Below are 62,603 nucleotides of genomic sequence, written 5' to 3'. Positions count from 1 at the left end.
TATAATCTGCTTGTTTATAAGTACCAATTTTTACTTTCTCAGAAAAGACCCCCCCCCCCCCCCAAAAAAAAAATCAAAGAAAACATAGCTACGAAGAATGACTAAAAAACACAGACATTTGATGTTTGGAACACTTTAATGCACCATTGTTTCACATAAGCTGGATCAAAATGTTCTTATGTTTAGTACAGAGAGAAAAGTTATGATACAGAAAGCAAGAAAGGAGAGGGGTGAGAGAAAGCACGAAGGGAGAAGGGAGGGGGAGGGAGAAGGGGGGGGGGGAGATGGAGGAGAGAGACTGAAGACAACAAAGTATTAAATCAAAGTGGGCACCAAGGCAATGGAAAAAAGATGAAAATTTGGATTCTCCTCTTAAAAAAATGATTTTATACATATTATCTTGCAATACACAATTAGAAAGTACATGTTTAAGTCATTATTTTGTTGTTGAATAAAGTTTAAACAAAGTTTTGAATTGAATGCTTACTTTAGTCATTTGCTTGAGTTACAAAAAGCTTCATTGTATACCGATAATAATAATAGTCTACCCCCCGCCCCCCTTACCATTTAATCAGAAATTACATAGAGCACCAAGACAGAGAGAGTGAGAGTGAGAGTTGGAGAGAGTTGGAGAGAGAGAGAGAGAGAAAGAGAGAGAGAGGGAGGGGGAGAGAGGGAGAGAACAGAATTACAGAAAACACTTGAATTCATTACCAAACAACAAAGAATTCATATTATATACAACTCAAATCAAGTCATTACATAATTCTGTATCATCACCGAGCACAATTCAGCTCTCGGTTGAGGAAATCTTTCTGATTTAATACATCTACAGTATAAACCTTGTTCACATACGTCGCACTAAACCGCCTAACGAAACGCTGGGGTGAAATGAAAACTGTTTCACACGTAGACATGAATGTCATGTAGGGTGAAAATAAGGCCATAATGCATACTTACATACAGTATGTCTGTGTTATACGATATAGAAATCATGTGATGCGAAATTTAACGTTTTATTTTGCCACATTTTGTTTCTCGGGTGGCTTAGCCATGATGTATGAACAAGGCTTTTTGACCTATGACATGATAGTTCTTGAAAATACACAAAATGCATGAACAGAAAGAACAACTTTGTTGCACAGCATGTACCTATTTTTCTCTCATAACCAATCTTCTATAAGAGATATAATCATTCAATTGGTATTACATATTAATAAAATAATCAACATGACTTTTTTTATTTCCTAACAAACTTGCCATTTCTTTAAACTTAATGTCTGTCCATATTTGTTCTAGTTCAAGACCAGTTGATTTGAATAAATTCCCTTATCTAAAACTTAACTAGCATATTCAGCTGAAGAAGGATACTGACAGAAGCACCTAATATATTCAAGTATTATAGGATAGATGTTGAAGGTTGGTTTGTTTGTTTGTTTTACGTGACTGCCAAGAAAGCATGTGTATGCTTGTACATAAGCAACCAGGGGATCAACGGCTACAAGTCCTCTCTGAGGGACTTAACCCTAACAAGACTGGGGGGCTGCCATACATGTACATGTGTAGTCCCTAATAAAAAATTCTCTGAGCGAAATGACCAGAGCTGCATTTTTGTTATAGACTGTTTCCCATAAATGATAATGCATCACATGAAATTGATAAAACACGGGAGTCGCTAGAGGGCGCGGTAAATTCTGAATTGTTTTGAGACAGTTTCTTTCACGATGGGATTGCATGACCAGGGACCCGTTTCACAAAGCCTTTTTTCAATGACAAATGGCAAAAATCAGTGACAAATCTGCTGATAACCAATCAGAAGCAAACATTTCAGTAGCTTATAACACAAACTGTCATTTGTCACTGATGACAACTTTTGTGAAACGCCCCCAGAACTCAACTTTATCTTTAATTGTGCCTTTATTGAAATTAACTGAAGGATAGAGTCAGCATGCTTATTTATAGAGCTTAGCAAGCATCTTGAGCTGCAGGATCTTGATATCTGCCGCTCCGAGATCCATCTTGACGATGCCATCTTCAGCGTCGATGTTGATCAGGGTACCGGTGCTCTCACGGTCATCACCCATTATCACCTTCACCTTCAAAGACAAAAAAGAGAGAGAGTATTGATAATGTTTTAGTTTCAGTCACATCAACTTTGGGAAAGAGAGATGACATTGTACGAATGATGCATGCATGCATGCTTGGAAATCACTTCACAATCTAGCTCCACAATTTAAGTCTGTACTCAGAGCCACAAATACGTGTGGGTTCATTATGTAAGTGGGACACCATAAATGTCACAAAGTGGGTCCCTAACTTATATATAAATTAATAATATTTTTAATAATAAATTAAATGTGCATATTAAAGAGATGAAAAATAACAGAATCACCAATTACATGAAAATAATAGAAAAATTGGATTTGATATCAAAATTGAAGTGAGCTAAAGAGTGTAAGAATATATTTTACTATACATTAAATCATTAAATCGACCGTATTGTGAGAAATCGAAAGGAACTTACTCTGTCTGTTTTGCTTGGCATGACTGGTTCCAGATGAAGAGCTTTCACTGTGACTACTCTATCCTCGCCATCGGGAAGATACACAGAACACAGGGGACCCTGATTGATAGATAAATACACAGATCGATAGATAAATCATTTCATTATTAAAGGGGAAGTCCACCCTGATATTAAGTTGGTTTAAATAGAAGCAGGGAAATGGGAGAAACAAAGTAGTGAATCTGATTAGAAATAAGGAAGTTATGAATTGTTAAAGGTATTACAAAGTTTTGGTATGGGGTCATGAATTTGGTTTAAATGAACATATTGGAAGCATATGCAATTCTACAATACTCAATGATTGTTGTCGCGGTTGAAATTTAGTCTAAAGTGATGAAATTGTAGATAATAAAGTCTTTATGTTGTATAGCTCCTTCTCAAGGTTAAGATATTAATTTAGCCTTAACCACTTGACTGCTATTGGCTTAAAACGCATTCATACCGCCTGTGCTACAGCATTTTTGTACTGTACAAAAACTGTACACTGTACACAAAAAATCTGGTATTTTTTTGGAAGAGGGCCGTCTACTGTTCAAGACCTGTGTAACAGCATTGCAGTGCCAATTACACAATAGGGCTAGGCCTTATGCAGTGCTACGGTCTTGAAAGTGCAATGCACTAAGCACATACATGTACGTGGTGCGCAGTCAAGTGGTTAAACAATGTTTCTTGACAAAAATCGACCGATTTGCTATTCCCGTTTGGAAATTTTATATCACAACTGCATATTCTGAGATTTTCAATGGTCGCAGCTACCATCAGATGGCCGTATAAGCTATTTGAAATTTATCAAAATTTACTGGGAGCACCGGTAAATTTTTTTATTCAATTTTTCTCGATGGGTAGAAGGAGTGGTTCTGAGAATCTGTATTTTGCTGCAATGTAAAGAGATAGAGAAAAGACGAACCTGGACACTTCTGATGACGCCCTCCTTGAAGATGAGCGACGGGTCGTCATGGGAGTCCTTGATCCTCACCATGATGTCTTGAGTATGCCAGTCACTCTGGGCGGGGTGCATGATGTCACCCCCCGGTGTCTGGGGGTTGTAGCCCAGGGGGGAAGGAGCCATGGGCGTGTTGGCAGAGTATCCCAGGGGGCTGGGATTGCCCTGGTAGCTACCGGGTGAAGGGGTGTGGTAGGTGCCTGATGGGGACGGGGTGGCCTGGTAGGAGCCGGGGCTCGGGGCAGGCTGGAAGCTGCTTGATGGACTGGGCGTGGCTGTAGCAGAAAAAAATATTTATTTATCTTTCTTCTACTTTTATCTCTTTCTTTCCCATTTTTTGCTCCTTTCTATTCTTTCTGTGTAACCTTTTTTATGGATGTGTGTGTGTGTGTGTTGATATGTGCGTACTTGTATTATGCAAGTCTTCCACTTTTATTGTTAATTTATGTTCATTATCTTGTTATTGTTTGTTGCAGGGCCCCAATTACAAGCAGATTTCTGCTTCTAAGGGATCTTGAGTTAAATTGAATTGTTAGTTTTCTGGCCTAGACAATAATCATAAGTAACATCATCATTATGCCCATGGTCATTATTTCGATCATCATACCTAAATGTAATTCAGCACCATTTGTATTATCCTTCAGGCTAATTTCTCCTTTCTTACTTTCCCAATTTCAGAATGCACCTTTGAATAGTTTACTAGATAGATGGTGCAATCTAAGTGCATTATATCATCATCACTGTCAACATCATAATTATCACCATCATCTTTACACCACTATCATCACCACCATCACCATTGTCATCATCATCTCCATCACCATCACCATCACCATCACCACCACCATCACCCCCATCATCATCATCATCATCATCATCATCATCATCATCATCATCATCATCATCATCATCATCATCATCATCATCACCACCACCACCACCACCACCACCACCATCATTATCATTATCATCACCATCACCCTCACCATCACCACCACCACCACCATCATCACCACCACCACCACCACCTTACTCACGTTGGTAACTGCCCGGTGACGGTGACTGCGTCTGCCCCCCATAAGGAGAGTACGTAGACTCGCTCCCGTACATCCCAGAGGAGCTGTTGGGCGTGGCGGGGGTGTAAGGTCCCTGGCCTGGCGACTGGGGCTCTCCAGAGTACCCTGGAGTGCCGGGGGTCGTGGAGCCGTAGGGCTGGGGTGAGGGAGACGACTCATCAAAGCTGAAAAAGAAGAACGTCAAACGAGATTAGCCGATCAGATATGATCAAAAGAAAAGTTGTCAAAGAGGTAAAACATAGACAATAGATAGGATTAGGGCAAGAAATACTAATTATTTAAAAACACTTTCAGACCACGAAATTTTCTTTTCTAGAGCTTCTAAAATTGACTTTTCTTTACGCTTTTAAAAACAATCATATATCCGGCTGCTGCCAGTGTTGTTAATGATGATGCTGTACCATCACTATTACTACCACTGCCACTAACACTACCAATACCATCATTTCTTCTAGAGCTTCTAAAATTAACATTTATTTTCTTTATGTTTTTTTAAACAATCATATAGCCGGCTGCTGCCAGTGTAATCAATGATGCTGCTATACGATCATTACCACTACCACTACTACCACCACCACCACCACTAACGCTGCTTCTTCCACAACCACCAACACAACTACCACGAAGCGGGAAAAGTATTGCTCCAAAATACCTCTCAGACCTCCTTGTAAAATAACAATCAGTGAGAAGTCTGAGGTAAGCACAGAAGGACTTGTATGTAGTACCTCACATTTCTACTAAATTTTACGGTAAACATAGTTTTGGTCATGCTGCCCCTGAATTGTGGAACAGCATCCCTTGTGATATTAAACATACAGATACCATGGATAAGTTCAAGACATCCTTAACTAGATGGAACTTCGACTGCGCGCAGTCGAAATGATGCCTCCGTCATAGAGCAATTTACAAACCAAAACAGAAGAAATTTTTCAAATTCAAGTTCAATTGTAATCCATTAACAGGTTCTCAGAATATCGTGATTACAAGCAATTTCTCATATACATATATGACCCTTTGATCTTTGACCTCATGACCCTAACATCTACTCAGTTCATTGGCTCCGCAAGATGTCCCGAGTTAAATAGTAATCCATCTGTCAGTTCTAATGAGTGTGCGTTCACAAGCTATTTTTGCATACATAATGAGCCCATGACCTTTGACCTTTGACCTCATGACCCAAGAATCTACTCAGTTCATTGGCTCTGCAAGATACATACATGATCTAAGTTTGGCAGGAATCCATCAATCTGTTCTAATGATAATGCGATCACAAGCTATTTTTGCATACATAATGAGCCGCATGACCTTTGACCTTGACCTCATGACCCCAAAATCTAATCAGTTCATCGGCTCTGCAAGTAACATACATGACCTAAGTTTGGCAGGAATCCATCAATCGGTTCTTGAGATAACGCGATCACAAGCTGTTTTTGCATACATAATGAGCCCTGTGACCTTTGACCTTTGACCTCGTGACCCCAAAATCTAATCAGTTCATCGGCTCTGCAAGATACATACATGACCAAAGTTTGGCAGGAATCCATCAATCGGTTCTTCAGATAACGCGATCACGAGCTGTTTTTGCATACATAATGAGCCCTGTGACCTTTGACCTTTGACCTCGTGACCACCAAATCTAATCAGTTCATCGGCTCTGCAAGATACATACATGACCAAAGTTTGGCAGGAATCCGTCAATCGGTTCTTCAGATAACGCGATCACGAGAACGGGACGTACGGACGGACGGACGGACAACCCGAAAACATAATGCCTCCGGCTACTTCGTAACGGAGGCATAAAAATGCATCTCTTTAATAAGAGGTGAATGAATCCTACACATAGGTCCTTCGGTGTATAATTTGACCATGCAGTACATTTTCTTTTCTTTTTCATTTTTCCTACAGCGCGTAGAGATGTTAACAAATGTATTATGCGCTTTGTAAGAACTGTACTATTATTATCAATATTATTACCTCATCGGTGTACTTGGAGCCGTCGGATCCCATGCTCCTGACCTCGAGGGGGTCATACTGCCGTCACGTGACGGGGTCATCGAGCCATAGTGAGGGGTTCCACCTCCTGTTGTTACAAAGACACACAAGGTTCAGGTAAACATTAGCTTGAAGGCAACAAAAATAGAAATTATTCCTCCAAAATAAGAATGGTTGGCAGGTATGTAATGATCATCCTATCCTGTAATGATGTTCGCGAGACATACATGTGTGTGCTAGAACCATTAAAATACTTGTTCAAGCTAAATATCAAACGTGATTTGTCATCCTTCTCCCATAATCTTACCATACATGTTCCATGTTTGTTTGTTTGTTTGTTTGTTTGTTTGTTATTGTTTTTTTGTTGCTTAGTCCCATATACTCACCATCATGAAGTGGTGTTTGCGAGCCGTACATAGGAGTTCTAGAACCACTGCCGTACATAGGAGTCTGAGAGCCATACATTGGTGTGTTTCTGCTGTAGGCTGTTGTCATTCCGCTACGGACCTGGTCACTACAAATTAAAATTAAACAGCAAATCAACATCAAAGAACATTTTTCTTGTAAGATATTCTTTTTTTTCACTGTCTTAGTCGTATAACATCTGTGTACCATTTATCTGTATTTCTTCCATACCCCAGGTGGAGCAGTTTAAGAAATAAAAAACAAACATTTCAAACATCTTTGAGCATTTCTACAGGTGTGCTGATTCATCATTATCATTATATCTTTAATGCAACCCGAATTTCAAGTTGGATTTCAAATAAAAAATAAAAAATATATAACAATGGTATAAATAATGTACATTAAGTCAAATAAACTGTAGAATCTGATACATAAGTATTTGAATAACCTAGTTCAGTGGTTTAATCTCTTGACGGGGAATGCTAAGGTTGTGGGTTCAAATCCGTGAGAAAGGCATTTTATCTACATTGCAAGACAAGCAACTGAAACAGGAATGACTCTGACAGGGTGCTCCTTTATTCATTGCATACAAATCTTCAACAGATGCTTTCAACTTCCATGAGTAGTAGAAAATCTCATACCAACGTTACTTAGTCAATGTCATATTTTTTTGCTCCAACATCATCAATGCTATATCTGTACTTACCTAACAATGTTCATTCTGCCCCTGTCGACATTGATGGTCTTACAGGTGGAGTGGAGCTCAATACGGGCCGTCGACTCGGTGGCGTCCTTCACGATACCGATATGACCTTCAGAGAAATGAGAGAAAACATTTTACGTCATGGTCGAAAAGCAGAGAGCTCTTAGTGGAGGTCATCAACCCATTATATGGTGTAACCCTGACAACTTTAAATACAACATTATACATGTGCATAGCAGACATGAGATGGACAAACTGGTAGAAGTTGAAATACATCTGGTCCTTATGAAAAGTGCAAAATCACTGGTGAAAAGTCCAGGGTGCAGTACACTTAAAGGCATCGTTTAACAACTACAAATCTAAGATGCATGGCCCGATGTGTTATCAGTGTCTGTGATATGGTATATTGAAACCCTAAAAAAATTGTTCAAAATGTTCATGGAGTGCCTCAAAAAAGTAAGAATCTTTGAGTGACCGGTTTTACCATACTCATTTTCCCCAATAGACTGTAGTGTTATGAAAACCATTAGGAAAAAAAAAATTTAATTTCGATTTCCAATCATAAATATCTTGATGATCAGACGGGCGATTGGCTTGTAAAAGTCATTGGATTCCTGACTGACCTAAAGGTTTATAATTATCATTGCAGCATGAGCTAAATCCAGAATTTTGTTTCAGAATCTGAGACAAAGTTACCCGATCCCTTTAATATCGTCTGTATGGAGCCAGACAGATATAAATGAGGCCTTAGCACATTGATGGTGAGGAGGTGAATGACAGACTGGGATTGGACGTACCTTTGAAGGGTCCCTTCGTGATGCGCACCGTTTGACCAATCAGCTCCCTATCTCTACCGACACGCCCCCTACCACGCCCACCACCACCAGGACCACCGGCTCCAGGTCCTTGCTGCTGACCTGTCAAAACAACAAACCAACACAAAATTTAAATAATTAGTCAAAACATGTATCATTTGCAAGCTTCTAAAGTGCAGAATTATAATTGAATCCAATGAGCAGGGTAATTAAATACCATAATCGCTTTGCTCGGTTAACTGGGAAAGCGCTTCATAATAAACGGTCATTATTATCATTATCAAGGGCAATAGAAGGACATGTCGACATTTCATCTCACCAACTGTAAACTTAACTGATATGGACATTATACAGTGATACTAGAAGATATCACCTTGTCAACGGTGATATTAAGCACTTTTTCAATTCTTTTTGATAAAATGACCAATATATAACAAAAAAGCTGTATGAACGACTTTCACAGATACACTGTAGAGAGAGCCCTCTTATGTCTTCAGTGCTACCTTTATAATGTCAAAAATGATCATGTGATACGAGGGCTCCTTGATGCAAAAAAAAAAGGAAAAGAGAGTGTTTCAAAGAGAGGAAGGTAGGGTTGGGGTACTCACCACCGCCACTGGGATGCATGGGGCTTGTGATACGTGGGCTCATTGGGGTAAAACCAGTTGAGTAACCGTCCGTTTTCTGGAGAGAGAAGACAAAAATACAGTATATGTTAAAATCTATCAAACATTGATTGTGATACTAATATATTCATGTAGTCTTCTGATACATAATGAATTTAACTCCTTCTATTTTACCCTGACTTTTCCTTCTTTCCTTATTTTTCTATGCTCGTTACTCAGCCCTATACATTTTCTACCAAAATTGTTGGACACCTGTCACTTATTTGCTATGTTGAATATATTGTGTAAGTTTTGTTGGATCCTGTGAGAATTCATTTTCTATCTTTACCAGAACTCAAGCTCATCAAGCAGGTAAATTGCATTAAAGGTATACTCTCATCCTTGCCCTAAAAAAAAGAAAGAAAAAAAATCTTGAGGCAATCTTACCCTTGATCCACCGGCCAGTACGATGTGCCTATTGCGCACCACAAACACTCCTCCATTCTCAGTCATAAGACGAGAATGCAAGAAGGCATAATTCCTGTAGATGTGTTTCACTTCTCCTTCTCTGCCCTGTGACAAAACAAAACAATGTCTTTCTATTAATGTTAATGATTTTTATGCCTCATGATGTATATTAATAAATCAGGGGATTCGTGGTGAAAAAATGGCATCTAACAACATTCCCCCCTTTCGAGTAAGAAAATTGGGGAAAATTAGGAAAAAAAATAGGGCAAAATAGGGAAGAATAGAGAAAATAAGGGGGAAATCAGTAAAATCAGGATAAAATCGGGAAGAAGAAAAAAATCAGGAAAAAATCGGGAAACCAATTTAAATCGGGTTTTTATCAGACCTGATAAATTCAATTATCATTAGGTTCTACAACAAATAATAAATTAAAGCATTGTTCAGATATGATGCAATAAAATCACAGATTTTCTTATTTTTATAATGATATAAAGTGTGATATGTTTCACCTTTCTTTATATTATAACACAGAGCTCAGTGAATATGCACAGAACCTTCGTTATATTTATAAATATATATTATTTTCATACCCTGTTCACACTTACCGAATGAGGGCCATCAATGACCTTGACGATGTCCTTGACCTGCAGGTTGTTCTGCTCTGCGTCCAATGCCACGGCGTGTCTCGAGTCTTTCTTGCGAGTCACAGCCTGCGGTTTCACTTGCACAAGCTGGAAAAAAACAGTGATGGAATTTTAAACACAATGACATTCATAATAGGCTTGAGTCGGTACGGTCGATCACACCGGGACCCGACCATTGCCGTCGGGTCCCGGTTTCGTTTTTTGAGAACCGACGCTCCGAAAAAAATAACGAAATATGTAAGAAATTGCAGTTTTGCACACCACTAAAATCAATCCACCTTAAAACTTAAGTATTTAATTGTTACCAATCATATTCTAGCTCATCCTGAATCAATCCGAACTGCTGATATAAATATGGGTTGCAAGGCAGTTCGCCCCATGGGGTTGTTGTTGCCAGCTACTAGCTAGCTACTGTACTGGCCGGGTCTCCCGGCAGGATTAATAAATCAGGTTGAAAGAAACATTAATGTTTGAATAATAAAACGGCTTTCTAAAAAGTACTTCTTTTCAACTTACCGATCGAATAATTTTTAAAAGACAAAATAAATATTTTTTCTTTGATTTTGAACACCGCATGCTCCTTTTAAAAGCTGAAATTTACTTGGTAATCACAAGAAGTTTCGATACGGATAGCAAGGCAAGTTCAGACTAGTCTCGGAAAAATGCGCAGTGCTCCACGTTAGCTGTAATGCGTGCCAGAACGAACCCAAACAAAGACGTGATCGTAACGAGAAAAAAATCATTAAAAACTACGAGAGCACAATTGGAAAGACAACTACTCAAAATTATCGTAAGCAGATACATATAACTTGGAGGAAGAAAACAATAGTTATCCAAGAAAAGCCACATAAATAGTGATATTGAAGGAGTTACTATAGGTACAATCATTATTGGAAGGGCCTGCTGCAATATCCGAATTACACGTGTTTAAATTGAACACGAGGCTATACGAGGCAAATACCGCCCTCTACGGTAAAAAGCAGTATAACAAAGGATTCAAGTATTTGCAGCAGGCCCCTTGCGATAAAAATGTACCTAGTTACTCCTCGATTATCACAATTTCTGTGGCATTTCTTGGGCGATTATTGAATTCTTTGTCCAGGTTATCTATCTGATTATGGTAATTTTGAGCAGTAGTTGTCTTTCCAATTGTGCTTTCGTAGTTTTTAATGATTTTTTTCTCAGTTACGATCACGTCTTTGTTTGGGTTCATTCTAGCACGCATTACAGCTAATTACAAGGAGCACCGCGCATTTTTCCGAGACTAGTCTGAACTTGCTTTGCAACAGCTATCCGTATCGAAACTCTTGATTACCAAGTAATTTTCAGCTTTTAAAAAAAAGCATGCGATGTTTAAAATAAGAGATAAATATTTATTTTGTCTTTAAAATATTATATGATCGGTATATTGTACAGAAGAAATTTTTAGAAAGCCGTTTTATTATTCTAACATTCATATTTTTTGACCAGATTTATTCAACCTGCATAAATCAAAATGGCGGCTCGAATGTTGTCTTTCTATTTCTGCCCCAGTTTTTTTACTTTTAGAGGTTTGAAAATGGCACTAAACATCGCCAATCATGGATGAAAATAATGTCAAATGGAAGAATATACCGATCTGAGCCGAGGTATGCATGTGTTGATTTATTTGATTGGTAAAAAAGGTCACTTTTAAGGGACATACTGATTTTATGCGCTTTTTATAGAGGCAAGTGACAAATCCTGCAAGCTGATTTCGGGACACCGGGTCCCGATCGGTAGAAGGCCGTCGGGACCCGGTTTATGAAAATCCCGACATGACTCGGGCCTAATTCATAATGACCTACTACACTCAAGACTGCTTTAGCGACCACCCGTATGGAAAAACAATCTGTCTATAAAGAAAACATTTTATGAATCCCTTGAACATGGTTTCTCATTGAAACCTGTACTAAAGGAACCTGTACATAAAGACCATCTGCCTATATAGGACACTTTTCATCACTATGAACATGACAGAAAAAGAATATACAGTTCCTCATTCTACCCTCAACAATTGCTGTGGTAGACAAAGGAACATCCCTTCACTGCTATTATGTAAAAAGTGTAGAACAGGTGAATATGCATGTGACACCTGTTCTACACATTTTTACATAATAGCTGTGAAGGGATGTTCCTTTGTCTACCACAGCGATTGTTGAGGGTAGAATGAGGAACTGTATATTTTGTCCTCTTTCTTTGTCCGTCATGTTCATAGTGCATGTTTCCCTTGAGCGGTCTTTATAAACAGATTTCATTTCAATATCTTTTTGGTGATGGGTTTTGGTGTTACTTGAAATTGCTGAACAAAGACCTGTTTGTTTGTTTGTTTGTTTATGTTTGATATCAAGCGCAAAAAAGTTGTGATTGATATCAACTCTTTGTAAGACGGGGCCCTCGTCTTGATGTTAGGGGTTCCATGTCAGTATACAGTATTAAAATAATAATTCAAATCATTAAATGTGATTTCAAATCTTACCTTGTTATGCATGTTGAGGACTTGAAAGGTTTCTTTTTCCAACCTTACAATTGATCCGACCGTCTGCGGACTGAAAAAACATCAAACAGAAAAACATGTAAACAAATTAAAAGTGTGCTGTTGGTTGAGTGAACTTGCGTACAAACCATTACAATTGTGTTTACCCTTCCAGTATTATTTCTTAATTTCTGCAACTAAATTGATGGATGGATTCAGCACTTTCTATCGAACAAAAACAATACAAACTTGCTCCTATACATGACTAGGGTGTACTTCTTTCATCTAAAATCCTAATTTCTGAAAATTACATTTAATAACTGATTTATTTGATAGTCAAAAGAGATAAGATGGGATTAAAAGTAATTTGCGAAGGTTTTTCAGACCTTATTTGAAATTGTATAAAATAGTTATTTCATTTCACATATTCTATTGTCTTTCAACTTTGTGCTACATCATGGATCTGAAGAAACAAAAACTTTTTTTGTGGACGTCGTCAATGATAGTTGCTACATTCAGTCTGATTTCATGTGTTAGTTGCATACTCACTCGAGCTGAACCAAGTCACCCAATTGGAACTGTCCCAGAGAATCCACTCCTGTGCTCATCTCCTGGCATAGCTGCAGATCCCGAGGTAATACTTTCATCTACACAGAGATAGATGAAGAGAAAGAGAATGTGTGGGGTGATGATAATGAGGTAGATAGAGAGAAGGATAGAGAGAGATAACAAGCAAAAGGGAGACAGATATAGACACACAGAGAGAGAAGGGGGTGGGGACAGATATAAGAAAGAATGAGAGGGGAGGAGAGAGAAACATAAAGAAAGGTTGTTAACCATTAGTTCAGATATTCTGAGAAATTGTCACAATCACTATCCCAACCACTACCATTACTGTAAATACATGTACATGTATGTCGCTCATACCACCATCCCTTTCATTGACATACACCAAAACCATCATCACCATCATCACCATCATCATCACCATCATCATCATCATCATCATCACCATCATCATCACCATCATCATCACCATCATCATCATCATCATCATCACCATCATCATCATCACCATCATCATCATCATCATCACCATCATCACCATCACCATCATCACCACCATCATCATCATCATCATCATCATCACCACCATCACCAGTGTTTCTTACCTCGTGCATGGTGAGATCTGAGAAGACAATAGCTAGGTTATCCTCCACCCTAACCACCAGGCCGGTGTCTCCCTCATAGCGACCAGCAATGACCTTCACGTGATCTCCAATCTTGAAATGCTTCCTCAGCTCGTGCGCTGGAAACTCTAAGGTATCCTTTACAAGAAAAGGAAAATAATACATATATCATGATAAGAACGACATTTTTAAAGGGACCATTCCAACTTATAATCTCCATAACTCATGCTGAGAAAATCAGGCACAGATAATATGCTCAATTTCACCTCAGAAACTATTTTTTTGTGATTTTGGTGACGTTTTGATAGTCAAAGATTCAATTTTTCCAAGCTGACTTTAAAGAGAGACTCCCAGTTTTCTTATCTCCTACAGGAGCTTTAAAATCCTTTCGAGTAGGAAAAGCCTTCTCTCATCCAGAAATCCTCCTATTTGGAAGTCCAGGGCTCCTGTCTTATAAAGAGTTGTGATTGATCCAAATCAATCACAAATTTGCAGTCCCTTTCTCTTTTGTACACAGCGGCGATTAATATCAATGGCAAATAAGTTGCGATTAATATCAACTCTTTATGAGACGGGGGCGCTGGTCAGTATTACTATCACATGCCGTCTGGATCTTGCCCTTTAGATGAATCAACCGCAAATAATTTGCCATTGATATCAACTCTTTATAAGCAGGCCCTGGATAGTATTACTATCACATGGTTTCTATCACATGCTTTCTATCACATGCTTTCTAGATCTTACCTTGAGGTCTTCGTGTTTGGGCAGGACCAAGATGGTGTTGCCGTCGACACTCTTGACTTTGCCCTGGAGATGGATCAATTCACCTTCCACCACCTCCACGTTGTCTCCCGGAGCAAAGCTGTGGCTCTTCTCCTTGGAGGACTTGCTCCTCGCTACCACTGCAGCAACAGTCGGTAAGGCTGGTTCAGGAAATGACTTGAGACACACTTGTAACAATAATAACAATACTGATCTGAGCTTAATACAAAATATCATCTCTAAGCGCCTTACTTACGTATCGTATTTTCACAGGGATTAATTTTCGTGAATTTTGTGAGTCACTTTTTAATCGCATATTTAAAACGCAAAAATGTTTACAGCAGGTAATGTCCTATTTCACAATCAGTAGAGTAAGCCCTGCCGCATGAACCGTGACCATGCCATGTGGCACAGTTTGAGATCAAACTGATTGTAATGGGGCACTTCAATAGATTTTTTCATTTATTTCTCCCCAAATAATTCTTATATTATGATGACATGAAAATAGAAAGATATACAAATCATTGGAAGTGGTTGTGGTTTCGGTTTTACAGAAATTTAACAACTTGAACCTGTGAGATTCATATAAATATATATCTTTACGTAAAATGATAGGCTTATACTGTACTAATAATAGCAAAGACAAGGATACATTCTACATCGATGTCTTCTGGTTTGTCCTCAAACCTTTCCAGCTCTGATAGTGTCGGTTTGATGCCTTCAGCGATCTGTGAGGAATACAATCAAGATAAGCAAACTAAACAATGTACCTTTGAGTTCATCTTGTCAATGTGGAACAAATTTGAGGGTTTGGTAGTTTCACAGAAATGAGTTGGGGTCTGCAAAATACATGTATTCCTAAAAGTTATGAATGTGTATTAAAGCCCAAATGTACTACTTATAGCTACTTGCTCCCTCTTCTTATGTTAATTGAGAGCTGAGTTGATGAAATAGCCACCTGTCAGTGCCCTTGCAGGGAGGTCTAATCCCTCCTGGTTAAACTAGTGCAGATAGGCTTTAAGACTTTGATTTACTACAATTGCACCAATATGCCTTTACATAAGAGTGGACCTCTGCTGTTATTTGATGATTCGAGCCAAGCATAACTTGGCATAACACGAGAATGAAATCATCTGCAAAATTTAAATAAATGAATATGCATTCCTAAAATTCACAAATGTGTATCAAGACTTTGGTTATCAAAATAATTGCATCAGTATGCCTAGACTCAAAAGTAGAGCTCTGTTGCTCTCTGATGATTTAATACACAAGCCCGAGTATACCTTGCCATAAAATGAGAAACAAGAAATCATCTACAAAGTAGTAATTTTACTTACGATAGCACTCATAGCAAAGGTCTTGAAGAGGAAGCCCTTCCTGCTGTATCGGTTCCCTTCAAACACCAAGAAATCACCATCGGACGTCACATCACCGCCGATCCTACGAATAGCCTCTATGTCGAATAGCTTCTGCTCCGGGCGTCGTCGCTTCCGCTTCTCGGCCGCGGTTGCGGCGGTGCGTTGGATTCCGCGAGGGCGGTTGTAATCGATGCGGGGGAGGAGCTTGAGGATGACCTGGTTCTGGGTCTGGTCCACGTAGTCTACTTGGCCCAAGTCGTCTTTGTAGACTCCTCGCCTGAACACCCATAAGAAATTGAAGAGGAATTGGTTTATGATTTGTGAAATAGTAAATTCAATTCAATTCAAGTGAAACATTTATTTTCTTCCATTCAATTTGACAACATATTTGACATCTGTTCAAACAACACAATTTATACGTAGGAACATTCATATAATTAAAGAACTTGTATTACAAGGAAGAAGGCGCGAAGCCCGATGAGCAGAGCTTGTAATGGGTATGCCCGAGTAAGGACGAAGAATGGGGACGTCTATGATCTCTTGAAAGTGTTGATGGTTGTTTTACCTACCTGCTCAGAAAGCATCTACATGTATGTGCTTGTAAGTTAGCAACCAGGGGATCGGCAGCTTAAGTCCTCTCTGAGGGACTTGGTAATGAGGATTTATGCCTGCCACATCAAAGGGCACTAGCGCATCGCCTGAGCTATCGCGCCTCACACTAGAGAAACGGTCAAAAGAAACTTACTTGAGCCTGACCCATGCTTTGCCCTTGAGCATGGCCGTCTCCTTGACCACTTTGAGGACATCGGTCATCTCCTTGATGGGGACCATCTTCTGTGTCCACTGACCGATCCTCAGCATCCCCACGCCGTTGATGGCTTGCTTCACATGAGTCTGCTTGTAAGACTCGATGTAGACGTAGCCCTTTAACCCCTCAACGGCCACGATGGACTTGATTTGAAGAGGCTGCATGAAAAGGGAAAAGAGATTTAACCAAAAAAGGTTGTATTATTAAAGGGATCGTTCAACAATGTTAAATCTGAGATGCATGGCCCCACGTGTTATCAGTGTCTGTGATATGGTGGAATATTGAAGCCCCCCCCAAAAAAAATTGTGCTTCAAAGTGATCAAGAAATGCCTTCAAAAAGTAAAAAATCTTTGAGTGACCAGTTTTACTCATCATCCCCAATAGACTGTAAAGTTATTAAAAAAACGTTTGGAGAAAAAAAAATGAAATTTTGATTTCCAATCATAAATATCTTGATAATCAGACAGGCGATCGGCTTGTAAAAATCATGGGGTTCCTGACTGACCTAATGGTTTATAATTATGATTGCAGCATGAACTAAATCCAGGATTTTGTTTCAAAATCTGTGACAAAGATACCCAATCCCTTTAAAAAATAAGGTTGCAGTATGGTAAAGATGAAAATAATTCTAAATTTTCAAATGTAGCATATCTGACAGGAACACAAGACGTCGAGGATAAAATTTAGCTGTTATTCCTGGGCCAATGATATCACTTTTCTGGATTTGTAATCTGGTACAGAGCAAACACATTGTGTACATGAAGTTAAGAAAAATGTGATACATATTTATATTTATACCGTCAAATCTGTCTATAGCGAACGCCCACAAAAAGGAAACACAAAAAGTGGGCTTTGTACACAGGTTCCTTTAGTACATATTTCATTGAGAAACCATTTACATAGGTAACAAAAGATGTGGTCTTTGTAGACAGGTGGTCACTAAAGCAGGTTTGACTGTATATATAATAAGAAAAGAAAATGATTACAAAATTAACGTTAAACATTCATTTGAGCGCTTCTAAGAGGCATACAACAAAATGTACAGAATTATATTACCTCCTCCGTATTCTGGTACGCAATGAACTTCCTCATGAGTTGGATTGCGACCTCTTTCTCCTGACCAATCGTGCATTTGACCATCCATAGATTGGGGTCTCTGTAAGCAGTGAGATGGGATGAAACAAAATTACACCAGTCTTTGTAGATACACAGAATCCAAACCAAATCATTTGCAGATTTTCTGCCAATTTTGGTAAAACTATTAAACTAAAGCATCGGTGGAAAATGCAGAGCATTACATAAGGCCTGTTGGTCATAACACAAAGGGCTAATCCTGGTGATTGACAACAACTGTTATTGGGTAAAGACCCGAATGGTGTTGTATTCCCTATGAGAGCCCACTACTATGTGTCTTTAACTCTTATTACACAATACTTAAAGATAAAGTTTAGTTCTGGTAAAAAAAAAGAAAATGAATTCTCACAGAATCAAATGAAACTTACACTGAATGTTCAAGATTACAAATAAATGTCATTTGCAAAACAATTTTGGTAGAAAATGTAAACTGGCTGAGTAATGAGCATCAAAAGATTAGGAAATCTAGGTTAGTAGCCCCGACACCATTTGTGTAGTCCCATACCATACATGCCAACATTTGAAAATCAGAAATCTGTACAAATTATGCTATTTAAAAAAAAAAGAGGAACAATCCTAACTCTCCTATTCAATACTACAGACAAATTTGTACAGGAAGAGGAACACCTGCATTAAAATGATAATTATCTTCTCCCAAAAAGAGGAATGTTCCTCTTTAATCTGAACAGTTGGCATGTATGCCATACACATCTTTCTGTGTACAGTGCTTGTTACTTTACCAAGACTGGGCCAAATTTATTATGATTTTGATGACTTTAGAACTTTGCAGTACACACCAATACTTACATGCTACATGATCAACTTTATCTGATCCATTCCACACCCTTTTTTTTCACAATGCAATCGGATGACCAGAACTCACCTTTATCTTTAAATTTTACTAACCTAAAGAAAATTCTTCATGGCATATTCACGATTGTGTAAACACCCCTTGATAGACTTTGTAGAGTACTTACTTCACACCAGGGAGGAGTCCTTGCTGTGTAATAGAGTCGGGTAGCTCATCTTCATCTCTGTATGATGTACTCGTACCCTCAGCATACTTTCTCTTGTAATACTCCTCTAACTCGTCTTCTTTCTGGGTGCTACAAAACAAACAGAGAGAAAACATTGCATATATTGAATAAGATTTCATTTTATGTTTATTTATTCCATATACATACATTCATAAAAAGATTATAAGTTAGATGTATGAAAATGGCATGGTGTTTTACATGAAGGGGCTATATTTATGCACAGGTTCCTTTTGAAATAGAAATTTCAATGCAAACAGAAAATGTTGCATTCTTTACAGATGGATGCAGCATACTGCAAAGGTTGTCCACCTAAATATTGTGGACGGAGGTCCCCTAAACACGTTAATACCTAACAACCTTTTACAACATTCCATGTCTCAAGAACCTGCTGTGCACCCTGTTGTTATGATGGTGGAAAACGTATTTCTACATTTGGTGATCAAAAATAAATAAATTTATCCCTCATCAAATTATTCAAATAATTCAAATTAATCATATTATTGCAAAAATTGACAGCACAATAATATACTTTTTTGTATTATTTTCTTGATTATAATTACCTGAATAACTGAGTAAGCCGCCTAGCGCCATGCTGATCGCTGTCATTGTAATCTGTTGGAGCATTGTTGATCAGAGCTTCGGCTCCAGCCTCCCATTCATCTTCCTCGTCATCCTCCCCATAGTCATCATCGACGTCTGGTTCACGCAGAACAAGATAGAAATGGGGAAAATTAAGAAACTTGTACAAATACAACGTTCATATGGGCAAAGAAAGAAATGAAGTAAAAAAAATAATAGATACAGCATAAATATGCGGCATTGATCTACATTTGTAGTAAACTATTCTGAGGTGCATAAGAAATATTAATGTTGGGCTTCCTGGGAGAAGATTCAATTGTTGTAAAGAAATGTCTCCACCAAGTTGAAGGAAATGTGTACAGTACTTAGTAGGACTAAACTTGAATGCTTATCAGTAGGGGCAATAAAAGTGTTCAACACTTTGCTTCCTTTGTAAAGATCGCTTTCTAAACCTAGGTATTATCATGATCATAATTATCTTCAACTTACCCGCCTCATCAATGATAAAGCTCTCAACCTTCCTCTTCTTTGGTTTCTTCCTGCGATCAACCTCTTCATCATCTTCCTCCTCTTCTTCGTCATCCTCACTGCGTGGTTCGCTCATCAAGTCCTCCCCATCCTCCGGTTCCTCGTCACCATCATCGGCCTCTTCACCCTCCTCAGCTTCATCAGCACTTCCTGCTGGACTACCCTCCTACAGAGTGGAACATTCCATGAGATTATTTCAGGGTTGCTATTGCTATCGCCTTGCGATATATTCAGATAATTCAAAACTCCTGATAAGACATGACCATGACTGATATGTAAAAAGTAAAATTCTGTACACACATTACACTGCACACAACTACACTACACTGAACAAACTTATGCTAACTAGATGTTGAAGGTTGGTTGGTTGGTTTCTGACTGCAAATATTTTAGCATGTGTAAGCTTAAAAGAATTAAGCAACCAGGCGACAGACAGCTCTAAGTCCTCTCTGAGGGACTTGGTAATGAAAATTAATGTCTTACAGTTAAATTGCAACTAACTCGCATGCAAGCATCCTCCATAGGATATCATTTTGAGCCATATTATTCTTACAGTATTTTAATGTACAGTTGACTCGGCATAACTGTAAGTCGAATCTGTTGGGACCTCACCAAAAAAATAGTTAGACTTACATGTATGTAGAATTCTACTACACAGGAAGTATTTACATGTTCTGCATAGTTTGTTCCAAAAAAATGATCAAGCTTAGGGAAAATTTGGTAACTTTGAGTTATGCATGTACATTTGTAGGTAAACTGTGATGACTAATTTTCTTAATTGTGCATTATGATATCACTACAACACTTGTATTTCATTTTGAGATGGTAAACACAAAGGTTCCTAGATGAAATACTGTACTGAAAATAATGTCAATAAATTAGTCTGGACATTTACTCATCCTCATAGTCCTGTTATTATCAATACAAAGAAAAGAGGAGCTAGAATTTTGGGAACATAGTTTCAACTTCCAAGGGTTCGTTGAAGGTTGACAATACAGGTTTAACTTTTTCTTTTAACAATTTGTTTCATGGACATATCCTTGCCGTGGGACCTTGTTCTAACTTGGTATGTATCCACCGCTCTATGAATCAAGTGAGAGATCTGGCTAAAATAATGCCTTTAGATAGCAACTGAACTTGTTGAACAACATTTTTATTTCCATGATTAAAGCCAAAGGAAATTGGTTCCTAATTTCTTGTCCCCTCCTGTGTCGCTTTCCACAGCCAACCCCCTTTTCTCCCTTCTTTTTTTGTTCTACTCTTCTTCTTTTTCGTTTTGAATATACCAGGCAGTGCATTTCGAGCCTCTGAAAACAAACAAAATGCTATCATGAATGATTGTACTTGTCCCAATAGCAGCTTTGATCCAGCTCCGTTAAGCTACGGATGTCTTTTAACTGCACATAGCTCATTGTAGACCTTTTATTGAGACACCACATGTATATATATACACCTGCACAGCACCTACAATCAGTACTAGAATACACCCGACGGTGGCCTGTACTTATAGCGAAGAAGAAGAAGAAATTATGAAAGATCAAATAACATGGAACCTTCTTCGTATTTGTTTACAAAAATTGGAAAAAAATACTTTGTTCCTCTCAACCCAGTTACTGCATGTACAATCTGTATTTTTAAGACTGGGTAGATAAACCCTGGATTGGTAAACATTTTTATGTAACCCACAGCCACGCATTCTGCACTACGTTTTAAGTCAATTGAACTTATATCTTGGAAGACGACCGGGAGATCTACAGGACTACCTCACTCCTGTATATCGATGATGATGATGATGAATTAATTTGGTACCTGGAAATGGTAATAATTCAATAATTGCAGGTATTGATACTGAGGTGATTACCCTGGGAAAATAAGAGCCAATTATTATCATTACAACAATTATTATACAAGTAAATGTAAGTCATTGTTGTCAATGTCAGTTTGGCATACGTACCTCTGCATCACTGTCTTTCTGAAAGCTGTCGTCCCCCTCCTCCTCCTCAGAGAAAATGCTGTTCTCACTATCTGACATGGTGAAAGATAGACACCAACAAACCAACAAATCACCAAGCCAAGGGCTCGTCTTGTAAAAATCTGAAATACAAAAGGAAACATGAAAATGTATACCCGGCCCAGACATTGCATTGTGCGTGTGCGTCAAGACAGGTTGTGTATCCGGACAGTATATATAGTCTACATTTAAAAATTGAAGTTAAATGCCTAGATCTAGATCAATTGTTACTTATTATAGATCTAGAATTAGACAATATCATACAGAACATGAATATAAATATGATGGAGAGTGATCTTTGATGCAAATATTGTGCAACTCCAAGACCAAAAAAGGCAAAACAAAAGAAAAAAGCGACTGCTTTATTTTTAACAACAAGGCCTCAAGCGTCCAGACACACAACCCCCCCCCCCCCCCCCCATCACATTACTAAATATAGAGCCTTAGAGGTCTACTACCCTCAAGCTCAACTGCCACTGTCCATGTTCATATTATTTGTCACGAACTGAGTGAAAGTGAAGTTGTAAATTGCAATGACATTTGACCAAAAAAGATGGGCATGCAATTCAAATTCCAATCCAGAATTTACTTTTCTTTATGGCTTATGCAAAGGCAAAGCAGGCTGTGAATTAATGTGATGGGCTAAGCCTCACCTTAACATAATAATAATTATCATAAATTTGCATAATTTCTTATTTTTGGGATAAGGAAAACGGGCTTACGTGCAAGGAAAGGTCGAACCTAGTCTTGGATCTGAAATATCAAAGAGTTGATAGCTTCGCCAAGCCGATGCTGACTGTGTGCACCCCCGAACTTTCCCGCGATTGAGCTCTGGAATTGCGTTCAGCTCGAGCACCGCGACTATAAGTATAACACTATAGCACAGCCTGCCTCAGTCCTTTCCTGATGCACAGCTATACTAACTAACTAACTCAAAACCTGTATGGAGCATGTGCGTGCGCGCGCGTACGCTATTCAATACAAAACCTATGTGTAAATCGCGCCCGTTGCGGTGATCTCTTACGCGCGCGTTACCGCGTACGTACGTCTTTATTGTGCATAAAAAATGTTTTTAAAACCATAGAAGATAAGAATGTCTATTGGAAATGGAGGCACAGTAATATTTGTCATAAATGTTTTTTTCTATTCAATGCAAAAATATACATTTCACTAAATGTCTTCCTAGATAAGTAATTGAATGACCTTCGCGAACTTCATCTAGTAATTTTCTTTTTTTGAGGCTACCATAGTTGATGTTTGTGACGTCATCTTCAGAATTTCAGTACGCCATGTTTTTCATTCTGCGAAAGAGACAAATCTGCACATCTGTAAATGAAAGAATGGATTCGTCGTGAAATGGATGCGAAAATGCTGTGAAATGTAATCATTACCTTAACAACATTGTATAGAACACATTGACGAGGAAAAATCGAGGAAACAAACGGGAAAACGTCAAAAAATGGCGCTTGAAACCCTGTTTGAAACACCCCCGCCTCTCGTGTCCAGTGAAAACAAAGAAAGCCTAAATGAAGGCTCAGAAAGGTCGAGTAGCTATTCTCAAAATAATATTTGTATCACATATTTTGTGTAGCGTAAGTACATACACAAAAGTGTAGTTAATTGGTGATGTTCTGTGGATTTTAAGTCTGAATAATCGTCATTTTTCTTCGTACAACGCCCAGAGACGCCGTTTTCTCATTTGCATAATTTATTCGCGTGACGTCATTTTCTTCCCGCCTGGCTTGGATCGGTCCATTCGGGGAGAGGGATGCTCAGGGTGAATAGTTGGTCGAGGGATCGTGCAGCTACCGGTGTGGTTATCATGTACAGGATGACTGATGTGCGGCGTAAACTGTTGAGGATCCTCGCTAACCCAGCTCAGACAATTTCCTTTATTATCTTCTCGCAGCAGGTTCAAGTTGGGCAGGTTTTAGGAATAGAGAAATAACTGTTCGATGTCTTCTTTTAAAGAAAGAAGAGTTTATTATGGGGTCCCCACTTCGGGGAGTTTTTATTTAGCGAGTTTTATCCTTATCCCCCCTTTCATCCCCATGTCTGTATTGTAGACTACTTTAGTCACTGTGCATGATGTGATAAAAGTTCGTTGACCCGGGGTGTTTTGCCACGCCACGTTTCAACGAAGAAGAGATTACTGAAGTTAGTCTTGTCATGGTCTTGTCCAGTCGCCGTTTCAGGCAAATATGACGTGGACGAGCGAGGCCAAACAAAATGTGAATCTAGAATTAGAAATCTACATTGAACAATTCCTATCTGGTTATGCTGTCTTTCATTTACCATTTGGATAGTGATACTGATAGATTCCTGTTTTTTTTTAGGGAGAAAAAAGGTTGTCCTAAAAATTTTAAGACAAAATTACTTGAATGTGGGCCATTTCAGCAATAATTATGATTGATCATAGATAATCTACCAATAACTTCAGCTAGTCTACATTTTCAGTCTTGTTGATTATTTTTTAATTGAATTTCCCCTAAAAGTTTCCTGATCGCTGTATCATTTAATCTATAGGACCATGGCATGATTATTTAAAAATTATGGCATTTGAAAAGTGTTGTTTTCAATTTCTAATTTTTGGATTCATTGTGCCAGATGATATTGATATTTAATTGAGCTTTGGGGTCTAGATATCTTGAGGATTCAGACTACACATGACTTCACAGAGTGTCTTTGCTTTATCTTCAAGTTCAACTATGTATATGCAGGTTTTTTTTTTTTAAAGGGAAGGGGAGAAAATGCACAGATACATGGAAAGTCTACATGCAGACTCTTGATTATAGGCCTACACAAAGAATGAAAACATTAGCAGAATTATTTAGGCCCTGTGCAGTGCGAGCAAACTTAAAGCGAACAAAGTTGTTGAAATCCACAGAACATTCCACCAACTGCTTGAGGTAGATGTATCTCGATCGAGCTACACTTTGTGTATCTTAAGTAGACATTGTAGACGCTAAATGTAAGTTAGCAACTCCTTGCATGTTTCCTATTTAAACTTTCCTTCTCTTTAATTCCTTCCCTTTCTTTCGCTAGAAATAATTGCTAGATGACTTTATGTGATTGTAAAAATGTTGCAGATGGATATGTGTGAGTGATCCTTTTTTTTTTCTGTGGCTGTCGTGAATTATGCAACTGATTTTATAGCGTAATTCTTGACAATATTCAGTCAATAACAACAAGATGGGGTAGACCTGAGGGTTCACCTTTTTTTTTCTCTCGAAAACCTTATGAAGTATGAAGTTAAAACTAAAAGGAAAATGTTTTTAATTTTTTTTTTTTTTTTTTTTTTAATTTATTGGTTAGGGGGTCACAGTTTGTGCCAGTGGTCATATTATTTTGGGGGTGTGTGATCCTCGGCTTCAGGTTTTCCACCCCCCCCCCCCCCCTCAATAAAAATAAGTCGTAATCTGATCAACTCAATTATCTCCATTTTCCAATTTTTCGCATCTTTTATGAGCGTTTTTTTTTTCTTCATGAGATGGAGATTCAAATACCTCCCCCCCCCCCCTTCACAAAAAATGGCATAAGTTAATTATATACCCAAGTACTTCAAATAGCATGTTTCAAGTCTCTTTCCCATCTCGATCCCTGTCCCCAAGTATATGACTAAAAGAGTATGAATGATGAAGAAAGTCATATGCTTCATGAAAAATGAAATGAATTTATACCCCTTCAAAAGGTAATTTGCCCCAAATATGGGGTTTCCATTTTTGTTTTTCAGTTTATCAATCCCCCTTTTGTTTTCTACTTGTTTCTGCATCAATACACCCTCTCAAATTTTTTTCTATTACAATACATGTGGGGTTTTTTAATGACTAATTGTTACATACATTATTTTAAGGGAAAATTGGTGACCCCATGTATTCAAGAAACACATTTACAGGCATATGTCTTTCTAGACCTATACGTTTAAGATAGAAAAGCTCCCATATTTAAAAATATTTTCTTAGAAAAAATATATGAATTATACACATTGAAACTAATATAGTTCATCAATTGAAACAAATAATCCTAAATGAAAGCTCCCCCCCCCCCCCCCCCCCCCCCCTCCCTCCTCCTTCCCCTCGTTCAAATTTCTTTCACATTCATGTCTCAATTTGGGCAAGTTGTTTACATCTAAGCAGTGTCCCTCGCGACATGAGAAGAAAAATCCCCTGTTAATGGAATGGAATAGTCCAAGGGATGGACGCTCATGAATATGTAGATTATTGGCAAATCCTGATTGGATAGCTATTTATACACCTTATTCTTATTCAATATCCAGCTACTCTGTATTGCAACATACATAATAGTGTAATACTTGTGTACATGTAATGCAGAAAGTCCTTAATTGTAAAACAGGAACTAGCCTGCGGTATAATGATCTGTACATGTATATTTGCTCAACTGACAGCTTAGTCATATTATGGAGATTGATATCCAGGCATATTATAGGGATATAGTGCCTCAAAGTAATATGAAGGCATTATGATTGACAGCTAATTTTCTCTAAACATATTTTTATTTTCCCCCATCACTACTGCAGATAGAGAGTTCTTTTAAATATTGTTACACATTTGTTGCTTTTCATATATTAATATGTTATGTACATGTAGTTACATTTACCATTGCAAAAATAGCGGATATAATTAATTAAATATTAATATTTATTGTAGAATAATGTTAATACTCTGAAGTAATTAAAAAGAAAAATGGGGGGGGGGGGGGACACAAATTGTAGCAATATAGGGCCTAATGTATACACCCCCCCCCCCCTCTTTTCCCACATTGCACACACAGTTAACTTATCTCTTCTCAAGAGTATTATTCTTCAATTAATACTTTGTCTTACCATTTTGCCCCCCCCCCCCCTCCCCCGGGTCATTTTGTTCACATATCTTTCTTTCTTTCTATCAAAACAACTTGTAAGGTAAATCCTATCTTCATTTGTTATTATTATTTTACTAAAATTATTTACCTTTTAGGCCTACCTCTCCTTTTTTCCTTCATTCTTGCTCTTTCAAATTGTTATTGGTTTCAAGTTTCACTTCATGAACTCCAGTAAACAATACATATATGAACAACCCAACCACCCCCCCCCCCCCCTCCCCCACCCCCCTTAAAAAGGAGGGAGAAAACAATTAAAGCAGAAAATAAATGAATTGACAAATTTATATGTCAGAGTTACAGAATGTATAAGTCTCCACATACCGTACATGTAGGCTCATCTTGCACCATGACAATAATATATTTCTATCATACCGTATTCATGAATGATCCCATCATGTATTTTCATTGAAATATATACAACTTGGCTTTTTGGTCTTCACTGTATATAAAGCAGTGCGCCAAGATATGAAAACTGCAGTGCAGGAATACAAATATGTTACCTCAAAAATGGGATTTAAAAATGTCAGTAAATACTCTCTGACTTTATCTCTAAATAGCATCTTTGTTCAATATGAAATATGTGCCCCTGACTGGCCTAACACAGTCATCTACCGAAGCAGTTGTTATGTCACGTGTTAGCTGCAATCATGATTTTGTTAAAAGGGGGAAAAGAGGGATTTTTGCAAAATTGAATTTGACCTTTGATCATTTCAGTTTGAGAAAAACATATCTGCTCTGTTCAAGTACATGATTGTTATCAAGTTACTAGGGAGAGTAGCTGCTAGGAATGTTTGATCCATTGAGAAAGTATTTGAACAAAAAATGTAATTCATTCATAATATTTCTGAAAATCATATACAACACACTGTACTCAAATAATTTTCAACAGTACAGAAAACCTTTAGATTGAATAATGCAGGGAGGGCAATTGGGGCCTGTTTCAGATCATGTGAATGAAAATTTGTAGGGAAAATGAGGAAGAAGGCAAAATAATGAGCCTCTGTAAAAGAAAAAAAATGAAAGAATATGACCCTGCTGGTACAGTTAAAAATCTAGAATTCATTTAGATGCATGCAGCTGTATAAGATCCAACGCTTGGATAAGGAGAAAATAGGGAGAGAAATATCACGACGATATCCTTAAGTTGGCTTATATGCCATGTTTTCCTAATTGAAAATACAGAGTAATCCTTGGCATCTACAAGTATATGACTTTATACAATGTTGAACATTAATAATCGAGTGCACAGAAGTCTGTGTATATTTTCAGCAAAAATTATATATATTTTAATTGTGTTGGGTACGAATAAAACAAATTTTAATCCATAGATGTGACAGTAAACACAGTTTCATACCATTTTCAACACAGTATTTCACTTCCTTTAGTCTTTGGACTTGTATCTCAACCATGCTAAATAGTGCTCTATTACAATATCACATCAAATATACCAAGATAGACTACGGTATGCTATATGTTTGCTCCAAAATGGGATCTGTATAATTATACCCTATTGTTTAATTTAAAGAATGAATCAAGTATTCTGAATACAACTGAAAAAGTTGTATGCAGACTTGTCACACGTGCTTTACAAATAATAAATCATCATCATTAGTAGTAGTAGTAGTAGTAGTAGTAGTAGTAGTAGTAGTAGTAGTAGTAGTAGTAATAGTAGAAGTAGTGGTCGTAGGAGACATTATTATTATTATTACTATTTGTTGATTATTATTGTTAGAGTTATTATCAATATTAATAGTAGAAGTAGTAGAAGAAGAACATGCAGTAGTATTTAGTATTATCATCATCATCATCAATATTACTATTACTATTATTATTATCATTATCATTATTATTACTATTGTTATTATTATCATTATCATTATTATTATTTTTATTGTTGTTATTATTATCATTACAGGGACCCAGAAGAGGAAGGGGAAATCTTAGAAGATGGGGAGCTGAGTGATGAAGATGTAGAAGGAACACACCAACCAGAGGAGATGGAGAAGGAGGAGGAAGGGTACAGAGATGGAGATGCTGGCTATGGTTACCAAGACGATGCAGGGCAGGAGGAACAAGTGCAAAATGTGGAGGACCAAGAGCAAGGTATGTATTCAGATTTTAAACATTTATTTATTTTTACTTTCCAAGGAGAGTGTTTCTCAAAGACTAAGATCGACTTCAATTTGGACGTAACTATGGCAGGCCATTCATGCCATTGGTTGCTCTTACCATTATGATCTTTAGACAATATTTTTTCCTTCAATAATGAATTATCCAAAAATGTAAATTCTTTAGGTTTGTGACCATGATTTGTACGTCCCTTGAGAGATCAATGGCAGTAAATAGTGAGAGCAAGCAGTGGCATGAATGGCCTGCAATACATGTAGTTAAGTACAACCTAACATCAATCTTAGTATTTGTGAAACACCCCCATGGAATTCTAGAGTAATGTGTCTTTGAGATATACATGTATATGTGTAATGTGGATAAAATGCAAGGTAATTCCTAGAGTCAAAACTGTGCTCCCCTACCAGGAGATAGGGTAGTGCAATCCCAACCGTCACTTACTCACAGATCAAAACCAGAGGCTGATAGAGAGACATCAATCCTACTTGGCCTGGTAATTTATCATCAAGGTGGTTTTAATTTTGGCAAAAGCTTTATTTCATTCAGATTAAGAGTTAAGGGTTGTGATTGAGTTTTATGGTAGGTTTAGAGTTAGGGTCATGTAAAGTGTGTGTTTCAGGGTTGTAGGTTAAGGGATTCAGTTTTACTCCCGGGAATTAACTGTATCCCTTCAAAATGATCATGAAGTGCCTTAAAATTAAAAATCTTTGAGTGACCGATTTTACCATACCGGTACTCGTTTTCCCCAAAAGACTGTAGTGTTATGAAAACCGTTAGGAAAAAGCAAAATTTGATTTCAATTTCCAATCATAAATACACTGTATTTTGATAATCAGACAAGCAATCGGCTTGTAAAACTCATGGGGTTCCTGATTGACCTTGAGGTTTATAATTATCATTGCAGCATGAGCTAAATCCAGGATTTTTTTTCAGAATCTGAGGCAATGTTACCCAATCTCTTTAACCCATTTTCTTTGTTTTCACGCAGTCTTTGAGAGCCCCCGCAAAAGCAGGAGACGTCACAGGCACCGGGAAGCCGTAGAGGAAGAGGTGGAGGAGGAGGAAGGGAACGAAGAGAACGAGGACGATCAGGAGAGGAGGAGGAGGAGGAAGAGAAGGAAAGAGAAGCACAGTACCAGTAGACGCCATCATCACAAGAAATCAAAAAGGCGAAAGAGGCATCACTCTAGCGATGAAGAAAATGGAGTAAGAATCATCTTCCTTGATCACAACAGTTGTAAATTACTTGTCTTGTAATAACAGATTGATTTTACAATTCATACCCTTACCAAATTTTGTAATTTTTTTGATGTGTGAAAATAGATTTGTCCTTATTTATGTTTCTTGAGAAAGTGACATATTAATGCTTACATATAGTATTCAATAAAGGTCCTAATTCAGCAAGTCTTCCTTTTATTCTTGAGATACAAAAAAACATCAAATTTATATTAAATCCACTGTCCTACTTATAGCTCCTTGCGCCCTCTATATAGCAAACAATGCCTAATCGGTGACCATTGGTTCCCCCTGAACCTCTTTTCTCATGTTAATTGAGAGCTGATTTGATGAGATAACTACCTGTTAGTAAGCTTGCAGGGTGGTCTATAAACTAGTACAGATAAATTTAACTCTATTTTCTCTATATCTGTACGTTAACAGAGTCCAGAAGATGAAGGTAGAGTCCAGATGGAAGACGACGGAGGGCGAGTCCCCCCACGTAAGAGACGCTCCGTCCACAAAGACAGAAGACACCCTTCAGAGCCGGACGAATCGGAAGTCTGGAACGAAGACGGAGGAGACGATCTTGATGATGAGATGAGGACCGGTAGAGGGAGGGGAAGAGGAAGGGGGAGAGGTAGGAGAGGGCGTTCCGATCCGGACGAAGCAGAAGCATGGAACGAGGAAGGAGGAGACGATCTTGAGGATGAGATGAGGACCGGAAGAGGGAGGGGGAGAGGTAGGGGGCGAGGGAGGAGGGGGCGTTCCGATCCGGACGAAGTGGAAGTCTGGAACGAAGACGGAGGAGACGATCTTGAGGATGAGATGAGGACTGGTAGAGGGAGGGGGAGAGGGCGGGGGCGAGGGAGGAGAGGGCGTGGTGAGAGGAGGGGGGCACAGGGGAGAGGAGAGATGTGGGGGATGCAAGGAGGCATGGATGAGGAGGAGGAGGGAGGATACCGGAGCTCCGGAGCGGACTCGTGGGAGGAGGAGATGCGGAAGTACAAAGCGCATCAAGAAGGGTGAGTGGAAACCTTTGACACTCTGGGCGATTCCCTGGAGTAAAGCAAATGTTGGTTCTAGGGGCAGTTGTCTGTTCTTAATGTGGAGTTGTCGTGGTCTTGTGGATATGTCACCAGACTGTTGATCACATGGTTTGTGTTTCGTGTCCCGCCGCGGCACTTACATGTATGTCCTTTGGCAAGACATTCATCTATATTGGGAAAAATGAGTATTGCAAAACCGGTCACTCAAAGATTTTTACTTTTTTGAGGCACTTCATGATCATTTTGAAGCCCCATTTTTTTAGGGCTTCAATATTACACCGTATTACAGATGCTGATATCATGTAGGGCCATGTATCTCAGATTTAACATTGTTAAACGATGCCTTTAATATACAACCCATACTCTTGAAATTTATTTTTTGGATGCCATCCTTCATTATTTCTTGATGTCATCACTCATCCAATGATTTTTCCTTGAGCACTGTTGCCCATAAAGTTAAAATAATTTTTTCTTACATCTTTTCATTATAAAGTGATTTTGTCATAATGGATTATTCATGATACATAAACTTCTCATCTTCTCAGAACCGTATTATCTTCGGAGTCATAGAGATTGATCTATTAAGTTGTGAGAAGATATAATTAATATTTAAAAAATATTTTAAAAGTATTCAGACTTCGATGGCAACACTGTTTAACTGCTATGATATTGACTCTCGTTACCCAGGTTTGTAGAGGATGAATCCGAGGAGGAGATGCACACCCACATGGGGGGTGCACCCAGAGGGCGTGGCAGGGGTAGAGGGAGAGGCAAGCTGCCCCAGGGTGCCAAGAATGTGAGTACAGGGCCCAGGGAGGTGTTTCACAAAGATCCTAAGATCAACTTAACTCTAAGTTGGACTTACAAATTACAATATGTTCAAAAGCGAAAAATCAAGTATTTTAGACTTTTCATTAATTACACATCAAGAACATGAAAGCTCCTTGATAATACAAAATATGAATGATTTGAATCAACATTTTATGCCTTTCAAAATAACTTTTACAAAATATTTTCAAATATGTTAACGGCTTTCCATAATTGTTAAGTCCGACCTAGAGTTAAGTTTGACTTGGGATCTTTGTGAAACACCCCCCTGGTGCCATAAAACTTTGATATCATTATACAACTTATAATATTAGCATAGCTGCCAACCATTCTAATTTTGGAGAAATGATTTCTTATTGTTTTTACCTCAAACTAACATTATGAACCCTAGATTCCTTTATTTTTCTAAAAACCTCTGTGTAAAAAGTATACAAAATGACTGTTTTCCTGCTTTTGCCGTAAAGGATTCCTAATTTTTGCTTTGAAAAGTTTGAAGAGGAATGTTCCTGTTGTAAGCTACTGAAATCTTTGCTTTGACTGGATTTGAGCAGATTTTTCCAGAAATGTGACACTTTTTATCAATGAAATGTTTCATGAATCAGGGCACAACTGCAGCTGTGAACTGCTTTATTTCTAATGATCTGGATTTAAATTTATTGATAAAGTGGACAATAATGTTGAAGGTCCTCAGACTCCTCACTCGACCTGTTCTTTATCTTGTTTTTGTTTTTTCTGCTCTATATTTATATGATTTATACACCGTAAATGCTGTCTTTTAAATTATTGTTTGATTTGTTTGATTTCACTGTATACTTCAATGATCTACATTTGCCACACTCGACCCAGGTGAGGTAAATGGGTACCTGGTAGGATTATTCCTTGAAATGCACTGTGCGCTGATAACGGTTGCCAGAGCCAAAGCTAGGGTACAGGGTAATAATTTCCAAAGCTCTTTGGAAGCGCTAAGGGACGTTATAACAATGTGATATGCACTATACAAGAACTTAATATTATTATTTATTTATTTTATTGAGTGAAATAGATATATAAATAAATAAAAGTATCTATTCGTGACTAAATAATTTTTTCTGACAATTGTTTTATGCGTTATAGAGTTTCATCCAGGAGAAGCTCAAGAAGATAGCTCAGGCAGCTAAGCTGAAAGGGAAAGGTCGAGGGCGTGGTGCTATCGGACCCAAACCACCCAAGGAACCCAGAGGCGGAGAGCAGAAGATGATGCTTCATCTCATCTGTAAATTTTACCTCGAAGGACGTTGCAAGAAGGTCAGTCCTTATCTCTCTCTTGCTTTATTATATACTTGACTTACCTACCCACTTACTTACAAGTCTCTTACTCTTGTATATACTAACTTACCTACCGGATTACTTACAAATGTACATACTTACTTAATTCCATACATGGGTGTTTCCACAAATATGGGGTCCATCTGTAAAGTTACCTTGAAGGATGCTGCAAGAAGTTCAGTCCTTATCTCTCTCTCTCTCTTACTTAGTTTTATACTTACCCTACCTACCTTATTACCTGTAAATGTACGTACTTACTTAATTTCATATATACATATTTACTTATTGATTTAATTCCTTGAAATGCTAGAGCGCTGTAATGGCAGCTAGGCTAAGGCAAGGGTTATAATTAGTGCGCCTCGGAATAAAATTTCTAAATAAACGACGCTATAGAAATGCTTATTATTTTTATTGTTACAGAGTGGGTGTTTTCATTGGAAAGCAAAGGCCCTTCTGTGAAACTGAATTTAATTGATTGTATCATATTCATTTGTTTTTCATTGCAGGGCGAGAACTGTACTTATAGCCATGATCTGACGCAGCAACGGAAGCAGGAACTCTGTAAATTCTACGTCAGCGGGTTCTGCAATAAAGGAGACACTTGCCTGTACATGCATGATATCCTTTCTTTTATTTATTCATTTAAATTTGTTTCCCGGGTCTCGTCTTATAAAGAGTGGATATTAAACACAACTTATTTGCGATTTATATCAACCCGCAACTTTGCACATAAGGGCCCTGTTGCATAAAACTTACCACTGATGGTAAGTTTGTCATCAATGGCATCTACCATGGTAAGAGGGCTCAACAGCCAATCAAAATCAAGGTTTTCATGGTAGTTACCGTTGATGGCAAAGTTACTATCAGTAGTAAGTTTTGTGCAACGGGGCCCAGAGAGAGGAGACTGCAAAGTTGCGATTGATTGGAGGACTTAAAGTGGCATGTTCCCCGTATTCCAGAGGGCGTTGAAAATACGTACCCGCTGGCGGACGGTGCTAGCTGCCTATTGACACCAACAGAATACGGCTCTTACGCAGATGGCATGTTCCGAATGCCCGCACAATGCCGATTATCGCATACATGTGCCGAAGTAATACCAATCGCAGTTGGGTTCTAAGATTTGGCTGCTGTTTCCGCCCACTTTCGTGATGTCAGGATCGGCAGCGATCAGCTGGCTTGACGAAGGCAGGCCAGGCCGTGCGTACTTTGATTGACAGCTGTATGCTAATTAGGAGTCGATCTTCGGAACCAAGATGGCGATGACTAGAGCAGCGATAACTACAATGGCGGGAATGTGCCCCTTTAAGATTGATTTCGATCAATCACAATTCTTTATAAGACGGGACCCAGACAAAATAAAGAGATGATTGGTACTACAAATGTATGGAAAGCTAAAAGAGCATCACAATTGATAACATTTTTCTAAATTAATTTTTGCCTTGAGTTTGAAAGATTGTTTTTTCATTTGATATTTAATCTCTGTTGTGATTTAAAGGCCTCTGTGATATTAAAGTTTTGCTGTCAAATATAAATTCTAATGAATATACAATTACTGTATAAGAGACTAACAGACGTCAAATGGCTTTGTGTAACTGTCACCATACACCACATTCATCCCATCTAAAAAAAAGAAAAAAAGAAAATGTGATGCTCTTTCCATTACTAACTTCATTCATTCTTGTCTTTGTCATTTTAAGACTAAAATTGATTATTTTGTCAGGTTGTATTCCATTTTTATTTACTTTTTTTGCCAGATAGGCTCTGTGTTTCTTGGTGCAATAACTTGCCATGTTATTGCACCAAGTAGCCGCAACTTGCCTCTCTCCTACCAATCCTCTCTCCAGACATAATTCCTTCCAGAACGACTTAAATGGAAACCCTTCGATGGGTTTCGCATCACAAAGGGGCAGCAGATCTTTAATTGTTTTTATTTTTGAAGAAAAAAAATTATTTTAATTTGCAATGGCTTTGATCAGAGGATAAGTTGTTTTTGGAAAAAGTTCTGTAAGACACAAGGGACCAGCCTTATTTTTCTAAAAGGAAGGTTTTAGTTTAGAGTCAATTCAAAACGTTGAAGAGATATGCACATGTAATTTGATGCACCTGTTTGGAAATTTTTATCTATATACATGTAGCTTTTAGGGTAGGAGAGAAGCAATTCATTGATCTTTTCCTTTTATTTATATAGTTTAGTTTATAGTTTTATTGTTCAATTTGTCATATCAGAGAAAAAATTAATTGATTATTAATCTATGAATGTGAATTGATAAGGTGGAGGCAAAGAAATTTACTAGTCCTCTAAATATCACATTTCCTTAACTTGGTCCCTTGTTGTCTCTTTGGGACTGTAGCCATGATAACCGTAGTCCAGAAAATTCTGAGGACGAAGTTGCCAACGATAGCGATAATTGGAGAAGAGGAGAGAGGATGGACAAGATAGAGAGGAAGGTTCATGCCGAGTCTGATATGGACCTAGCTAGTGACTTAGACCAGGATCTATGGCCAGAGCCTGGTCTACCCCCGTGGGTCCCAACCAAAGAAGATTTAGAGATTCAAAAGAGACTTTGGTGTTGGATGACACCTGACCAGTTAGCCTATCGTCCTGATCTGGTCCAGGAACTAGACACGCCCATTGGGTCCTGGTTCCGTGCCAATACCTCTAATATGTATTTAGATGCTTTGGAATTTGCAGAGTATTGGGTCCGCTATGAAATGACAAAGTTAAAAGATAAGAAAAAGAAAGAGGAGGTGGACTTAGATGAATCTGGTCTAGGGATGTGGGTCCCTGTGCAAGAATCCAAACCAGGTGACACGGACATTGATCCCAAAGCCATAGACCCTGATAGACCAGGACCAGGGTACCATTTCTATACCACCCCTGGTCCTGATAAGACCATTCTTCGTTGGGCCTATTTACCAAAGAGTGCCCTTCTTCATGCTCCTGATGTACCTTCCTTAACTCCCAATCTACGTGAGTTCCCGTGCAAGTACTATCACTCTGGATCTGAATGCTTCCAAGGCGACAAGTGCCGCTTCTCCCACGGACCTCTCAACCCTCACACAAAGATGCTCCTGGATAAGGTAGGGGTCCCATAATAAATTGATAATGTGTAATAAATACTGTTGGTTAAGGTGATGTGACAAACTATCATTTCCGAGGCTATCTGGGTGTAGCTATCTTTCCAAAGCGAAGCTGAAGAAAGATAAGATAGCGTATACATTCAGATCGCCGAGGAAGTGATAGTTTGCCATCGCCTCAAACCAAAAGGTGATTATTTGTTTTATATTCCACATCAGAAACATTTCACTTCTTCCGTCATTTTAGAGCAACAAGTCATCAATTAACAGCTAGCAAACGGTGTACAATGCAATCTTCAGTGAAAGTGCATTGCACTGTTTAGATAGTACTATCTACACAGTGTAACACACTTTTACCAAAGATAGTAGTACTATCTACACAGTGTAAAAAACTTTTCTTCTCCCATCAATGATGGGCGAACTTTCATCCCATGATTTACTTCTGACCAATCGTAGAGCAAGATTCTTAATATGTGGAATATAATGTGTAACGATTTGATGTAGCACACTGTTATTCATATATTTATGTATCAGACTCTACAGTTTCTACTATTTCAGACTGCTTGGTTTAAAAAGAATGTTTAAATGACCCTGTTTTCCTTCGTTTACTAGAAAGATACATATTTTCTCTTGGTAATTGATGACTTTGGCTATACCTGTAGGCACATATATATCTCTTCCTACCCCATTCGCTCTATCACTCTCCCTTTCATGAGCTATATACCTTCCCCTGCTCTTTTATATCTCCTGCTAGTGCATTATGTATATAAACGACCGCAATACAATTATTTGGTATTGTCATTATGTTACTCATTTATTTACTATATGCCTTGTTATACTATTGTACATGTATTATATACATAAATATATACTTATATACATCACTGTATTTTTTGTCAATTGACCCTTTCAGCTTTGTGCTGCTGGTCGATCTTTAAATAAATAATAAATAAATAACTATTTGAACATCTCTCATTTCAGTCCCTGTCCTCGTTTGAAGAGTACGAAGAGCGCCCCCGCTCTCCGTCCAAGACCAAGGGTCTCCTTCCCACCCCGAATGATACCAGTCACATACCGTCTCTGCTAGATATAGACGTTGAACCTCCTCAAGATAATGCACCCAGACAGTGAGTATCTATCTATCTTCACCATACTATCTTAACTCTTTATATTACTAAATCCGGTGACCCGGTTCGAAACCTAGGCGATGCGCTAGTGCCCTTTGGTAAGGCAATAGTCCTCATTACCAGGTCTCTCGGAGAGGACCTTACGCCGTCGGTCGTCTGGTTGCTTACTCTTAGCAGTTTTGCAAAATTATGTTTCTTAAATATATATATATCTTTTTCTCTTTCAATTTCCCAATGTTCCCTCAAGGATGTCCTTTTATGGAGCTGAGAATCCTGAATATGCCGAGCCCCAGCACCACGGTCCACCTCAAGGAGACTACCAAGAACACTTCCAAGACCACCAAGAACAACAGTTCCAGGACCACCAAGGACCTGGTCGATACCAGGATCAGTATCAACAGGACCAGTATCAGCAGAACCAGTACCAGCAGCAGGACCAGGATCAGTACGAGGACTCCTATGAAATGGTCAATCAGTTTGTGTCTCTGGCCCGAACGAACCACGACCAAGACCAGGACCAGAAACAGGAGTCTACTCCTCAACAGAGGCAAGAGCAACAGGAGATGGATTTCCACAGAGGCCCAGATACTACACCTTTGCCAAGCTCTCAAAGTGAGGACAACTCTGCAAATTCAGACAAAGGTTAGTCGATGGACAATCTCAAGGTCACCTTGGGGGTGTTTCACAAAGACTAAGATCAACTTTAAGTTGGACTTAACTATGGCAAGCCATTCATGCCACTATTTCCATCATCATTGGTCTCTTAATTATGATCTTTACAAAATATTTTTTTCCTTCAATAATGAATGATCAAAAAATATTAATTCAGTAGATTTGTGACCATGATTTTTACGTCCCTTGAGAGACCAATGCAAGTAAACATGTGAGCAAACATGGTCTGCCATGGTTAAGTCCAACTTAAAGTTGATCTTAGTCTTTATGAAACACCCCCTGTTTTTATTTGATTTATTTACCAGCAGCAATACATTCCATACATTTTATACAATAATTACATTATACAGGAAGAAAAACTATTGGTTGGTAAAAGGGGCCAGATAATAGCACATGTGCTAGTTGAGCCTAACCCCTTAAACAGCTATTAAAACAAAGTATTTTGGTACAGATCAGTTTAGAGAACTTAACAAAACAAAAAATAATGAATTTACTTCTATAATCGATACTTAGTAAAAACAAGAATCAGTACTCAATGTCTTACAATATACAAACTAATAATGTAAAATATGTCAAATATGTTTGCAACGTATTTTTTTTTAAAGTGTAAAGTGCCAAGTATCTAGAGCTCTTCTAGTGCTGAACCTTGAGAAGTATCAGTAGTCTTGCTCCTTCCGTTACAGAACTTCTATGTTGTTAAAATCTTTGATTATAGAACACTGAAACAAGAGAACACCAAATCATTTAGAGTCCACACCCACAAGAGATTTGTTTGATGTGATGAATGCCATTGCATGAATGCAGAGTGTTCTCAAGCCTTGCTGAATAAGATGATAGGAAATTAAAAAATTTAAGCAACTTGACGATAAGATACTTGTAAATTTCGAATGAAGTAGGGCATTTTTAAGGAAATACCTGAAAATGTGTTGACCACTAAATTTTTCCATTGTCCTAGGCTAAATAAACAAGCCAGTACCTGCCCTGTCCATGGATTATAAATACAAGATTTTGTTCCTCTTTTTCTTCTGCAGAAATCTCTTCAAGCGACTTCAATCCCCAAGATAGGAAGAGCTCAATTTCATCCCCTCCAACAGACACCAGTACTACATGTCAGTCCCCTCCCCAAGAAGAAATGGAACAATCCAGTCAACCTAACGACCCTGCCCCTGCACCACCGTCCAGTGCTTCCAGACCCACCCAGGGTGAACTGTCCCCTGAGCACTCACCACCCCCTCAAGGGCCTCCTGCAGGGCAGAAGCCAGAAACCAAGTCCATCCTTCCGTCGATCCCTGCAAAGCAGAAAGCACTGTTCATGAGGATTCAGCAGAAGCAACACGATGGGAAGTCAGGCAGCGACGTCAACTCAGAATCTGATGATAATAGCAAGCAAAAGTCATGTAAGTATATTCAACAATTTGAGACAGAAAATTTAAACAAAGAACTGAGCAAAAGTAATGTAAGTATATTAAAGGAAGTGGGTCGTCAGTTTCCATGTGCAGAAGGCCATAATTCGCTGACACCAGATTTTAGGAAATACAATTAATGTGTTTACAACCTGCACACAGCGAACCCGTAAGTCCATCAAGAAATATCCTTTCGGATCTCGGAGAGTCTTTGGGTAAGGGAAAAGTAAGGTAATGACTTTACCTTGTGGAGGAATGGAAAACCAACTAAACATACCTAAAAGGATAAAACTGTTTGTTTTAATGTTGTTAATAGTATTTTCAAATATATATCGATAGTGGTTTTAATGAGCCACGTTACTATTTATAAGCGAACCCCACGGAGCAAGTAAAAACTCAAGCAAGAAGGGATTGAGTCAATGAAGACATTGTGCCTCAGAGTGCTACATAAATGACATAAATCTTTAATTTCTGATAATTTGCAGCTCAAGACGAAGCCAGCTGGTATTCTAGCGATGAAGAGGAAGGATCAAAGAAGAGATCCAATAGTCGGAAGAAAGATGAGCCCATGGAGATACCACAGAAATCTGCAGAGCAACCTTCAGGTCCTGATGTTTCTACCGGTAAGGGTATGTCCACTGATGCTGTCAAGAAACTCACAGCCATCCAAATCCCAAGCGCTCTCGCCAATCTCTTCGCTGGAAAGTCCACAACCACGCCACCCACAAGCACTGGTAATCAAGTAACTTTTAATCTTCTTGATTTTGTCAAGAAGGGTCCCTCCACCAAACCTGCACCTCTCACCCCTACTTCTCCTCAGACTGAAATCTTGGACTCTCCCATGTCACCGACCAACGAGGAGGAGTTTAGACTGATCGAGTGTATTCATGAACCGGGTAGATCTGACCCTCGTGCAGGGAGGGAAAAGAAAGACAAGTCGGATATGCGTTTTAGAGAGTTTCATTGGAAGGACAATAAGTATTCCATAAATGATCCGGATGACCGGCCATCGCTGCAACCTATTGAATTGACCACACCAACTGAACTGAAAGGTCAGCTCAACTTTCCAAAGACAGCATTTCCTCCGTTTATTCCTGGTAATCAAATGGTCCAACCCAGCATGATAGTGCCACCAAGCCAAGGTCCTGTTGACCCTAGAATGAAACGAGATCCCAGGCTTGCCAGGATGCAGAGTGGCCCGGGTGGTCCTGATGATGGTCCTAATATGGGTCCTAAGGATCCACGTATGAACAGAGACCCAAGGTCTATGGCTCCAAACCTGCAAAACATGCCCAACATGCCCAACATGCCGGACATGGGTGGTAACAGCATGCCCCCTGCTCTCCTGCCAACCCCAAATGAAAGATTGAGACTCATGGGACCTAGACCTCCACTTCACGATGGACTTCTGCCCTTACCTCCACCGGGCCCTAGACCACCACTTGGGCCAATGCCAGGTCCTCCTTTCATGCAAGGACCAGGGCCTAGGGGAATGCGACCACCGTTTGGTGGACCACCTCCCCTGATGGGTGGGTTTCCTCAGGATATGCCTCCCCCAGACATGAACATGCCACCAAGAGGTCCACCTTTCCAGGGACCAGGGCCAAGAATGGGACCTGGGCCTGGACCTGGTCTACGTCCTCCGTTCCATAGGCCTCCTGGGATCAGGCAGATGTCAGACGGACTGGGTAACAGATTAGGCCCTCCGAACTTCCCAGGTGGTCCAGTCCAAGGAGATCAGGCAATGAACAGATTTAGAGGACCTGCTCCAAATGACCCTAGGTGTAATCCCAATGACCCAAGGGTTGCTTTGAAAGACCCTAGAAACCTTGATCCAAGACAAGCAACACAGGATCCAAGGGATCCAAGACAAGCCCCTCAAGAGTCAAGAGATCCAAGACTTGCACAAATCGAATCTCGCGATCCCAGGAAAGCTCCTCCTGCAGAGAGTCGTGATCCTAGGCTCATGAGGCAAATGAGCAGTCACAGCCCGGGAGGTGGGAGTCCTTCTCAGTCAGACAGCCTACCACCTCAAGATATCGATGAAAGGCTAAACATCCCAAAACTCCAGGATGTTGACCTTCGCAAACAACTGCCTGACCTCAAGGCCAAGCTGCAAGGATTCTCTATCCCTAAGCTGCAGAAGCGCTCTGGCATAGCGGAAGCTGACACGACTAGTGGAGACCTGGACAATTTGAGTAGCAGCGGTGGGATAATCCACAGGAAGGTCCCCAGTGCACATCATAGTCAACCGCAAGGTCTTACATCATTTGATGTTGGTGGTAAGACCAGGACTAATTTCCCCAGTGCGGATCAAAGGACTAAGAGCGGGAGGGACTCTCCTCAGATAACCCTCCAAATTCAGATCCCTGGCAACGGGGAGGGGGATGGTGACATGGCTGCAGCAATCGCTCAACTTGCGGATGAGCCCGAGATCCAACTCAAAGACATGTTCAAGACACAGGATCCTACAGCGTCTCCATTCTGCTGAGACCACATGACAAGGGTTCAGTGATACAAAGACGTCGCTCCATGTTTTGCCAAATTGAATATTGGATATCAAAATGTTCTGAAAAGACTTAACTCCACCCAACACCCCAATGAAGTCAATGGCTAGTGAAACATATAAACCACTTTTTCTCAAAATAGCCAAAATGGGAGTTACATCTTTGTGTCACTGGTCCTTCGATGTGATCTTTGCTGTTTCTTGATATAGCAGCCATTTATTGCAAGTACTTATTTCGCACCAGAGATTCATGCATCATTATGAAAGAAAATATAATTTATTATTATCAGAGGATGATTGTTGTCGTTGTTGATGTTTTATATATTATACAATTTAGAAATGGGCAAGATTGGCTTCATCACTAATGTGATATCAATTGTCTTGATGCCAAATTTTCATTTCATTCATTTGATATATTTTTAATTTGTTGACATACCCTAGCCATATGGAATATTGAGTTCTCTAATTTTTTTGTATTTCACAAATTTGTAGCCCTGTGAGTATATCACTTCACATCTATGTTCTGATGATGAAGATATACAAGACTGTTTTCTGATTTATTAATAGGATTGGTCCTCGTATGATCACTTTATAAGCTATTTGCTCCACATACATACCATGAATGCTTTGGATTTAGTTCACTTAGTATATCTTATTTAAGTAACTAGCATAGTTCTCTGCACACTCTGCTATTCAACCAGGGGGGTGTTAAACAAAGATCCTAAGTTTAACTTATCTCTAAGTTGGACTTAAATATTATGGAAAGCCGTTAGCATCTTTGAAAATATTTGTAAAAGTTATTTTAAAAGGCGTAAAATGTTGCTTCAAATCATTCATATTTTCTATTATCAAGGAGATTTCATGTTCTTAATGTGGAATTTATGAAAAGTCTAAAATACTTGAGTATTTACTAATTTTACCCTAAGGCTACAAATCACTCTCCATAATGTGTAAGTCCAACTTGGAGTTAGTTCGACTTAGGAATTTTGTGAAACACCCCCCTGCTGTAGCTCTTCAGCCAAGTGTAGCTCTTATAAGTAGAATTCAGTTAAAGCCATACTGTACTAGAAGCACTTCCACAAAATCCCCTCTAGCTCCATCTCAGATCAGCTGTAGCAGTATGGTCCTGTACCTCGCTGCTTCCGTAGCTGCATTGTTGGTTCTCGCATCGAGTCCTCTGTCTGCAAGAGTGAAATTAGGTTACTAACTGTTGGCAAGTTGACCATGAAATGGTGCTTTTCAATAAACAGTATGCTAAGGCAGAACGTCCATCAGTTCAGTATCGCTTAAAAGCCCCACTGCACCACGTATAGCTACTTGAGCCCTCTATATAGCAAACAATGCCTAATCGGTGACCATTGGTTCACCATGATCCTCTTTTTCTTATGGTAATTGACTGAGAGCTGATTTGATGAGATAAACACCTGTCAGTGACCTTGCAGGGAGGTCTAATCCCCCGGCAAAACTAGTACAGACCGGATTTAAACCAAGGGCTACTACTTTCGAAAGAAAAAGTATTGACTTTTCAAGAACCAAACATTATTTGAAAATTATTAGAACATGTCGTCCCATTTGGCCTTCAAACTTACTGGAATCTAAGCGAAATATTTCTTAAATCCAATTTTGACTTTTGCATACAAGTCTTACAATTACATGCATCATTGTAAAGTTATAGCTCTTTTGATGCTTTTTTCAAAGGAAATTATAGTTTTGATTCAAAACGTCACTTGCTACTTTTGTAGAATTGTAGCAAGAAAAAGATAGAGAGAGAAAAAAAGTGTTATGAACACTTTTTCTGTTCAGTTTTATTGATATTTACATTGGTATGTGAGTATTTGTGTGGAATTTTTGGCCTTAGTTAACATTCTTTTTTTTTACTTAGCATTCCACAATGACCACTCCTCTAATGATTTATACAGGCACCTTAGAGGAGATGCTTGATGACATTTGTACACCTATAAGCCCAGGGGGGCATTTCACAAAACTTGTCATCAGTGACAAATGACAGTTTTTGTTATAGGCTAGTGAAATCCTTGCTTCTGATTGGTTATCAGCAGATTTGTCACTGAGTTTTGTGATTTGTCATTGAAAAAAGGCTTTGTGAAACGCCCCCCCCCCCCCCCCACCCAGGAGATGAAGGTCTGAAAGCAAATGTGTCAACAAAAAACAAAAAAGTAAAATGAGTCTAATTCAAGAAGTACATGTATAAGTCCTGGTTCAGATATGCTTTGGTAAACTGCAGCATATCCCTTTAATGATGATATTTTTGTAATATGCTTCGCATTTCTGTTTATTATATTAACGTAGAGCTCGTCGAATACGCTGAAGACCTTTGCTGCACGCAGTTGACATTTATTTTCACAATTTAAGAAAACAAACTAAACAAAAACGCTGCAGTTTCCTCCTCATACTCGTATCTGAATAAGCTTTGTGAGGCAACAAATATTTTGTGTATCTGTGAATGTAAGTATTGAGTGTATATAATTCAAAGTAAAAGATTTGTACAGTGTATTAATGCCAGCAAGGTATTTTGCCGCCAGATACTCATGTTGGTGAGTCGATGGTGTAAAGAAAATATGCAGAGTCGGACTTCCCTCATGGATGTTGTTATTTGTATGTATCCTGTTATGATAGTGGATGCTTCCTGCTTTCGTGTTATGTTGTACTAAGATTAGGTACCGTGGATCGTACCATTTATTATTAGGTTATAAGAGAAATTATTTGCTTTTGTCATTGCTTTATGAATAAAATACTATGAAACTTGCCAAAATTAAATCAAACTTACCTTTTCTTTCTTTTACTTATTTCTATAAACATTTAGAGTTTATGTCAACAATGATCTGATATATAGCAATATGATGTGATTTTGTTTTAAACTATAGATGAATATAGATACCAGACGGTATTCAAAACATCCCCCCCCCCCCTTCCCCTTCAGAACTTCAGTCCTTTTGTGATTCAAAAAGACAATGGCAATTTAAAATTGAAATTAAAGGATGTATATTGAAGGGCCACTCACCAATAGCCCTTATTTTTCTATTATTTTCTTTTTTTTCTCCTTCTTTTATTTTTTTTCTTTTCTTCTTCTTCCACTGCTTCTTCTTCTTCGGCTTCTTCTTCTTCTTCTTATTCTTCTTCTTCTTCTCCTTCTTCTTCTTCTTCTTCTTCTTCTTCTTCTTCTTCTTCTCCTCCTCCTCCTACTCCTACTCCTCCTTCTTCTTCTTTTTCTTCTTCTTCTACTCCTACTCCTCCTTCTTCTTCTTTTTCTTCTGCTTCTTCTCCTCCTCCTCCTTCTTCTTCTTCTTCTTCTTCTCCTTCTTCTTCTTCTTCTTCTTCTTCTTCTTCTCCTTCTCCTCCTCCTCCTCCTCCTCCTCCTCCTCCTCTTTCTTCTTCTTCTCCTTCTTCTTCTTCTTCGGCTTCTTCTTCGGCTTCTTCTTCTTCAAGTCATGTGTCCCATTTGCCTAATTGTATGCCCTCGCGTCTCAATCAATTTAATTTGGGTGACAAGCGAATGGCTGTATTAAAAATTAAAAATGTAAGTTCCTATATGACATTGTCATGTATTCAATCTGAAAATATCAACATTTAAGAGATTTATTGGCAAAACAAGGGAAAAGGCGGACTTGAATGCTAAAAATGTTTGTTGAAACTATTTGTATTGGCATGAAGATTTCTTCTTTGTGAACTTACTTTTTTTCTTTTTTCTTTATTTTCTTAACCTAACTTTTATTTCTTCTTCAGCGTCCTGCTTGCATTTGTCCTATTTCTTCCTCTATCCTTTTTTCCTTCTTTTCCTTTATAGGCCTACTTCTTAAATTTTAGCTGAAGACTAAAAAAATGCCCGTTAAGTTAGATCTCGACCTCAAAGCATTTCCAGCAAAAATGAAGCTCTATTTGTCCTTCTCCTCGTTTATTTATTTATTCATTATTATCAATATTATTATAAGTATTATTGTTGTTATTGTTCTCGATCTTCTTTTTTCCTCAGGTAACTTTAGTTTTAAAGAAACTGCTTGTCATGTCGTATCAGGACTATAGAGATCCTATCAATAGATGGCGCTTCAGAATAATGGGACACTAAAATTAACCAGAGCCATCTATACACAGAGTTTGGCCAACCCGGTTCGAGTTGATCGAGTCCATTCCTAGATCCTCGCAGTGTATAGATATCAGTGGCACATTTGATCACATCCATCACCAATTTCGTGACAATTATTGACATCTATTAACTCTTCCTCTTTCAGCGATGATTATTAATGTTGCTTTGTCTGCAAAACAGTAATGTTGCGTAGGCCTACCATCAAGGAATTTGTGAAGTCTATTATAGTCCTTAATTAGTCTTCGGGGGCGGGTGGAGGGGGGTGAATTAAAGTTATAACATTCATTTTGTTATAATTTTTTTCTTCAAGAAACTTCTATAGACATTGAAGGTCCATCCCTGTAATTAGACTGCAAGCATCAAATAATCCACCAAACCCGCACCCCTCCGCCCCCCCCCCCCCCCCCCATTTCCCCATCCCCCCCCCCCCCCTCTCTCTCTCTCTCTCTCTCTCTCTCTCTCTCTCTCACACACACACATACACACACTTTCTCACCACTTTCAGACCCGGTTTTTGTGATCGAGGCTAGAAACTGATAAACGCAGCTGTTGTCCTTATTAAAAAGTGGAAACCATTTTTAAGCTTGCCTCGTCATGAAATGTGAGGCTCATTCTTATATCGATAAAGTATTTAATTCATCAATCCAAAGGGAATGCAGTCCTGAGGAGAATCGATTGAAGCGTTATCTACAAAGAATAAATCAAAGGCTTAATTGGAAAGAAGACAAAGTAAAAAGAAATATTATTCAAAATAATGTTATAATCTCCAATTCCAATTAGTGTAAGTTACGCAAAAACCTACCCCCCCCCCTTTTTTTCCCTTTTCTCTCTCTCTCTCTCTCTCTCTCTCTCTCTCTCTCTCTCTCTCTCTCCCTTCCTCTCTTGCTCTCTCCCTCCCTCCCCTTTTCCCTTCACCGCATCTGTCTCCCCCTTCCCATAGCCTGATAGCAGCTCGGTTCGCGCAGATTTCAAGCTACCCCTAACAAGTCGCTTCCGGTTTTTTGGCCATCAATTCCGTGAGTCAGAAGCATGAGGGAAGGGGCTACGTCAGAATAGTTTGTCTCTTCGTTTCTCGTGCTCTTTCCTGCAGCCAACCCTAACTCATATAATATAGCCTAGACTGCAGCCAAACCCCCGAGTAAAAAGCTCGACTCAAGATTATAGCTGACTGCATGCACTGGCCTAATAGGCCTAAGGCTATTTCATACTCATAGTGGACGACAGAACGAGTTTGACTTTGAGTTTGAGTTTATTGGTTTCACATTTCACACGCAGATTCAATGCATATAACAAAATACGTAAAAGACATATTGTTTCATTTATATTTAAAAAAATGATTATAGTTAGTGACAAATTAATCAGACTAAAAAATTATATATCACCAAGTTTGTTTGACAACTACCAAATATGTTTGACAACTATTATCATGTTAAAGGAAACCCAGACAAAAAAAAGTACAACTGTGAAACCGATGCAGGACTCATAGCTTGTAATGGTTTGTATAATGTTATGGTTTAATAAAATACTGAACCTGGCAGCCCGTAAGCTGAACTAGTTTCGAAAAGAGAGAGAGAAGAAGAACAGTGAGAGGAGAGGAGATCAAGAGAAGAGGGATCGAGAGGAGGATAGTGAAAAGAACGAAGTAAGAAGTAAGAACTAGGTGAGAGAGACTGAGAAATTAAAGGAGGGAAGGAGAGAAAGAGAGAGAGATATATATAATTATTGAAGTAAGTATATAAGCTCATAGTGCCACATTATAATCATTCATTTATTGAAAAACTAAAATACAATCAACATAATTATGAAAAAATGAAAATGTGCATAGAAAAATTGCATATAAACTTGTATATCAATACATCAATCTATGTCATTCACACCCTTACAAACTTTTGTGAATTGTGGAAAATAGATTTCTTGAGAATGTAGATGATAAAAGCGTCAGTATTGTAATGATCAATAACATAAATGCTTACTGAGCAATTACTAATGCACCCTTAAATACATTAATGACTGCATACAAGTATTGTATATAATTACCATTGATAAATTAATAATTGAATGTGCCATTCAAACTTGTCACTCAATAAAGTCAAGTGTATAAATTAAATTACTAATTCTAACTGAAGGAATGAATAGACGATAATTACTTCTAATTGCCAATAAAAATGAGATTAATAAGACAAAGAGGTCTAAACTGCATGAACGATTAACGGTTAAAAGAATAGCGTCTGAAGTTGTCTGACGAATGAAAAACAGTGAGTGCGAGGTAAAAGACTTAATGCGAGTTACTATGCAAAAATGAACAGGGCCCATTAGAATTTTCAAAATGAATGAAACTTGTTAATATGAATCAATCAGAATATATAAAAAGCAGGAATAAACGAACTCGTGTTTAATTTCTTTTTTCTTTTTTTTTTTCTTCAAATCTATACCCATTCGAATAGCTATTCTTCCACACGAGGCTTTAAAGGTGTATTATCATTATTAACACAATATTGATGAACAGATTAATAATGGTCTTGGATATTTTATGAACGTATATTTCAAAGAACGAAAATATAGCTGAACTTAATAATTAAATGAAAAGCGACGAATTGTTAAACAGGAATGGTGACGTGGGTCAACAGAAGAAAACAAAATGCATTGATGATTAATCAGTTTTTTCTGAATGTTGAAATACTCAGCCGAATAGATTACCAATGAATAAAAGGTGAATGACAAAAAAGAACGCATTTCATGATAGGTCCCATTAGTGTGGATACAGAATGGCGATTGGGATCGACAGATTAAAAACAAAAATACCCCAAGTCCATAAACATGTTAGTATAAATGTTGAAAGGTTATGACGGATGGCAAGGAGCGGATCTAAGAAATGGGATGGGGCACAATACCAAAAATCTCTGACAAGCAAAAATAAAGACAACAAGCGAACAAACAAACAATAATAAACAAAGCAGAACAATCCAACAGAAACAACAATACTAAACATAATTATAAGCAAACATAAACAAACAGATTGCAACACCAAACCAAATAGTTTACTCTCCAATTGGTTAGGGAATTTGCGTATAATGTTTTGGTTTGTTGTTGCCCTTTTTTTCTTGGATTACGATAATTATTGAATGATGTACTTTAAGATCCATGCTCCATTCCACTTCGTCATCATACGTGTCGACTTGGCAGCGGAACCTCGAATTATCACAGCCATCGCGATTCAGTCGGCTTGGCCTAGCTATATACGCAGTCGACTTAAACGAAGAGTGAAACTGTGAAAGGCAAGAAAAGCCAAAGATAAATATCTGTCAAATCCTCTATAACAAGAGTAGGTCGTCTTCGAGTGACTTTAGCTCAATCTTTCGTCTCCTAGCGGACCTTGGAGAGAGAGAGCGACCCCAACAGTTTTAAGCACTTTTTTCGAACCAACATAGGACAAATATTGGAGAGAAAAGTGAAGATAAATATCTGTCAAATCCTCTATAACAAGAGTACGTTTTCTTCGAGTGACTTGATCTGAGCTCAATCTTTCGTCTCCTACAGCGGATCTTAGAGAGAGAGAGCGACCCCAACCGTTTTATGCACTTTCTTCGAAAATTTATCGTACCAAAAGGAAGATATTGGAGAATTGGAGCATACGACGAAAGTTTTAATTCTGGTGTGAAGGATATTACCTGGTGATAATCATGACGTGATATATTTTGCAGGGATTTGGACATCAGCTCACGACTCGAGTGAAAAGGTGTTAGGCGTTCTATAATCTGTGACTAATCAATGGACAGTCGGATATTTTAATGTTCTAATTCCCTTTTTACAAGTGCTAAAGTTCAATTTCTTTATTCACCTTGCGTCATGAATTAAAAAGGGGAACATTCAGCCTACTACCCGCGTAATTAATCTACACAGAGAATGAACGTTTACTTCGACATTGAAAACAAATATTTGGTCATGAACGACAAGTATTATTTTAACAGTCAATGTTTCTCCATTGTAAAAGTGCAGGGATTTACGTGAGGAAACGGTCTCGATCCGTTACATGTTGGCAAAAAGTTTAGTCGGAAACATTCGTGGCATTCTGTGAAGATGGCTCAATGCCACTATTCGTTGAAAGCCAATAAACCTCGATACTTTAATGGATTAAGCACATAACGTTGCATCTATCACTCTGGAGTGAGTCTAATTCACTGTGCATTGTTTTATTCGACTTTCATTCGTTGAGTTTGGATATTGCGATTGATTTGATTTGTGTTGACTATCATTCATAATTATCCATCATGGATTATAACTGAGGATTTATCAACACCATCAGCATAACTCGGCTCGTTACCCTGTGGTGAGTAACACTGTTACTCTATGTCTATCGGCATGCATTTTGGTGACAAGATACACAATTTTGAAATCTTATGGCCACGGCTGGTGCAGTCTGTCGCTTTATAAACCAATAACAAGTATACTTAAAATTGTTATGTGTCATGTATTTATTCTTGTTTTGATAAAGATATATGTGTTTGGTTGAGGCTTAGATTATAGTAGGTCTACAATGGGATAGTTAGAAATATAATGCTAACATACCTATCTGATGATATATATTATTTGTAAGAGACTATAGTAAAAGCAGCTTTTTCGAAAGAAAACTGTATATTGCTAATCATATAAGCCTGGGCCTTTTTGATCGCGCAAGAAAATTGATGCGACATGAAACGCTTATCATTATGATTATTATCATTATTTTTATTATTATTATCATTACTATTATTATTGTTATTGACATTATTATAATAACAATAATTATTATTATTATTAATATACCTATTACTACTATGATTATTGTTATTAATACTATATCATCATTGTTATTGCTCTTATCATTGTTGCCAATATTTTTATTATTATTACTCTTATTATTATTATTTTTGCTATTATTATCATTATTATTATTTACGCCATTATTATTATTTACGCCATTATTACTTGTTCTATAATATTACTATGATCACCATTTCGTGGCGTAGTGTCGGTCCACCATCATCCGGGAGGGGGGGGGGGGACAAATATCAAGTGGACAAATGGAAAAGAACAAGGCCATACAATTAGGGGGTTGGTTGGGAGGGTCGTAGGTCTATTTATTTCCTTTATTAAAGTCGCAATTTCCCGGTTTCACTTTTTTACCCTATATATATACCTTTTTCTAATTTTACCTTCTCATTTGGGGCGCAAGTCCATGTGCCCGATAAAAAAATGTCTTTATATCCATTTCTTGCCGCCCTCCTGTTGTGTGCACTTCGCTCGTTAGCTCGTTGGCTCATATATATATTATATTTCTAGATTAAACGTAACTTTAAATGGATATATTCTATTAAAAAAGGAGTAGGCCCAAACACAATCTGTTTGGACCGTAAACATAACTAACCTTGATGTCCTTGAGGAGGGGCCAGATGCTGGAGCCCGCTACGTTTACTCCCCCCCCCCCCCCCCATTCCTGATTATAAAGAAGTTTAAGCGACAGAGGAACATGAAGAAAATAAATGGAAGTATCCCTAAAATGATAATAATAATAATAAATAAATAATCATCTTGTGCGTATGCCTGTCTCACGCATTGTTCTCTTTCTAATCTTCTTGAGGTGGCTTATTGGTTCTTCTTTTTCTTTCGTGTTATCTTGTAATCAATGATGTACCATCATCACCTTCCATTAATATATAAATTATTCTCTTTCCAATCTTCTTTCAGGTTGGTTCTTGGTTCTTCTTCTTTCTTGCTATCCGATAATCAACCATCACCCTGGAACCCAAACCAGCCGAAGAGCAGCAGACGTCATCCTCTACGCCTGCTGTAGCTAGGATGCAAAAAGGTAAGTGTTCCTCGAATAGGATGGATAATGATAAATCGCATATAGTATGAAATCCCCATTCTGTCTCTGTCTCTCTCTCTCTGTCTCTCCATTCAGATATAGGATTAAAAAGGGTAAGTGCTCAAATAGTATTTAATCCCCATTCTCTCTCTCTCTCTCTCTCTCTCTCTCTCTCTCTCTCTCTCTCTCTCTCTCTCCCTCTCTTCAGCTATATGATTAAAAAGGTAAGTACATAACTCTCCCTCGAAGAGGATATATACTCCTGTATTTTTATGCCGCCTGTTTCACGTCTCTCTGACTCCCTATCTGTAGCTACAGGATGCAAAAAGGTAACAATGGCCTTCGGATAGGAGGGAAAACGATAAATTCCATAATATAAATAAATATTCCTCAATTCCTGCGCCCCCCCTCGATTTCCGCCCCATCTCTTCTCTGCGGCCGCAATATGTTGTTACACTCTTTGTAAAATGAGATATTGTGGAAACCAGTAAACTATCTATCTATCTAGCTATAGCTAGGATGGCTAATAGCATTTATGACTGAAAGGCTTTCAAAATACAGAAACTTCACATTCTGATGATTTAGTTAACTTTCCTGTATTCATTGTATTAACAAAGCATTTAAAAAAAAAATTATTTGTGTTGCTTTATTTTATTGTAAAATTTTATTATTATTATGAGAGGCTATTACAATTTTTATTATTGTAGGGGCATATATTATATAGGCCTATCTGTGCATGTGATATGTGCACATACACAAACTGTTAGGAGTACATCAGATGCCCCTTTTCTACACCGCAAAAAAAGATCTGGAGAATGTTAGAATATATAGACTTTCGATGTATATTACAGATATTTTCCGTCAAAATTAAGGGCCCCTTTTTTGGACACCCCCTCCGATTGAGGGGTGCCCGCTACAAACGAAATAAAAAAACACCTCTGAAATATTGTGTATTCTGATAAAAAAAAATCTGTCGAATAAACAGAGTGTGGTTATAGAGTTCGTGTGGAAGTGTCAGACAAACCCCTCTTTTCTGACTACACGTACGGGCTAATACGGCCCTCTGAAAAATGCAGTGGACGACTCGAAAACACATTATACTAGGGCCGAGTTTGTAGTTTGCTGAGTCAACTTCTATTAGTACACTTGCACTATACAGAGCGGTGTCTAAACGAAATACAAGGGGGATCAGCGAAACTTCGTAGACAATAACACTGCAAATTTTCTGCATTGACTTTGTACATGGCTTCCTACTGTGCTCTGACTATATTATCTGATGTCTGATATTTCTCGTGATGAAAGAACGAGTTCTAACTGAGTAAGAAATCACATTTTTATATGCTGATATAGTTCTTAAGATTCCAGTCGTACAAGTTCATTAGTATTTGCATGAAATTCGTTCTAAAAACTATATTTTTCGTAAGAAGCTGTATAAAATCGTGTTGACATTCATCATTTTCATGCACTGGGCCGGGGAAGCCCTTTCTTGTTTTGCAGGTCAGAAAGACTATGTAAAATCAATGCCCGAATTGGGTTGATCCGACCGTCAGTGATGGTCTTGAGTGTTACTAATGTATGGCAATGCATGTAAGACGTTATTATCATGTCTTTTAATCTTTTATGATTATCTTGAAATCTGGAAATGGGTAGTTTAGATCGAGGAAGAAAAAATAAAATAAAACATCACTGAGTGATTGACACTAGATCTATTCGTCACTGACCATAATCAGTAGGGGCACTGGTCCGAGAATAAGGATTGTCTGCATAAGGGGGGAGCGTCTTCGTAAACGCGACCATACGCTTCTCAAAAACTAAGTATCGTCTGCATTTTCGCAGACGTTTCTGATTTCCGATACGCACGTTGGTGATGCGAAAACAGATGATTTTCTTGATGCATTATTAACTTTGTACAGAGACTATCATGTTATGAGCAATAAATCCTCGGGAAGACGGACAACCCATAAAAGTAGAGGGTCAACTAGGGGTATTTTATTACACGGAATCTGTTTTTCGCATCGTCCAGGGCGCGCTTCAGGAACACGAAACCCGCAGAGCGTGAATGTAAAAAAAATGTCAGCGAAAATGTGGATGATCCTTATTTAAGATGCATTTTGCTGCATAAAGCCTTGAAGATATCCTTTTTTATGTGGACGATATTCATTCTCGGACCAGCACCCCTACTAGTCACTGATGCATTAGGCTGGGGGCGTCATATTGCAATAAAAAAAGGTTTCCATGTCTTCGCACTTGATCACATAACTAATGGTACAGGATTTTTGACATGGCATTTTGATGCTTGTGAATAATTTACTGAAATTCGACTTTTCACATGAATACTTTTTACTTGTTTTTAACACAAATATCCATTGTTGTACACGTGAAAATTTTGTGTTCATTGCATGGTTTGTTGTATTAGAATCATGCATTTACATGAAGATATATGCGTAGATACATGTAAATTTGTACCTGTAAGAGCGCTGCACAGGTAAAAAATTAATTAAAAAAATTGGGGGGCTACTTTTCAAGCTTGCTTACATGAAAATAACACTCTGTAATTTGTTTTGCATTGAACTCTATGCACATTTTGGGGGCTCTTTTTTTACTTTTGGGGGCTTTTTTGGGCATTTATGGGGCTAATTTGCCCTGAGCCCCCGTGTAATTTTTCCCTGGCGCTGCACAGACATGGGCACTCTGGCCATACTTACAGTACATGTATTAGCTGAGACTGAGAAGTTAGAGTGCTGAGAATTTAGCTTAATCGACAAGAAAATATATCCATGAGAAACGGGTGTAACTACCCCCCCCCCCCCCCTCCCACCCCCTGGAAAAATTGTCTCTAGAGGTGTCAAGAAAAGCATCTTATGATGAAGGTTCCAAACAAAACTCTCCTCTGATGAAATATCACATACTAATTCTGTATTGCTGGAACCTTCTGCTTCCATCTCGCCGACTTTAAACCTTGATTCTTGAACTTTGAAATGATAATTCCTTTAATGGAAGCTCTCTCGAGATGATGGTATGCTGGCATCATTGCTAGGTGCCATGAGGAAGTGAATAATGCCATAGTTCAGTAAATACTTGAATGATGTTTCCTTTTTCATTTAGACAGTTGTTACCATCGATGAGGCCTTCTCTTGAATAAACAACCCCTGAATTTCGTAGTAAAGACCCTATTGCCTCTGGAAGCATGCCCCAAATTTTTACCATCACTACGATTTGACTTCCACTTCCAACCATCTTCATGTAACTCCATAAAGAAAACAATCTCAGCCTGACAGGTTAAGTGAATAATGCTATAGTTTAAAGTTGCTCAAGCTTGGGTATATAGAGGGCAGCACACTGAGCCAACGGGTATTACGCTCTCATGCGAACTAGTGTCCTTGATATGCGTAGGTCCGTACAGGAGCGTAAAACTTGATGACTCAGAGTTCACCAAGTTGCCTACTTCACGAACGACTATACTGATGCATGAACATCTTTGATAAACATTTGTATGACTTTTTTTGTTCTTTCCCCACCCAGCCCTGCGAAAGCTGCATAGCGTGGCCAGCATGAGCCGACCTGCGGCCAATGGAAAGGCTCGAAGCCACACCCCTACGACCAATCAGGACCTTGCCAGCCTGTTTGAATGTCCGGTATGCTTCGACTATGTACTACCACCCATCCTTCAGTGTCAGAGCGGCCATTTAGTCTGCTCAAATTGCCGACCAAAACTCAACTGTTGCCCCACGTGTAGGGGCCCATTAGGTAAGATATAAGTTATTATTTATGTACCGGTATGTACCATATTTGCCGGCGATAAGGCCGCACCGCCGCATAAGCTGCACCCCAACTTTGACATTTCAAAGAGAGAAAGAAAAAAAACAGGAAAAAAAAACCAACGGACAAAACAAAATAACCGTAATTTTCTCGTAAAACACTATTTTTGTTCTACAAACTGATACCAAATTCATCAATATTCTTATAATTTACCGGAAGTTTAGCTCAAAAAGTGATCGAGGGCAGATTTGGTGTCCGATATATACCCCTACCACAATGTACGGTGTAATGCGAAACTGCATGAAATGGAAAACAAAATGGCGACTTCGGATGGATGCTTCACGGCAGCTCCATTAGATGGTCCCTTCCTTTACTTCTGCAATGCATTGGCGCGAACTTAGATCAAGATCTATCGGCAAATGTTGGTTTAGCAATTTATTTTCGTATTCATGTCAATATTGCAAGATAAAATTGTCGGTAAGATGTGTTGTAATGTCCTGTACCATAGTGGTATAGTTATTGTACCATTCGTAGTCCCATATGTGCAAATTCGTGCTGATTTTGACTTGATTTTAAAAAAAAAATTACTCTTTCGCCGTAAAGGCCGCACCCCGACTTTTTGATATTTTCTCTTCCAAAAATACTGCGGCCTTTACGCCGGCAAATACGGTACATGTATAATATACAATGAAATTTTACCATGCAATTAAAATGCATATTTTCCCGGTCTGCAAACTGGCAGTTCCAAGAGGGCAATATTTATACACTGTATAATATTGGATGGCTTCGAGTGTGATACAATCAAACAAGAATATATTTTCAAAGCGAGAGCAATATATTCTTATTCTTGTATCACACGAAAAACACAAGCCATACAGCATTATCATTACTATCTATATCAGGCTGACTATCGAAATAACAAAATTCAATAATCAAGCAATAGTGTATCGACAGATGAACTTCCCGGATGAACTTCAATACGAAAACAACAGCATAATCTGTCATCCGGTTACTGCGCTAAAGATATAAAAACACACTGATTTATGTACCACTTGGAAGCCTCATATAATTCCTGATATTTTCACTCTTTTGGGTTTCACGATTGATTTTGTGTACAAAAATTGTGGTCAATATTCAGCCCAATACATATTGGTCCCATTTAACATCTGGGACCTTCCAAGCCGCTGAATCGCGTAAAGTTTGAGCAGACTAGCAGATCGTGCCGCACGGTATAGTGACTGTATGGTACCCTTTCCTGATTCACAAAGGAATAGGTCAAATGATATTGACTGGCTTATCTTTCAGTAAGGGCAATATTTCCTGGTATCTCCCTCCCTCAAGGCCCGTCAATAGTTATCTACTGTGTAGCTTTGAGGGGCTCATTAGGTAAGAAATAGTGCCAAAGTCACAGTTCCGAACAGACTCCAAAGTGAACGATTCTTGGCCTCTCTTTGCACTATAATATTTTCCCCTGTCTATACTCTGTTGTCACTATTCTTGGTGTTCCCAGGATATGAATAATTATTATCTTTATTAGGCTTCCAAGTGGTACAATAAATCGTTGTATTGAATATCTGTAGCGCAGTACCCGGATGACTGATCAATATTGTTTTCGTATTGCTCAGTCATCCGGGAACTTCAACTATCGATATCGATATCACACAAAAACAAAGCCATTTTTAAGGAGGTAAGTCAAATTTCAAATGTTGCTAGTCAGCCTGATATAGATAACAATAATATTATGGCTTTGTTTAAGTGTGATACAAGAATATATTGCTCTTGCCATGACAATATTGGACTTGTCTCAGACTCATTCAATATTGTCATAGCTTGAGCAATATATTCTTGTATCACACTCAAAGCCATCCAATATTATGTAAGTATCCATCATCCTACATGTACTTGTAGGGGCTGACAATGTAAGAAACAAATAAGTATCGTTTTCCCTACACACTACTTAATAATATTGGATGGAAAATTATATTTATTTATTTTAGCCACTTATAGGGCCTTTTTATTTGTATAATTAATGTATTTATTAATTTATTTATTTAATTATATGTCACTAAGTTAATAGTCCATTCAATAAAAGTTGGTCTTCCATGGGGTCCTGACAATACATCACAGTTACAATGTACACTGTATACGGTATACAGTTCACAGATATAATAAATCAGAGTATCGTACTGTACATATTACAGCAAATAGGATATTACACATTGCAAACGAATTCAATGAAATTGTACAAGTTAAAACATATTGAATTCATATCAATATCAAAAATGATGCAGGAAAAGATTATCAAATAACAAATATATATCGATAGATTTGATAGATAGATATGTATTAAAGAATGAAACTCCATTATTGTGTGGGAGCACAAATTAATGCAAAGTCACTGTGAATGTGTACTCCACATACGATGATGTCATCAAGTATTAAAGATAAACTTGAGTACTGGTAATGCGATTGCATTGTGAAAGAAAAGGTGTGGAATGGATCAGAAAAGTTGATCATATAGCATGTAAGTAATGGTGTGTAATGCAAGGTTTTAGAGTCATCAAAATCATCATAAATTTGGCAGAGTCTTGGTAAAGTAACAATCACTTACACAGATAGATGTATATGGGACAACACACATGGTGTCGGGGCTAGTACTACCCTGATTTCCTTATCTTTCTATGCTCATTACTCAGCCAGTATACATTTTTTTCCAAAATTGTTTGGCACATGACATTTATTTGTAATCTTGAACATTCAGTGTAAGTTTCGTTAGATTCTGTGAGAATTCATTTTCTTTTTTTACCAGAACTCAAGTTTATCTTTAAATGTAGATACATGTAGCTAGTCTTTCTAAGGTCAACAACTTCGGATTTTCAAAGCTTTAGATTTTGAGTTTTCAGAGAGCTGATACTCCTCTGACAGACACTCAAATGGCATATACAGTTAATTGATATTATTGTAATCTACATGTATGGCTTATAAGCTTTCTGTTGATTCATCTATTTAATTTTTCACTTCCAACAGGGTCTTTAAAATAGGCCTTAAGAAATTAACTTTTTGTTCCCAGTCCAGTAGTATTTGTTTCAGAAGTTTAGATGACAGGGCTTTTAACATGTACAATGTATCTAACACATGACCAGTCCCCTCCCAATTTACAATTCTAAAGAAATAGATTAATCGAAAGGAAATAATGTAGATAGATACATAAGTGAATAAATATACCCTGTATTAGTAAATAAATTAATGAATAAATACAATAAAGAAAAAAAAAGTACGTCTTTGTGAAGTGCCTCAGTGATATGGATTATTTCATTCATCTGTAACAAATAATTGTATTTTAATAGAATGCGAATTGCATACATTAGGCATTGTACCAGGTAGGACAAACACAACACTTAATGTATACATTTTGACATTCTGACTATTGAAATAATAATAATAATAATAATAAATTACATTTATAGAGAGCTTAATACAATGTTTCTAAGCGCTTAACATACAAATAAGGTACAACGTAAAATGAACATACAGCAATAATAATCATAATTCTGATGATAACATTACAGATAATTATAAACTGCCCTATAAATTACTATTACCGGTAAACAAAAAATACTTCAAACTTGCCTTAAAAGACTCTACAGATGGGGATTGACGAATAATAATTGGTAAACTGTTCCATAATTTAGGGTCTGCATAGGGTTACAATAATCTAAATGGGAAGTCACAAAAGCGTGGATCAATCGTTTTGAGACAGTTTGTCTGCAGGTGAATGAAATATTTGTATTGAGGCACTCCACAAAGACGTATGAATTGATTTTGGTTACATTACAAAAATGGTCTATTGGATAGATAAGAATACATGTACACACACAATGAGTCATCATTTTGTGGTCTGAGCTATTTTTAAACCATATCGTAATAATATTTAGAATATAAGGGCATTTTAGGAGCAGTCCTCTTTAATGGGACAATGCTCATGAAATTCCTCCACGTAAAGTTTATTAATCATAATAATGAGGAAGTACACAAGGAAGTTTTCACCTTTTACCTGAATTCATACATGTACATAGATCTGTAACATTTGCACTTGTGCAGAAAACAACCAAATCATTTATACCCTGTTCAAACTATATGATTGCTGTGTGCTTCGTATAAACTCAAGAATGAAAGGTGGCCTTTGTTACATACTTTTAAATGTAAGCTTTAATATGTCACATTCTCATGAGACCTACATGTATCTCTGGAAACACTAATGTTTCACATACCTGGAAACTCACAAACTTGGTTTAGGATATGAATCATTTAGTTGTTATTTAGGGAAAATTAAAGAGAAAGGGGCTCTAAGTTGCCTCGAATTAGGGGGTGCTTGTTATGGAGAAAGGAAAAGTATGCACAATATTACAAGGGAAAAGGACAGTTATTGGAAAAGAAAAGGTGCTTGTGTTAAAGTAAAGAAATAAATAAACTGTACATGTACATGTATGTACTTGTACATGGCTGTATTGCTTCCAACCACAAGACAGGAAATACAGTACATATCTCCTGCTTAAAATAGACCTTTAGAAACTGACTCTTTGTGCCCAGTCTGAACAGTAGTATTTGTTTCAGATGTTCAGGTAGCAGGGCTTCACATGTTTCTAGCACATGAACACTTCCCTCACTATTTACAATTTGACAAATACATGTACAGTAGATACAAAGAATATAAATTAATAGACGAATGTACGTAAACAAATAAATAAATAAATGAATGAATAATGATAAATGAATTAGAAATATTAAAGTAAGTAGATGGATAGATACAGTAAGTAAAAAAATAAATTTAAAATACAATAAAGAAATGAATAAGTAGCTCTTTGCAGGATCTTGTAAACAAAACATTGTAAACAAAAAATGGCCGAAAGAATGGGATAAAATGTGATAAAAATAAGGATAGGTGAGTAACTGGTGTCAATTAGCTCAGTCGGTAGAGCAGTGGTCTTGTAATCCGGTGACCCGGGTTCGAAGCCAAGTCGATGCGCTAGTGCCCTTTGGTAAGGCATTAATCTTCATTACCAGGTCCCTCTGAGAGGACCTACAAAAGCCGTCGGCCGTCTGGTTGCTTACTTACAAGCATTTATGCTTGCTTAGCAGTCAGGTAAAAAAAAAAAAAAAAAAACAATTACAGATAGTTAAAGATTAAATAATTGTTTCACTTTTACCTGAATTCATACTATATGTACACTTGTAATATTTGCATGTACATGTACATTACATGTGGATGTTATGTAGAAAGAAGATCCTAGATTTGGGCAGTCAGAATCTAGCCTGGACAAAAGCCAGACGTTAGCAGCCCTGTTTTATAAAACTTAATAAAAAATTAATAACAAATGCTAAATTTCTGTGACAAATTTGCTCTCGACCAATCAAATGCCATGATTTCAGTAGCTTATAACAGTTACTGTAACTTTTCATTAATAACAAGTTCTATGTAATGGGGCCCTAGCTGTAACATTTGCATACCTGGGTGGTGTTTCACAAAGACTAAGAGTGACTTTAAGTTGGACTTAACTATGGCAGACCGTTCATGCCACTGGTTGCTTTCACTATTGGTCTCTCAATTATAATCTTTAGATAATACTTTTTCCTTCAATAATGACCTACACTGTATCAAAAAAATGTACATTCTGTAGATTTGTGACCATGATTTTTACATGTACGTGTACCTCCCTTCAGAGACCAATGCCAGTAAATGGTGAGAGCAAACGGTGGCATGAACAGCCTGCCATAGTTAAGTCCAACTTAAAGTCGATCTTACAGGTAGTCTTTGTGAAACACCATCCTGTATGTACTTGTTGATGTTATGTAGAAAGAAGAATGTAGATTTGGGATGTGAGAATCTACTGTACCTGGACAGGAGCCAGACTCGCTAGTGTGAAAGCAGTGTACGGGAAATCTCAAATTTATGTTTCCTGTTTGGAATCCAGAAAGGAGACACTTTGACATTTGTATACTGTCACTGCAGTAGTATACATTGTACATGTAATATCTACACACACAATCCAATGGAAAGAACTTCTTTAAAGACACTCAATTTATATAAAACCCTGTATTGAAACCAAGTTTGCACACACCTTTACAGATGAGATGTGATGAAACCATTTTTAATTCTTTCATTGTTTATTATGAAAATACAAAACAATATTTTTGCCAATATATTGCCACCAAGTTTACAAAACACATTTTGCAGGTGGGATTTTATGAAACCGTAAACAAAATTCTGTCATTGTTTAACAGTATTCTATTAAGCGTGTTGAGATGGAAAGAGATATATCTGATGCACTATTAAATATCAAAAAGTTGTTTTCAATTAATAAACCTAAATTATTTCATGAGTACAAATAGGCTTTCTTGAATTAGTAGGATTCTTTTCTTTTTTCTGGATACCATGTCCTACAACGAGAAGCAGGACCACATAGAAACATGAAATATTAATCTTTCAGTTTGCTGATGTCTATAACCCCCCCCCCCCCCCAACTCCTTTTTTTTTCAGGGAGCATCCGCAATCTAGCCATGGAGAAGGTAGCCCAGACCGTCATGTTCCCGTGC

The 62,603-nt window shown here is 38.0% G+C and overlaps 3 protein-coding genes across 4 annotated transcripts in view; 2 read left to right on the top strand and 1 right to left on the bottom strand.

Annotated features, from left to right (window-relative positions):
* Nucleotides 1–1,869: 1,869 nt before the first annotated feature.
* LOC592712 (transcription elongation factor SPT5) lies at nt 1,870–23,037 on the bottom strand. The gene is made up of 24 exons (XM_030993031.1): nt 22,838–23,037; nt 22,059–22,198; nt 20,066–20,270; nt 19,558–19,693; nt 18,938–19,066; nt 17,883–17,982; nt 16,764–16,984; nt 15,998–16,295; nt 15,313–15,388; nt 14,643–14,800; nt 13,881–14,036; nt 13,258–13,355; nt 12,712–12,781; nt 10,176–10,301; nt 9,550–9,675; nt 9,106–9,181; nt 8,480–8,599; nt 7,686–7,791; nt 6,961–7,088; nt 6,557–6,662; nt 4,544–4,746; nt 3,471–3,781; nt 2,525–2,623; nt 1,870–2,096 (listed from the first exon to the last, which is right to left on the bottom strand). The coding sequence occupies exons 2-24, from the start codon at nt 22,134–22,136 to the stop codon at nt 1,953–1,955; spliced, it is 3,270 nt and encodes a 1,089-aa protein (XP_030848891.1). The 5' UTR covers nt 22,137–22,198; nt 22,838–23,037; the 3' UTR covers nt 1,870–1,952.
* A 337-nt stretch (nt 23,038–23,374) lies between these two features.
* On the top strand, nt 23,375–42,373 carry LOC100892284 (zinc finger CCCH domain-containing protein 4). Its single transcript, XM_030993029.1, has 12 exons — nt 23,375–23,657; nt 28,912–29,099; nt 30,112–30,329; nt 30,783–31,363; nt 32,075–32,183; nt 33,329–33,499; nt 34,027–34,138; nt 36,492–36,601; nt 37,580–37,725; nt 37,973–38,367; nt 39,429–39,794; nt 40,286–42,373. The coding sequence occupies exons 1-12, from the start codon at nt 23,575–23,577 to the stop codon at nt 42,289–42,291; spliced, it is 4,485 nt and encodes a 1,494-aa protein (XP_030848889.1). The 5' UTR covers nt 23,375–23,574; the 3' UTR covers nt 42,292–42,373.
* A 7,618-nt stretch (nt 42,374–49,991) lies between these two features.
* LOC592708 (E3 ubiquitin-protein ligase SIAH1) overlaps nt 49,992–62,603 on the top strand; it is a 15,867-nt gene continuing 3,255 nt past the window's right edge. The window contains exons 1-3 of one of the 2 annotated variants that reach the window (XM_011662769.2): nt 49,992–50,732; nt 52,130–52,250; nt 55,773–55,997. In XM_011662769.2, the coding sequence (XP_011661071.1) occupies nt 52,241–52,250; nt 55,773–55,997 (235 nt within the window). In that variant the 5' untranslated portion in view covers nt 49,992–50,732; nt 52,130–52,240. Of the gene's footprint in view, nt 50,733–52,129; nt 52,251–53,442; nt 53,569–55,772; nt 55,998–62,603 lie in introns of those variants that run through there. The other variant, XM_792218.5, reaches the window with a different exon arrangement.

This window comes from Strongylocentrotus purpuratus, unplaced genomic scaffold (genome assembly GCF_000002235.5).
Source record: "Strongylocentrotus purpuratus isolate Spur 01 unplaced genomic scaffold, Spur_5.0 spur5_scaffold_20, whole genome shotgun sequence".
Taxonomy (NCBI): Eukaryota; Metazoa; Echinodermata; class Echinoidea; order Camarodonta; family Strongylocentrotidae; genus Strongylocentrotus; species Strongylocentrotus purpuratus.
The sequence above is the reverse complement of the archived record's forward strand: the minus strand, read 5'-3'. Positions and strand labels throughout refer to the sequence as shown.

What these genes read in the sequence shown, in the direction of transcription:
- LOC100892284 (XM_030993029.1), top strand. Translation starts at nt 23,575, where the DNA reads ATGGCGCTTGAAACCCTGTTTGAAACACCCCCGCCTCTCGTGTCCAGT. An exon ending in TACAAAGCGCATCAAGAAGG is followed by an intron (nt 31,364 to 32,074) that starts GTGAGTGGAAAC and finishes CTCGTTACCCAG; the next exon opens with GTTTGTAGAGGATGAATCCG. An exon ending in CAAGATAATGCACCCAGACA is followed by an intron (nt 37,726 to 37,972) that starts GTGAGTATCTAT and finishes TGTTCCCTCAAG; the next exon opens with GATGTCCTTTTATGGAGCTG.
- LOC592712 (XM_030993031.1), bottom strand. Translation starts at nt 22,136, where the DNA reads ATGTCAGATAGTGAGAACAGCATTTTCTCTGAGGAGGAGGAGGGGGAC. An exon ending in GGCAGAATGAACATTGTTAG is followed by an intron (nt 7,089 to 7,685) that starts GTAAGTACAGAT and finishes TTTAATTTGTAG; the next exon opens with TGACCAGGTCCGTAGCGGAA. An exon ending in GCTCCAAGTACACCGATGAG is followed by an intron (nt 4,747 to 6,556) that starts GTAATAATATTG and finishes CTTCTTTTTCAG; the next exon opens with CTTTGATGAGTCGTCTCCCT.